General features: G+C 38.9%; 2 protein-coding genes across 2 annotated transcripts; one reads left to right on the forward strand and one right to left on the reverse strand.

Annotated features, from left to right (window-relative positions):
* Positions 1-830: 830 nt before the first annotated feature.
* Positions 831-5,852, forward strand: Tshb (thyroid stimulating hormone subunit beta). Its single transcript, XM_063255951.1, has 3 exons — positions 831-906; positions 4,734-4,896; positions 5,518-5,852. Exons 2-3 carry the CDS (start codon positions 4,735-4,737, stop codon positions 5,770-5,772), a joined length of 417 nt encoding a protein of 138 aa, XP_063112021.1. The 5' UTR covers positions 831-906; position 4,734; the 3' UTR covers positions 5,773-5,852.
* Positions 5,853-12,345: 6,493 nt separating this feature from the next.
* Tspan2 (tetraspanin 2) lies at positions 12,346-56,843 on the reverse strand. The gene is made up of 8 exons (XM_003479259.5): positions 56,684-56,843; positions 40,042-40,144; positions 29,907-30,004; positions 28,638-28,712; positions 27,250-27,348; positions 26,187-26,258; positions 18,092-18,175; positions 12,346-15,079 (listed from the first exon to the last, which is right to left on the reverse strand). The coding sequence occupies exons 1-8, from the start codon at positions 56,750-56,752 to the stop codon at positions 15,014-15,016; spliced, it is 666 nt and encodes a 221-aa protein (XP_003479307.1). The 5' UTR covers positions 56,753-56,843; the 3' UTR covers positions 12,346-15,013.
* Between the last annotated feature and the right edge of the window lie 15,246 nt (positions 56,844-72,089).

Genomic DNA, 72,089 nt, shown 5'->3' on the forward strand with positions numbered 1-72,089 from the left:
TCCAAAAATTCAGTAATGATATAGGTACTCTCTCAGTCATTTGTGCCTTCAACAAATTTATTGACTGCCTCCTAGATCCTGGGCCCTGTGACTAAAATATTTGTCAAACAATTACATGTTGTACTCTAACAAATTAAGTATGTTTTACTGAGCCCTTTTGTGCCAGGCATTGTGTTGACTTCCAGAAACACTGCTATTATTTTTAATAGGTGAGACAACTGAAGTAAAGAGGGGCAAACACATGAATGACATAGCTAGTAAATGACAGGGCCTGAATTTGATCTCAGGTCAGTTTAACATCCTACTAGATTTGATCTTGTTATTTAAATTCACACATCTAAATTATCCTTCATATCTTTTCAAGTATTAGGAAAAATTAATTCAAACTATACACATTTTTAAATCAACAATTTGTAGGTCAGTTGCCCTAGATTTACATGAAAATAGTTGTTATTGCTTTCAATATGAAGAATAATTTTATGCCTCTACTGGGGCAGTTAGGTGACATTTGGAGCACTTAAAACCTCAAACCAATTTTCATTCCCAAGACTTCCACATATGGTGTTAAAGTGGTTTCTTTCCTATTTATTTTCCCCCATTTTGTGGCTATACTTTATTAATATTAAAAAGGGTATGTTTAAAAGAGAAATTTTATTTTGAAATAGGAGAGAGGAAAATGCATACTAAAATAATGTCAGAATTTCCAGAGTAAGATATCGGAACTTGTTAGTTTAAACACATTTTATTTGGGGTTTGATATGAATTTTCAGTAGATGTTTTTCAGATAAGAAAGCAGTAATTCAAATACAGTTATATAAACAAGATCAGAGGGGAATTATCTTGAAGAGTATAAAACGAACCAAGAGTCTGGGTCATCACAGCATCAGCTCACCAATGCAAAGTAAGGTAAGTGCCTATATTGAGAAGCCTCTGTGAAATGAAACACTTTTATCCTGAATTTCTCTTATTTTTACAGTTATAGAACATATTTTAAAATTGCAAATGCCAGAGATAATGTGCTTCATTAGGCTGTAGATTTTTTAACTACTGTTCCAAATTATACAGTGGTAGGTCAAGGTGAGTGAACTACATACATAAGGATAAGAAAAAAAAATTTAATCACCTTAAAGGAGAAGACACAATTGTCAGTTTCCTAATGAATGGTGTTTAATGTGTATGGATTTCTCACGTTATCATTTTGATTTAAATGTTTTTATCAATTTAATAATCTGTGTATTAAATAGTCTCCATTATTAATGGTAATTTTTGGTGAAAATATACTAGAAAATCTAAAATTCAGCTTTTAGTGCCTTCAGGGATAACACTCTGTGTTTCAAAATTTTTTTGGTTATTTAATAGTGTAACCACCTTGAATAGTATCCAATACACACACACACACACACACACACACACACACCCCTAATAGTATATTTTTTGTCTGGAAAAATATATTGCTTTAATAAGAGACTGTTCATAGGGTAGGAAATTCATTCTTTTTTGTAGCATGGTAATGAATTTGTGAGAATAGATTGATAAAGGAAATTAACAGAGTAGAAAGAAATGTGTTCATTAAGAATAAAATTAAAGCAAAAACAAGAGAAAAAGGGTAGAGAAAGGGATAAAGGAAAGAACGTATTTTGGAATAAGGAAAAAAATTGAAAGTGGGGACATATTTAGTCATGGTGCTGAAGAAGGAAGGCTATCATTATTTGAGTTCTGTCGGAAGTTGTGACTTGTCTTTAAGTGATCAGCAAATTATGATTTTAGAAGGGGCAGTTAAATTGCAGAGATGAAAACAGGGTGACAGAAGAAATTGTGACAGATATATGGGAAGGTACTAATTAATGAGTCATATAGTGTTATATAGTTCTATATTTTTTCTTATGTAGTACCCTGAATGCTTCATGTATGGTTTTCTTTTTATAATTTTAGGAAGGAGTATATGGAAAAATGAAGGCAAAAAATATTGAATTCTTCATTGACATATAATTGTATTTAAATATGGAAACAATTCTAGATAGCTAATTTTCATACCAGGGGTCTAACACTAATTTAGCACATAGAATCTACTATTTGTGCTATGTGAACTACATAATTACCTTGTAATTCTGAGTCTTCCTTTTATAGATGAGGAATTTGAGGCCCAGAGTGGGTGAACTTTTACTATATCCAATAAAGAGGTAAAAGAAAAAAAAATAGTTACTATTTTGTATCCAAAAGGTTGTTCCACTAATGTGCCTTGTAATTCATCACTTTTGTTAAAGATTTACATTTACAAGAGAAATTTAAGAAGAGTATCCATTGCAAATAAGGCAACAATGGAAAAAGTTGCAAAACAATTTTTCATCTTACAGCATTAAAAAGAATTTCCACGTTGCAGATTTGGAAACAAAGTCCAAATAGAAACATTTAAGTCAGTTTCTCATAAATCCATGGGATAATTCTTTCCTTTTTAGACCAATATCCTTAGTATTAGTTCACCACATATATATTTTATATAGAATTGTAGAATTAGAATTCAAAATATTTGAAGTTTAATTATTTCATTTAATAAAACCAAGTTGATGGTTGTCCAACCAGCCAAGAACTATATGATCACACTGAATGAGTATTTTGTATAATTGGAGTAGTTAATACTTCTAAGATCCTGCAGGAGATCCTCAAGATCTGTAGCTCTAAATATTGGAACCAACTTTATGCCATAGAAAGAGCTCATGTTTGTGAAATACTTGAGAAAATCTGATCTCACAAATAAGGGTTTCTTACGTTTTCAGGCTTGGGTTGTATCTCAGTGGTAGAACAGGTGCATGAAGCCTTGGGTTTGATCCCTAGCACTATAAAAAGCAAACAAAATTTCACTGGAATTCTTATGTTTTTACTTTTTAATGTAAATACCAAAAAATTCTCTAAGGAGTGCTTGAATGTACAGTATTTTAAGAGTTCTCCAGAAAACCTCCTTTATTTTAAAATAGTTTAGAATAGTTTGTCTATTCACAAGTAAATGTAGTGGATATAAGGAAATTTTTGATAATTGTACGGTCCCAGAGTCATAATTTGGACTTTTTCAGTGCTCTTAAAACAATCTGTATTTTAAAATGTGTTTATACTTAGCTCTTCTACTGGACTGTCAATCCTTTAGGCCAAGGAACTTCTCTTATCCATTTTGTATCTCTCACTGCCTTGCTCAGATGATATATATTATTTAAATAACTTATCTGCAATGCTTATTCTAGAATAAGAGATTGATTAGAATGACTATTAATCTTTAGAAAATGACATTTTAAATAATTCCCTGATAACTGTGGTTTTCATTTTTCTATAAGTTTAAGACTAATTAGTTAAGACTAATTCTTAACTTTGGTTGAGTATATGAGATTTCAGTAAGTAGGGATGTAAGTAAGTTAGAGTATGTATCTTAAAGACCACTCAGATATAACTAACTGACAGTTGAGAAAATCTTAACATGTTCTGGTGATTGAATAAAACTATTTTGTTTAACAGGTTAAACAAAGAACTTTGTATTCATATATATCAACACTGTTCCATTAAGATATGCATTTGCTCTATTGATAATGATACTTGAGAAGAAAAAATCTAGACACATTTAGTTAGTTATACAATATTAGTAAAATGATAAAATATCTTCTTAATCTTTGAGGTGATCAATCTGTATCAAAAGTGTGAAACTTATTACCTTCTCTTATTAACAGAGCTAAAATAATTATGTCATAACATTATCCAAATCATTACAATGTCCAACTGATATGGAAGTTATTCTTAATTAGATAAGCTTTATTGATATGTGTGTTCTGCTCCTGCCTGGGGCACAGTGGACACTGTTGTCTTTCATGGAACCAAAACATATTTCATATTCCTGGCCAACCCATAATGGATCTGTCATCCTTGATTATTTTATGCTCATTGTTTTTACTTCTTAGCTTTTGAGATGAGTTCCATATGTCTTCTCTGTAAAATAATCTTTTATTTGTTCCAATTCTGTATCTTTTAAACCTTAGAGAATAATCCCAAGAGTTCAGAAAGGGCTCTTAGATTTCTGAGTTAGCTCCTTCATCCCAGTGGTAGTTTTAGTTGATCCTCTCTGGACTTCCTTGAGTTTTCTGGTATCTTCCTTGATCAGAAATGGGGGGAAATTATATGCCATTGCGGTGCTTCTGGTGTTTTGATGTACTCTTTGGTTTCTTTGCCATTTCTACTTATGATAGAAAGTTTGTTGGCCTTTTAAGCTATTATACCAAAGGTTTTAGACAACTACAATTTTGGAAAAGCCTTTACTGAAGCATAATTGTTAACTTAATTCTTAAAAGGCAGGTATTTTGTTATAGTTCCACAGAGCGAATTGATTTATATTTAGTTGATATGTGTATCTCTGCCATTTTTCTGTTGGGATGCTTTGTGCTTGCCATTTCACTGCCTAGTGGAGCGTAGTAGCATTGCTACGAGTACCTCTGCTAGGTGCACTACCTACACTGTGGATTATGTGGGTCATAACTAGCTCTAAGTATATATTGGGACAGTTTGATAGTATTAAATATGTAAAAACACTTGTCATAGAGCCTAGAACAAAGTATGAATAAAGTGAATGACTTGTTTTTATCATTAGCCCTTTGTGTGTATGTTCATATGTATAAACTTCATATATAAACCAAAATGTACCTTCTGAATGTCCTGAAAGAAAGTGTGAAATAGGTTCTTTGATTTTATCTTTGATTTAGCATGCCTGCCATTTTCCTGATGTCCTTGCTTTTTGGTCTTGCATGTGGGCAAGCAATATCTTTTTGTATTCCTACTGAATATACAATGCATATCGATAGAAGAGAGTGTGCTTATTGCCTAACCATAAACACCACCATCTGTGCTGGATATTGTATGACACGGGTATGTAATTCATCGCTCTTCTTTTATCTATAAATTATATAAACATAGAATCATTTCATTCCTATTTGGAAAAGAATCAAGATAAATCAAACCTTATTTTCTAAATCCAATGGTTAGCTCTTTTAGTAGAACATATAGTTTATAATATTTATGTGGATCTACTCAGTAAAATGGGTACAGATAAATTTATAAAAAATTTACCAAAAGGAGAAAAAAAAGAAGGGAAAAGATTATATGTATATATATACACACACATATGTATAACTATACTACTAATCTCTGTAAGTCATCAAAAAGAAGAGTTTATGTTTTCATCGTTTGAGTCATCATTTTTTCATGCCTAAATTTTGTAATCTGAGCAAATACTTTTAAGATAATAATATGTAATATATTAAAAAATTTTTACCTACTAGATTCATTTAAACCTTAACTTGCTCCCAGGATAAAGGATAAGACAGGAGCGTTTCACATTTATTTCTGTAAGATTTAATCTAGATATGTTAAATTGGTATTGGAGACTAAGACTAAGGAATATTCCCGTAGTTACGTAAGTGCATATTTCCTTTTTTATGTTTTATAACATCCTTTCATATTATATTCCCTTCTCTATTCTTTTCTCAGGATAGCAATAGAAAGACCTTTGTTTCCAGTCATGCTCGCTTCCAGAATGTGTGTACATATGGAGACTTCATCTACAAAACTGTGGAAATACCAGGATGCCCACACCAAGTTGCTCCTTATTTCTCCTACCCTGTTGCTGTAAGCTGCAAGTGTGGCAAATGTGATACTGACTATAGTGATTGTATACATGAGGCCACCGAGACAAACTACTGCACCAAACCTGAGATGTCCTATCTGATGGGATTTTCTGTCTAATTTTAATAATGATATAATTTGCATTTTGGTTAAGTGTGCTTATCTGGAATAAAATAATAAAATATCGTTATGTTTCACAATACCTTGTATACATTTTGAGTACTATTTCAACCATACCCACACCTACATAGTTATCAGAGAGTTTGGGAGGTTTTAGAAGAAAAGGTGAGTGATTTGGGATTTTCATATGAGAAAGCAAAGTGGAGGTAAGATGGAAAGCGGAGACATAAAATGCTATGAAAGTCAGCTGTGAGAAGCTCTTCTAACAGAATTATGAAATCAATGTGATCAGAAGCTAAAGAAACACATGGTGTTTGGGTGCTAGAGACATCGTTCAAAGGCTGGAAGCTGAGCTGGAGTGGAGGTGGGGAATCAGGAATATATGAAACCTGCTACATTTAATATTTATCCTAATCATTCAACCATACTGGATAAAACTCCAAAACTCAGTAAAGAGTATGTGAACTATTTTCTTTAATTACTCTAGCGGGCCAATAGCCCTATGAAAGTTATATCCCAAAAGGTCAATTTACAAAGCCTAGAAAAGAGGCCACGATCATTTTACACGTGGAAATCTAAATCCTTCATAGTCCGTCAGTAATAGGAGACACTTTCCAGCATTGATACCAGGAGGAACTTGTCCTGTTTTGACTTTTGATATCATGAAAAACAAGTACAATTATGAAAGGTTTTAGAATGGGGAGAGGAGTGCTATGGGATTTAATGGAGTATAAGAATCCTCAGTTCTAAACCCTCATTAATTGTTATACTGTTTATTTTTTTTCCTTTTTTTTTTTTTTTTTTTGGTACTGTGATTGAACTCATGACCTTGCGGCTTGCCAGGCAGGCACTTATTTACACTGCTGAGCTAAATCCCCAGCTCCTTGTTTATCCCCCCCCCCCCCCCCCGCCCGCCTTCTTTAAATCCTGATTTTTGAGTTTGGTTTCAACAGATGCTACAAGTGAAAGATCTGTAATGCCCTGAAGATTTAACCTGAAAAGCTCATTATAATCCTAAAAAGAGGGTTATTTATCCTCTATTTAGCCATTACTCTCTAATAGCACTGCCATTACTAAGGTAAAAACCAGTTATTGGCAAGGGTTTTGGTTTTGCTGTGTCTCACAGTCAATGGTTAAATTCAGCTGGGCATCTTGTAAATGCATGTCAACATCCACAGGAGAGATATGGTACAGGTACATTAGTATCAAATTATCAAACCATGTTTTGCCAATGTTAGGAACCAGCTTTTACATACAAAAGTGTCAGGAATATACTGTACTTATTTTTATCTTAATATTTGAATAGATATTTGCATGATTTCCAAATATTAATGTGGGATTTTTGATTTTCATATCAATTGATGATATGAACACTTAAAGCTTCCCATCCTTTAAAACTGTCATCAAATACAGATTTTTGATTACTAAGTAAAAGATCTAATTTTCCGACCTATCTAGCATTAGTCCCAAATAACTTTTATTGATTGAGACAAAATCTTTTCAAGGACTTCAGTTACATAAAGGCCACATTTAAGGAGGCTCCTTATAAATAGTGTAGCTCAGAAAGATCTTAATTGTTTATTTAATTATTTAAATAGGCTTCCTCAACCTGTAGCAAGGAAGCCAGGCCTAGACGTAATTGTAGTGGGCCTGTACTATCATGAGCCAAGAGTGGGCTCAAGAACCCTAGAGTGGGCTCCTGGTAGACTTGTTTCCTCCCACTGACAGTAGTTCATTTGTATTAGATGCATAAATTACACTGAATTATTATTGAAAGTGGAGTATTCTAAGACAAAAAAATTAGGACAGAGCTCATAAATTAGAGTAATCAACAATTCACTTCTTATAGAGCCAAAACTTAGGGAAACTTTTGGAGGGTCTTGGTGTCCTTTGGACTTAAGAAGAACAGGCAGAGTTTAGAAATGGAAAAATGAAAAATTATTGCTTATGTAACAGGAAGAAACGGAAACTAGGACATTTTCTGAGGTGATGTTTAAATTCAACTCAAAGTTTAAAGAATCAGTTCATGGCAGAGGCAACTCTTTGCTTTAAAATATTCTCTCTTCCCCCCCAACTTCTTTATGTCCTGAAATACAAAGAGTTCTTTTGTAACTGGATGGATTTGGGATCAGGACAGCAGCAATCTCTTTTTTTCTAATGGTCAAACTCTTTAATAGTATGTGAATGTACTAGGATGTATATATTGGCCGGTGACAGCATGCTGATTCCTAGTAACAGGAAATTCTAGTAATAGAGGCATACATATATAATATTTATGCTTTTATTTATTTAACAAAAGCAACTTTAAGTGTAATAAAAATTATTTTATGAAGGCTATTTGTAGTGTAACCCTATTGTTTAACACTGGATTTTTCTCTACCCTCTTATTACTTTTTTTTTTTAATTTACTTTTTAAAAATTTTTTTTTGGCTTTTTCTTTTTTTATCAGTACCGGGGATCGAATTCACGACTGCCTGCTTGCAAGGCAGGCGCTTATGCCGCTGAGCTAAATCCCCAGCCCCAACCCTCTTATTACTCTTAATTATTTTCTTTTAAGTAATTTTGTCTCACTGTCTCTCTTCTGATACCCTCCTTCCCCTTTCTGTTTCTGGGCATCCATGTCCTTTCTGATAGCTGCACCTTGATTTTCCTCTGGAAGCTTCTCTGTACCCTTTCAGTTCAAGTGGCTTAAGTGGGGCTGATGGGGGTGAGCAGGCTATTCAGGCCCAGCCAAGCTTTGCTGGCTAAGAGATGGGCTTCCCTGCTGTAAAAGTCAGTCTCAAGACTATAACTATTGAAGAAGGAATGCTTGATTTGGTTGGGGTTCTTAAACTGATAGAATCAGAATTTTGGGGGCTATTTCTGTCATCCCTTGAGTAATAGCCCTTCCTCACGACAATAAAGCCCAACCAGAAAATCAGAGGTGAGCAAGACAAACTGAGGAGAGACAGACTTATTGGTACCACATGAGTCTAATCTGAAGCCAGCTTCATTCTTAAACTTTCTTTTTCTGCTTAACTCATTAGAGTGGGGTTTCCGACATTTGCATCTGAAAATCATGCCCACTAGTGTTAGAATCTTTCCCACTAGTGTTAGATGTTCTTGATTCCCTCCTATCTCCATCAGCACGTTCCTGTTTCCTCTTGTATCACTTTTCCTACCTCCTTTCTTTGAAACCTTCTGTTTAGTATTAAACATTCTTCGGCCTCTTCCCATTCTAATAAAAATAAAATAATAAAAAAAGGCAAAAGCAAGTGAGCAACTTTCTTGACCCCGTGCAGTGCAGCTTTCCAGTTATTTACATCTTTACTTCTTGAGTGCTTATTCCAGGCTTTTGTGAACGAATATCCTGTACTAATCATCTGTTTCCTCACTTCTCAATGTCTTTTCAGTTTATTACAATTTGGTTTCCATGCCCATTTTTTTAAAACCGTTCAGTAAGCAAACAGTGACTGGCATGTAGTCCAATACATAGGACACCTTTTAACCTTGATTTTCTCTATTTTCCAAAGGGCCCAGTGCAGGTCACATATCTGCATTCAAAATTTTTTATTTTTATTTTGTAACTTGAACGACTATTTCTAAGATAGCAATATGTAATTTATCCACTAGTGATTTCTTACTGTTTTTTTAGTTCTGTATTATTTCTACAGTTTTTTTGTTTTGCTTTTTTTCTCTAAATAAAAAAATTAATATTGTTAGAGAACTTACAATTAATCATAAAATGGATGAAATCAGCCTTTTTTCACTTTTTCATGCCTTCCCCACTCATCTCTTAAGCAGCTCATTGGTATTTATCTGACGACAACAATTTGGACTATTCTTGATAACTGATGTTGTAGAGGTGAAAATTCTACGTTTTGTAGAAGAGGGGTTAGAGCTATATCATACACTTATGTGTCTTATTGGCACACAGAGTACTGTTAAATGTAAGACAGGTCAGAAATTTGGGTTTGTGTTAATTTAGCCTTGAATGTCCTAAATAATTATATCCATTGAAGTAATCTGAAACTGGCTTCACCCTTAAAGAAACTTTAAAGGAAAGAAACTTTCCTATTCTGCTTAACTAGCTGTAATCTTTAGGAGTTGTTAGGTGGAAGCTACTGAAGAATAGGGACAACAAAGAGACCTTCCATCCTGAGAATAAGACATGGGGAGGGGGTAAAGGATTGTTGTGGACTTTCAATTTATTAGAATAGAGGATTCTAATTTTTAAACTTTAATTTCTCACTGGGATTTAATCATGAGAAGTGGCTCCTCTTGTTCAAATATGGGTATTATCACTTTTATATAGATTTCTGAATTACGGATTTAGTCTTAACTTCTCTGAGCTTCAAAAACATCATGTATCTGGTGTCTGTCTGTATTTCCTCTTGGATGTCGTGCAGTCATTTCTTACATCACCATTATGATCTGCTTTTTTTCCTGTCATTGTTGTTTTCCTTACCACAGCAGAAACCTGGGGATTATTCTGGATTCTGCTTTCTCCTATTCCTCACATCTAATTTCTTTTAAAGCTGTCTGCTTCTTGGTAGGGTTTCTAATGGATTATAAATTCTCATGACACTGGTTTTGCCCTACATCCGTTCCTCACAATGAAGTTGAGTGATCTTTAAAAGATTCAAGTTTGATTTTGTAACTCAATGTTTAAAAATTTCCCCATGACCTCAAAACAAGATAATACTTTTTAGGTTTTGTAGGGCTCTCTATCTGCTGAGCTCTTGGTATGTCACCTTTGAATGCTTTCTGTTTCAGGGTCTTTTTGCATGATTTTCTTGGAAATTCCTTTTTCTTTCATCACACTATCACTTTTGACTTGGTTGATGTGAAAGTTTTTTGAAAGTTAAATTTAGAGACCCTAACATCTAGGAAACTGCTCTATCATGACCACTCTCCCCAAGTCTCGAGTATGCCCACTTTGAGTTAACAATTAACATAGTACTTATTTCATGGTAGTTCACTGGCTTGCTTTGCTTTACTCTAAGCTCCTTGTCTCACTAATCTTAGCATGTCAATATTCTTATAAAAAGTTTTTCTTCCTATAATTTCAGCAGCTGGGAGGCTGAGACTGGAGGATGGTGAATTTGAGGCCAGCCTGGGCTATACAAAAAAATTTTTTTAATGCATAAAATAGAAATCCCAAAGTTAACACACACACACACACACACACACACACACACACACAGAGTTTCAATATTAGTGTGAGCTTCATCTTTCAAAGTAGAGCAACCCATAGAAAAGTATAAGATTCTGGCTTTGCCCATTGACATCAAGTTTTTAAATTAGAACTGGGAAATGTATCAAAAGTTACTCAAAAAATGAATGTATTCATATAGATAGTTGGCATCATACAGAACTATATTCAGTTTTGCATGATTTTTAGAAAACTGACTTGTACTTGACAAAATTCTCCTTTCCTACCAACACAATAATTGTAATAGTAGGTAATATCACTAGTTGCCAGGTATACTATGTGCTTCGTATTAGTTATAGGGGCACTTCAGTTCACAAGTGCTTTTGTTGGTGAACAATTTGGTTCACAAACAGAAGCATTTGGCAAAATTTTGCTTTTGTTTACAAACCCTGCAGGTGACGAACATGACTGCAACTCATGAGCACAACTGTGAACGTGGTCATCTTTTCCAGAATCATGGAACAAATTAAGTTAATGAACCAAGGTACCAATGTATTTATTTTAAGTTTCTGCTACTTAATGTAGGTAGAAACATTATAAATTATATAGGGGAAAAAACTCACTTAAATACCAAAGCTTTCTACGAAATCAGGTTATATTTTGCAACATATGCTTGTACTATTCTTCACGCTCTCTGTTTCCAGGGGTTAGCTCTCTGAATAGTAGATACTGTATGTATTTAGCCTTTGCTGTTTTAATAATACCAGAAATTAATAATGTTCTGTTCTTATGTACTCTTTTCACCTTTAAAATTACAACTATAAAATCCCTTACATATAAATTTTCTAGTAAAAAATGAAGATTCCTGTTGAAAGAAAATAGAAAACTTTTGTCCCTCTTAAAAATATACATTAACACACATTTGACTTTGATGAAAGAAAACTGAGGTAATGCAGCTAATCTACTAGCTTCAAGGGCCCAAGAGTAGTCCCTCTTGAGGGTATAGAAAATGATGTTGCTGAAATTGAGGAGCTGGCACTCAGACAGGATTTCAAGGAAGCTATGAACCACTAAAGTTGGGGTTTAGTAGACCTGCTGGAACTCCAGTGATTGCCCTTAGGGTCATGGACACTACCTTTACCTGTGACAGATGGTGGTTTTCTTTTTAGTCTTTGCTAAACTTATTTCAGAAGGGAAAAATGCTCTTTCCTCATGACCATCTTCCCACCAGCCTCCTTCTCATCTATCCAAACTTATCTGCACTATTCACAGGGAAAGAAGAACAATTATTGTGGCTGACTGCACGGAGGACACAATACACCAGACCCTGGACCAATATGCAATTTTACAGATTAAGCCGTGGATATGAAGGAGCTATTTTGGAGAAAAGAAATAAAATTTCAATGAAACAATATTAATTGAAATTCAACTACATGCAATGAAAGTCCTTAGGATATTGCTTTTATGTCCAGTTCCCAATAATGTCTGTTTCATATATACTTGTTATACTATTTGGGTTCACACTGGTAGTTGGACATGTAAATAAGTTGTATAAAGGTCTATAGAAAAATATATTACAATTTTAAGATGAGCAATTCCAGTATATAGAACATTGGTTTGAAATAATTAAAAATATTAGATCATTAAGATATTTTAACCTATGCCTTGGCACCTATACCTTAAGCAAATGTTTGAGTTTGATTTCAAATTAGTACAAGTAGATAGAAATAACTTTATGTGAACATGTATTCAAATTGTATATGTGTATCTACTCAAGAGACATACAGTCAAGATGTATATGAATTTAACATATACAGGGATTTTATATACATACATAGTGCTATATATTCATACACAGATATATGTAAATATATATTACATATAAATATATATCTACATATTTATACAAAACTACCTTTGTGGTGAATGTGAGTATAAAATTTACCTTCACTCAGTGGTAGAATGCCCTAATTTTACTTATGGGACATATTTTGGAAAACTTTGCCCTGAAGAGACACACTAATCATACATTAAATAGATCTCTAGTCTCTTACTTTTTAAAAATATTTAAAAAATATGTTATTTCTATTCTTCCACTTTTATCTACTGTAATCTTTAAAGTCATTAGCTTTGAAAAGGAAAGCAACACACTTTTGTGGAGCCAAAAATAATTCTGAGCTAAAAGATCGTAAGTATGTACTTGAGCATTTTTCTTATCTTCAAGAAGAAAGATGAGCTAAAGCTACTGACAGAATTGGGCTATTCTTTGCTTAAAAGGTTACATTTGTGGGATATAAGTGATTTTCTTTAAAAAATCTTTCTTTACATACAGACACAGCATGCATAATTTAATGGTCTTTTTTGTACTGTGAATCAAGCTCAGGACATCACATTTATCAGGCAGGCGCTATGCTGATAAGCTACATCTCCGGTTTTTTCATAACGAAGTTTGTAGATTTCTTCCATTCTATTTTTTTTTTTCTCCTAGAAAGTTTTCTCCAAAGTTAGTAGTAGTAGCAAGTACGGCCAAAAGAGAAATGTGGTGTTATGTGGGGATAAGACTATTTCAAATATTTACGTCTTTTCAGCAAAATGTTTTATAAGTTTCTTGGGAGCATGGCACTTTCTCTTCCCACACACCCAAAGCCTTTTGTTCTTTCTTCTGTAGAAGCCTTGTCATTTGGAAATTTTCAAAGTCTCTTATAGCTCCACTTTTGTGTGGTTTTTTAAAATGCAATTTAAAAACATTCATGATTTACTAAATGTAACAAGTTGTTAAACATTACTGACAAATATGCCAATTTATGTCCTAAATTTGGATTACCTATTTATAATAAAAAATTAAGACCAAAAAAGACTAGAACATTTTACTTTTATAGGAGGCTTGCACAGAAAAGTGTACCTGTTTTGTCTATATGTGTGTATACATATGTATTTGTTTCTTTAACTTGACTCTGTTGTGTATATTATATACAACTAGGAAAGATTTTTTTTGTTTATTGTAGTTTATCCAAGGATGCTCATAAAATGATACCTGAATTATGCAGAACTTTTATTTAAGTGGTGAAAACTGTAATTCTAACTCTATGAAGAATTTTCTCGATGAATAAATAAGAAAACTACAAAAATTAGGAAAATACTATAAACTTAGGTTGTGAGGTATTTCAAAAATACAGTGCTAGTAAAAATACTCCTTTCCAAAATTTGCAACTGCCAAATTGCTTTAGTTTTTCTTCTTTAGTTCTTGGAGAAACACAGAAGAATTTGGGATAAAAGTCTTTTTGAGAATGTGAGGGTACAGTGTTCAGAGCAGAGTCAGAAAGGGAAAGAGATAAAGCAATACTTACATGTCTTTGTATAAGAACAAAGACATTTCCTTAAAAAGTCCTTAAAAGTCTTTTTTTAGTTCTAAAAATCTCTCAATTTTATAGAACACATGATTGTCTATGTGTCTATTCTTTCCAGAGCGAGGTTTTTTTTTTTGTTTTTAAATATGAGGAAAGAATGACTTATTCAAATTAGATTTTCCACACTGTATTTAGTTTTACAGGTGTTTAGTTCTAAAACTATGGTTTACTGAACTCTCAGAACATGTATTTAAAAAAAAGTCCAGGAAATCCTTAGACACAGTCATTTTTAACACTCTATTGGGACTTCTTAATTCCTGTAATTTATTGCTTCCATTAACTAGAAATCCTTGAATTTTCTGTGTCTAATTTTCATGGCTAATGTCGAAGAAACTGGTCGATTATTGTATCTTAGGAATAGCCAGTTTTTTAGTTTCTTCAAAGATTTCTGGTCTTTTTCTATTAGATTGTTCCTCTTACATAAGAGAACTAGGAATTCCAATAAGCAGATTTCATTAGGTGTAATGCATTAGCAGAAAGATACAGATTACATGTGAATACATTCTAAGTCAACATACACAAGCATTTGCCTAGGGGCAAACCATTAACGATCCAAACACACATACATGTGCAAATGCACAACTGACAGCAAATTATTTTACATCCTAATGTCCTCTGAATATTAAAAATGAGCTGAGAGATAACTCTTTTGACATTTAGTATGAAAGCTTTAGAAAGTAATTTTCATGATGAAGTAGTTTCAAATCACATCTCGTGAGTTTCGTATTGCACAGCAAAGGACCATGCTGAATATCATGCCAAAGATCTGAAACAGAAGGAACCACTCGTTAGTGACTTTCAAATATGTACTACTTGATAAAAGAAGTTAGAAAACTGCATAGCTCTCTAACTCAATAAATGAGTATAATCAATAATTATTGGTTGTGAATGTCATTTTTATATGTTCATTCAGGGTGACACTGGGTAAAGACTTTATTATTAACACTGCTTAAAATGCTTTACTATGTTATTATTAACAAATAACAGGGTCCTGTTTTAAGAAAAGGGTCCAGTTTTGAATTGTCATGAAATAGTGATATATTACTGGTTTTGGAATTTAATATTTTTGAGGTTTATCCCAGGTCTCTTATATATTTGTTTTGAAAAAAATGTGTTCATAATTTCCTGTTGTTTAAATATGTTTATAGTCTAAATAATTTTCTATTGTCAGAAAAGCTTTGAGTATTACCACAATGATCACATATTAAAAAGTAGGGCATCTCCTCATTTCTGGTCCATTTCTAAGTGCAAATGATACTTCACTGGTTTTACACAATAGTTTTACCAATACATAAACTGAAGTGTTTGAACTACAGTATTCTTGGCTTCTACCTTTTGGATAGTTGTCTGGGTAGCAAAATAGTTGGGTGAAATCAACCTCTATTCTGTGGTTTGAATGGAAGTTTACTTCATTTCAGTCATTTCCTCTGCAGTTTTGCTGTCTGTGGAACCCTGTTTATCTGTGCTGTTTATAAACAACTGTCATTGTTTGTTTTTTAATGTTCACACAGTAACTCTTTGATTTGCTTCTCAATCCAACCCTAAGTCAGAATAGGATCAGAAACGGCCAATACAACAAGGCATAAATGTTAGTTGTTCTAGAAGGGCAAGAGCAGATGAAAGTAAGGGGATAACCAGGAACAAGACTTCATGCTGCTGAGTGGTGAAACTCAGTGTCAGTCAGTGTGTGGCAGAGGAGACACCTAATGGACACTTGGTAAAATGATTACACTGCAACCTGTGCTTTACTCAAAAAGAACTAAAGAAACTGTGAAGGTACTGATCCAGAAGCCAACCTACACATTTTCCTTTTACTCTGTGTTACAGTTTGGATCTTAAATGTCCCCTAGAGGCTCATGTCTTGAAGGATTGTCCCCAGCTGATGCTACTTTTGGGAAGTGGTGGAACCTTTAGAAGGCGGAAATGAAGTCACTGGGGATGGGTCCTGAAGGGAATAATGGAACCCTAGCCCCTCCTGTCTTTTACTTCCTGACCACCATGTGATGAGTAGTTTTACTCTACTATGCACTCTGCACCATGGTATGCTTCCCTTTATGATGTTTGATCTTGCCCATGGCCCAAAGCAATCAGATAAAGTGGCCACAGACAGGAATTGCTGAAACACTAAGCAAAATAAACCTTGCCACCTTTTACATTATCTCAAGTATTCTGTCATAGTGACAGAAAGCTAACAAACCAAGGTTGTAAAAGGTTGCTTACAACCTCTACCGCATCCTGGTTGTACTCTGAAGGAATCTCTCAGGAGGAAAGTTCTTTAGTCTCAGCTGTGCCATCATGAGTCAGGGGTAACTGTTTTTAGGCTACTCATTAGCTGAAACTGTAGAATACTATTATATAGAATGATTTCAAACTTTTGGCTTCAGGATTGTCCAGAGGAAGCTTCAGAATTGCAACCATGCTAACTCCAGAGCAGGTAGAGTCTGAGACACGCCCTTGGACTCAGAGGTTCTCAGCATACTATCTTTAGCCACTGCCCAATCCCTTTGTGCTCTCAAATCAGAAAAGGGGAAAGTCCTGGGTCCCCTAAAAAGTACCACTTTATGGATTTCCTCCCCATTCTCATGCCCTGCCTTAGTATAGGCCATGGGTTAACCTATGTAGAAGACTGGCGAGTAAGTGCTATTTCATCGTTAGTTATCATCAGCCAGCCTCTGGACGGTAGAAATCACCTCTTCACCAGCATCTTTTTCCGCATCTGGTCTCACTTCAACCCTTTGATCCTACATCACAGGTCTTTCTATCCCTTAAATGCTCCTTTCTATCTCTTAAGTGCTCCTCTCTCTGAAAATTAAATCCAACCTATCAGAAGGCCACACAAAATACTCAATTATGTGGATCTGAAATCCTCTCCAATGCCATTTCTTGCCATTTATATCATGCCTCACTGTGGCCATCTGTTCTTCCTATACACTCTTTCTTTTGTACTTTAGAAGTACTGAGCCACCTACAGGTGCCTGGTACTCTATGCTTCCCTATATGCTATTCTCATTACCTGGATTTAGGTTTAGGAACACTCAAAGTATAGAGCAAGCTGGTATTTATTGCTCCTGACATTTTCAATGAATTACCTTGTATGATAACACACATGCAGTAGCCCATTTAATGTTTACATAAGTCTTAATTTGGCATTTTAAAAACTTCACCCAGGTGTATTGATGAATCCCTGAAATCCCACTACTCTGGGCACTGGAGCAAGAGGATTGCAAATTTCAGTTTAGCCTGGGCAACTTAGTGACTTAGCAAGACCTTGTCTCAAAATAAAACGTAAGAAAAAGGGATATGTAGCTTGGTACAAGAGACCTGGGTTCAATACCAGGTGCCACAAAAATCTCCATTTTACAATGAGGAAACTGAGGTACAGACAAATTGAGTAACAGAGTTTGAAAATGAATATAGATCATGTGATGCCACAGCTTAATCACTATACTTTGCTGCCTCTTCAGATCATAGATTGGCTGATACGTTATTTTGAATTGAAAATCACCTAGATTAAGATTGGTGCCTTAAAATGAAAAGTTATTACAAGGATAAACTCAGGTTCATAATTATGTCAGCATTGAAATATGTAACCCTATTTTAGAGGACTAAGATTGATGTATTTAATTAATTTTGTTCTTAGAAGATATCCTATGAACAAATGTCCTTATCTTTTATGAAAATTATCTCTTAAAATACTATTATCTCACTTCAAGAGAATCAAGTGCAAAGGTTCAAGGCTTTTAGAAGGCAAAAAAGGTAAGTTCTGGGATTTTCTCACCGTGAGACCTGCAACTCCAATTCCAACAATTCCAATAAGCTGAAGCTTAACACTGATTATGGTTTCAATTTCATCAATGCAATTCTGTTTTGGAAAAAGAAAAGAATAAAAACAGATTGTATATATAAAACAATTTTCTCTCCCGATCAGTTCTTTCTTTGGTACATGTAATCCTGTGAAAGTTAATCCATGTCAGCCTCTGTTCATGCTTACTTTTAGGTAACATCATTCTGATAACTAATGTAGTTTGGAGAAAAATGTAATCCTTTCCTTTTGGTGGGAATTTTCTATTTAGGCCAGTTGCGGTTTAAAAACCCTGAAATCTAGCTAAGGAAATTATTTCTCTAGGATCTGAGATATTTTAAAATTTGAGACTTCTTTATACTTTTAGCAAAGAAAAATAAGGACAATAGCCCTTGGATAACACATTTTTGTTTTCACGTTTTTATTTAGAGTTTAAAAGACTTTCTGTATACTTACTCAAATTTATTATGCAAAGTAGATATTACCTACAAGTAACTAAAAACCTTGTACAGGTTTAAACAAAGGAAAACCATGCCTTATAATAAACCCAGGTCTTGGGAGTTAAAGAATCATTCTCTCTTGTAGTGGCTGTGTTGTGTGGTAAGTCCCTGTCCTTATTCCCCTAGGGGAACCATAAAGCAGTATTCAAAGGATCTTCACAGATATGGAAAAACTGGATAGGGAGCAGATTAGGTCACTTGTAACCCTTAATGCTTCACCCGTGCTATGATTTGAAAGCATTCCCCAAAACCTGTGCTAAAGGCTTGGGCTTCAACCTATGAAAAGTGGCATTTAGTAGAAGAAAGTTAGGTCATTGGGGTGTGTCCTAAAGAGAGTACTGGTACCTGGCCACTTTGTTTTTTATTTTATTTTGAAGAGAATAAAATCAAATGAAATAAGACAGAATGCAGTTGATTAAAACAAAACAGTGAAGGTAGTACAGGACTTCAAAACAAATCTAAACAAAACAATGAAAGCAATAGAGGACTTCAAAGCAAGAAAACAACAGTGGCTACCATAATGCCTCTTGTTATCTTCAAAGTAGCTGCCTATACGATCAGACATAATACAGTCAAACAAAACAAAATAAAATAAAATCAATCAAAAGAAAATAATGAAAGCAATATAGAACTTTGAAACAAGATAATAGGAAATCAATAATGGCTACCATAATATATTTTGTTATCTTTGAAATAGCTGTCCGTGCCATCATCAAATATAATAAAATCAAACAGAATAAAACCAAACTAAACAGAACAATGAAAACAATACAGGGTTTCAAAACACTATAATGATACAATGGCTACTGCCTTCCCTTTTTAGACATTTTCTCCACTTTCACTTTCACAATATCTACTGTGCATTTTGGATTCCACTAACTCCTTTAGTTTTTTTATACTAGGGAGACAATATGATGTTCACCATTTCTGACCATTTAACCCATGAGCATGGTCTCAAGTTATATCTATTTACCTACAAGAGTCTTGGGATTATCTTTCTTTATAACTGAGTAGCTTTCCATTGTATAACAATGCTGTATCTTTTGTATACATTCTGCAGTTGATAGACAAGCTACCCCTAACTTTTTTCTGGTTCCCTATCACATAGGGCATTGTTCTCTCTCCTCGACTGTCAGTCTATGAATTTTCTTTTGAGTTAAATGTGTTTCTTGCATGAAGTATATCGATGGATCCTGTCTTCTGATTCATTTTGCCTGTTTCTTTTTATTGGTGAATTGAGGCCATCTATATTAATGGTTAAGGCCAACATGCACTGGTTCGTCTGTCATGTTATTTTCCTGCCATTGGCTGCCTATCTTTTCCCTCCATTCATTTGTCTGCCCAGCTTGGTGATCTCCTTCTGCTGCTGGTCATTTTTATCACTCTCTAGAATGTCCTTCAGTATTCTTTGTACAGTTGGTTTGGCAGTCATGAATTCCTTCAGCTGTTCTTTGTCATGGAAGTATCTTGCTTATCCATCAATTTTGAAAGATAGTTTTATAGGATCCATCAATCTGGATTGGAAATTGTATTTTTTAGGACTTGAAATACTTCACTCCAAGCTCTTCTTGACTTGATAATTTGTGTTGAAGTCTCTTGTGATTCTGATGGCTTTTCCTTTATAGGTGATTTTTTTTTCTCTAACAGCTTTCAATATCTGTTCTTGTGTTGAATTTCTGAGATGGTGATTATTATATGTCTGGGTGTAGATTTATTTTGGTTATGGCTATCTGGTGTTTTCTATGCCTCACTTATCTGAATGTCACATACTTTTCCCATGCATGGGAAGTTTTCTGCTATTACTTCTGTAAATAGACTTTTTATGTCATTTGTGTTGACCTCCTGCTCTTTCACTGACACCTATTATTTTTCTTTGTGTTGTCTTGCAGCCTTTGAATTCTTATTTCCTGGTTCCTGGCCATTTTTCAGAGATCTTTCCTTTCACAATTGCAATGTGAAAGTCTGTCTTCAAGGTCTGAATGCCTATCTTCAGTTTCTTTCAACTGGTTTTGCCAGTTTTCAATGGAGTTTTTAATTTCCTGCATATCTCTTTGAATCTCTTTCCTGTACTCTAAATCTTTTTTATATTGTTCATTCAAGTTTTCCTTCATTTTCCTATGCCTTTCTATTTTTTTAAATCTATGTCTTCTTTATAGATGCTTAGCAATTCTTTTATTATGCTTTTCATTTCTTCTTTTACCTAAGATAGTAGTTCTGTTCTAATTTGTTTTTTTTTTTTTTTTTTTGGTCTTTTTCGTTTTTATTGGTACCAGGGGTTGAACTCGCGACTGCCTGCTTGCAAGGCAGGCGCTTATGCCACTGAGCTAAATCCCCAGCCCCTCTAATTTGTTTTATAGCTTCATGAAATTGTTTCTTTTCTTCAGTTGCCATCACTTCAGAAACTTCAGGTGTGCACTCCTGATCTCTTCCATATTTACATCTCCTGGACTTGCCTTGCTTGGACCGGAGGCCAGAAACTGTCTTTTGCTTCTTTGTCTTGATTTTCCTGGGTTCTTCTGGGAAAGCAGGTAGTGGGGTCCTAGGTACTTCCTGCATTAGCTACAGTTCTCCAAAGCATGACTGTTTGGTTCTCTTGGCCAGTGCTAGCTATGGGTATCTGAAGGTGGCCATTGGGTGTGCTGTTGTGGAGCTGGCTGCTGCTTTTCTCAGTCTGCACTGGCTACCAGAAGCAGGAAGCCTTCCTGATGGAGGCTGGACATTGTGTGGGGGTGGGGCTGTCCACTGCCTCCCAGACCTGAGCTGGTTACTGGCCAGGAGCCACCCGGATGGTGGCTGCAGTGGACCCTGGCCACTTTGTTTTTTGTTTTTTTCTCTCTCTGTTGCCAAACCACCATGAGGCAGACAGGAAGTCTCTGCCCTGTGGCCCTACTATGACATACTATGTTTCCACAGCCCCAGAGCAACAGGGCCAAATGACCTTGGACTGAAACATTGGAAACTGAGCCAAAATAAACCTTTCTTCCTTTTAAATTGATCATACAGGTATTTTGTCACAGTGATAGATTCAAAAGCGTCTCTTTGGAGTTCTCTTAAGGAGAAGCATGCTTGTAATCCAACTACACTCACCTATATCCTTTGATTTGTTCCTAGTCAGCTTCCTCTGATACCTTAGAAGTTACAGGAAATCCTGAGAATGCTTCTCACATTTCCTTTCATGCTTGCATGAGGCAACAAACATTTCTTGAATATCTACCTGTGTCAGTCACTGGAATATGCTGATGGACGTGGGAGGCAAAAGACATGGGTTTTTCTGTTGTCAAGAAGCTCAGTTTAAAGAAGACTCCATACAAAAAACTTACAACACAAAAAACTTTGGAGACACTTCTGTAGACACCAGGTCCCTTATGTACTGGAGAAGATGGGAGTCAACCTATATTTATAGCATTTCTTCCAATTTTTGTATTCTTTCCCTGTGCTCCTTAAATGCTTCATTTTTTCAGTGCTAGGCACTGTTGTAGGTAGTGAGCAAACAAAGGACACAAGGGAGCTCCTCTCCTGGCTTTTTTCCCTCTTATTAGAGCCAAAGAGGTGCCCTTTCCTGCTGAAAGTTAACCTCTTTTCTCGTCTCTTTAGGAAGTCCCTGCTACCAGCTATCTTCTGTCCTTCCTATACATTCAGCCTCTCCTCCACTGTCATTTTCCCTCACTAAATAACACCAGGTCCAAATTCAATCTAAAATAAATAGTAATACTCAAATGTTGTCCTCCTCCAGCTCTGCCAGAGTGCCTATTTTCCTTCATAGACACCGTCTTCTTGTGGAAAACAAACTAATCAAACATGTATTGACTTTATTTAGCAATAAACAAATGCATGATCATTGAAGAAACTTAGAAAATAAAGGTTTAAAAAAAGAAAGTAAGAAACAATTGTACTCTTACCAATAATTCACACAGTCAGTGATTCTTACACATAGAAACATTCTCTGCTGCTTAGTATACTCAGCTGTGTGCTTTCTAAACGTACAACTTCAAAAATACCTTGTTCTACTAAAAATTCCTTGAATCCATGACTCTTAATGGCATTTCACCATGACTCTAGAAACATTTCATCATATGAAAGTACCATAATTTATTTAATATCCTATGTTGTCACATATTAGGGAGCTACCAAATACTTTGTTCTTAGGAATAGCACTGGGATGAATACCATTTCACAAAACTTTCCACATTTCTGATTCCTTCTCTGTAGAATATATCATGAGAAATGTAGGTATGGCCATACATAACACTGTAGTCTTAGATAATCTTATTAACCTCTAAGACTATCAATTTTTTTCCTAAAAAAGCTTATTTTACATCATTCTTGCCCAATCTGTGTGTGATTATTAAGGAGAAAAAAAACTTGGCTGATTTCATAGGAATCTCTTCATTTAAATTTGCTATTAACTTTTAAGATTACTTTTAAGTGTTTACATTTTTAATGTGCTTAGTGGTAACTCGTATTTCATGTTTTATGAAATCTCTTTTTATATCCTTGGCCCAGAGTCAAATACTTGAAAGAGTGCTTTCTCTTCTCATATCTCACTTCCTGCAGCATGGGCCCTGTCCTCAGATCCAGTCTCCAGTTACTTCCTTAAATGCTAAGTACTGTTGACTTTTCAGTAGTTAGTTTAGTGGCCTTATTGGACATTTAGTTCCCCAAGAAATCATGTTTTCAGTCTCTGTGCCATTGTTCCCACCGTCCTTTCTGTAGGCAGGCCAATCCTATCCCTTTAGCGGAGACATTACTTGCAGTCAGCATTCACCTGGTCCCCAAACCTCTGGCTTATCCTAAGCGCTTTCCCTCTGTCTTTTACACCATCACAATTCAGCAAAACACCATCCTTGCATACTTTGATTACTGCATTGTGGCCACTCTGGGTTCAGTTCTTCTACTAGACTGCCAGTTCCTTGTCAGTAAGGACCTTTTTTTATTCACAGTGCTGGATACAAGTCGCACTATGGATCTGACTTCTATAGCAGCATCTGGCCTTGGTGATTATCACCTTCTCCACCAATACCGCCTTCCCATTAGTGTCTCGCTACTCATCTTTGCTTCCATATTTGATCCCTGATTCCCCTTTTGAGCAGCCTTTGATGTTGTTGTTCCTCAAGGTTTTAGCCTTATACTTACTTTCTTCTAAATCTCATGGATCAAATTCATATCTGTAACTTTAAGATTCTATAAGCAGCCACCACCACTTGAATCTCTTTCCTGAAACACAAACTGGATCTTTCAATTTCCTTTTGGATATTTCCACTTGGAATATTTTATGGCTTCTCAAAAATCACCATGGTAAACACTGAACTCATTTTCTTTTCTCTGAAACTGGCTCCTTCTCCTCTACTCAAGTCAACAAATTATGCCATCAACTACAAAAGGAAGTGGCATAAACCCAGCAGAACCACCCCCCCCCCCATACCTAACTTGTTATCTATCTGGTAGGTGTTACCTTTTTTCCATTTCTGTTGCTCAGTTCAATTTGTCTCAATTAACATTTCATGGCTGATAAGGAGGAAAGAAGTCTTCCCTGTTCTACTCAGGTTCAGGCTGTTCATTTTCCATCATTCCTCCACATTGCCAATACAGTCACCTTGATAAAAGGCAATCCTATTCCAGATTCTACTTTCTGTGGTTTCCTAAGCTAGCAGCTGTTGGCTAGACTTCTGTCTTCATAAGGACCTTCAAGAATGGGTTCCTCCTCTTTGAAGAACTCATTTCTCATAAGTACCAAGGCTTTCAGTGTCTTCTAAATGCTAATATTTACCTGAATATGAGCAAGTACTTTCTCTTGTCCCCATGCCTTTGTCTTATTCCCTCTGCCCAAATTTATTCCTTTCTTCCATTTGCTTTATGAACTCCTATTTATCCTTCAATTTTCTCACATCAAAGAAGCCTCTGGGGACTCTGGATGAGTCTCCTATGTTCCGGTAATGGAGCTTTAACAGGTCTGCAAGTCTCCACAACCAGGCAGGAACACTTTGAGGCAGTGCTGTGCCTTATTTATTTCATCTAGCTCACTAGGACCTCGTAAGTGTTCAATAGTAATTTGTGACATAAAGTGGAACTTTATATTATCTTCTCTTCATGACCAAATGCTGAAAAGCATTGATATCATTATTTCCAAAGTCTCACCATTCCCTTTCTTTCCATGTTGTACTTGTGCCTCATTGACACTGTGGACCAAGGTCACTGATGTACTAAATCCAGCAAACTGTTTTTGACTTACTTTTACTTGTATTCTTCCCAGCCTCTGACTTTAGGGACAAATCATCTTCTCTTTTGGCTTCCCAAATGCTGCAGCTTGAAATCTCCTTTACTCGATATCTCTTCACAGGCTCTTGTTCTGGGTTCTTTTCTTCAGCTTAAGCAATAGCATCCTTAACTTTTCCCCTAATTTATACATATTCCCCGGCTATTCTCAGTTGTTCCTATGGCTAGTAGGAACTAATCTGCTGAGGTTTCTACACCTGTTCATCCTTTAGACTATCAGTTAGTCTTATAGGAACCTAAAGTACAAACTTTATTGCAAATAAAATTGTAATTTGATCCTAGGATTGCTCCTTTCATTATATTTCCGTATTAGTACACATCCAACCAACCGAGCAGATGTGGAAACTTCAGTGTCCTATCTTCCACGCACCACTTATACCCAATAGCTTACCTTGTCTTATGGATTAGATCTCCAGAACATCTCCAGAATATCTCACTCCCTCCCCTTCTCTACTATTTGTTGCTTGCTTTGGCCCCTTATCTTTCCTTACCAGGTGTAGCATAGTGATCTCTCTCTCTCTGTTAGTCTCCACCCTTCTATTTGACCCTTAACATGTGACACCTTAAGTTTCTTCCCACAATGCAAAATTAATTAGGTTTCATTTTCTGCTGAAAACAATGGCTTCCTCAAGCCCCTAGGTTTAAAATTATGCCTTTACTCGCCTCTCCCAAAATGTTGCACTCTACTCTCTATGGATTCTCTGTTCTCCTGTAGCCCTGGAGTTTCTTAAAGCCCATGCCTCTGTTCCTGTTGCTTTATGAGCCCAGAGTGACCCCCCTTTGTCAAAACTCAGCTCAAGGATCTCTTCCGTTATGAAGCTTTCTTAATTCTTCTATGTGTCTCAGGTACCATGTGCAGATGCCTCATACAGCTCTATAGCCCTTGATTAATCTTCAAGGTTGCTGTGGGAAGGGGCCATGTCTTTTTTGCCATGGGGTGGCATAGTGCCCACTTGACACAACATTTAGTAAGTGAAACATTTATTATTTCTGTGACTTCCTCAGAGACATGTGTAGGGGCTTTGTTCCTGGAGGACACATCTCTGAGCATGGTGAATTTAAATGCATAAGCATGTGGCATCATACTAGCAAGTTAGCATACCATTTTTCCCCAGGGCACCAAGAGATTGACTCAGCATTGCCTTGCTTATTTGACACAGAATAAAGTGAGGCTTAGAGTCCATAGAGAGTGTCTCCTAGAATCTCTCAAAGGTGTCTCTGAGGCTCTCTGCCTTCACCTGAAGGCGAAGACTATCTCACAATACAGGGAGTGGGTGGGAACCCTGGCAGAAGCTTACCTTGTGAACTAGAAGATCCTTTGGGCACGTAGGTTGGACCTGGTCAGAACTTTCTTTTCCACAGCACTGAAACTAGAAAGTCAGAAAAAGAGACTTTAGGACACAGGAGAGGGAAGCAGTGGCTACAAGTCTGGGCATTGCTGCTAAGCACTGGCAGTGCCAAGATAGCTAAGAAGATACAAGGCCTGATCTAAGCAACCCAAACTGCTATTTCAGGAAAGAGTAAAGAATCACATAATCATGCTAGCAAACCAAGAAACTTTCCTAAAGCTGTCTGAGTTTATGACAGGAAGTGACTCAATTCAACCTAAACAAGACAAGAAACTAATTGACAGTGTCTGTTCAAACTGATTTTTAGAAAAGAGTTGGGCCTTTAGAGTCCTTCTTTTAGACTGGGAGACCATACAACTTACTGAGGAGCTAAAGTTTTATGACCTTTGGAAAGGCCTTATTACCGGTAGTACTGTCTGGGAAAGAGAGAAATGATCACAGTAAATGTCCATGCTGGAGGACTGACTAGCAAACAGGTGTCTTGCTCCATTGTTGGCCCTTTGAGACAAAGGAATCTGTGTGCTGCTTTTTGTTTCTGGGACACTTTCCAAGATATTTTTATGACACAGAGAAACTGGTTACCTGAAAATACTTGGCCCAGGAGCTCACAGCTACTTCTCCATATCATAATATTTAAGAAAACAGAAAACAGAGCAACTCTGGCCTGGCCCATCTGTTTGGTAAACGAGAAAGCAGCTTTCTGGCTTGAAGTCCTTGCTTGTTTCTATCAGATCCACAGTGGCACCCAGAGGGAACCTGACACTATCTGGGCTGCTTTCTTTATGTTCTTGTACATGCTCTTTTGTCTTTTGTGGGCACACCCCCTGACTTCCTCTTATCAACTCTGTGGTAGCCCTTTTTTGTCTAGGGTTTTATATTGACAAAAACTGTGGCTCTCACAATGGCTAAAATAAGAGGCTGCTGCTTGCCTTTACTGAACTTATTTTTATTTTGAATCCTTCATGCATAAGCTTTAGAAGATGAAATTTCAGCAAGAAGTAAAGTTACTCACTGCTGAGTGGAAGGTAATGAGAGTGCCATTTCCCCTTTCCCGGTCCTTAAAGTAATCATTATAAGCCTCTTCATACATGGTCTGTACATGTCGTATAGCCTGAAAATATACCAAGGAAAGTGAGAGCACGGCGAGTGGGGAGTTTTAAATGTTCTCTTTTCAAACACAGAAAGTCCTTTCTTCCATACCTTTCATATGCCTTTCCATGTAACCATCTGTATTTTAAGATGATTCTGAATGTATGAAGCAGAATATAGATCCTAGAGTTTCCAAGATGCTTTTGATGATGAAAGGATAGACTAACCAAGAATACTTTTCATGGACAAGATAGACCTCTTAGACAATGGAGGTTTCCAAACCCAATACTATTTCAGCATCAACTGGACCCCAGATTTCTGGGCTTCAGCCAGGGGATTCTGATGCATAGCCAGGGTTGGAACCTTTCATAGCCATTCACTAGTTAAAAGAATTCAAGTCTCTTCATGACATGGTTCAAAAGTTGTTCATTACCAAGGATGACTTTCTGAATTTAAATACCACAGGAAGCTTAGAGGATGCTTTCTCTAGTATTACAAAGGTGTATGAATCCAAATCCACAGAAATTCAGATGGTCCTAAAATCTAGTTTCACTTTTATATGGAGCTGAATTTAAACTAACCTATGACTATAACCAGCCACTTTAGAAAAATTTCAAAGGAAGCAGCATTTACTTATTTTACACATATTTTAACAAGTTCAAACACATAACACTGATGATACACAAATTAATCTGAAATATAGAACACTTAAGGTTCCATTCTTTTTCCTTGTCCTTTCCATTCCTTTGTGTGATTGTTCTCCTAAAAGATCACTTCTTCTGTGGGTTCCCTGATGACCTATTTTGAATGCCAAGGATTGGACAGCAAGCTAAACTGTCTTCACTAGGACACAGCAGGCCAGGGCTTTGTCTCTGAGGCTAAGCCTTATGGACAAATGACAGCCTGAGAAGAAATGATAATGTATGTTCTTTCCCATCCCCCCTTTTTATGTCTGTATTCTTACCTCACTTTGAACTGTGGATAATCTTAAATTAGAGATACTTTAAAAAAAAAAAAAACCATAGACCTCTTTATAAGTCTATGACTTATAAAGTCAACTTTGTGAACTTGTTTCCTAGGAAAATATCCTAGGAATTTGTAGGAAATTCCTAGGAATATGTAGATATTTTCCTAGGAAAATATCTACATATATATTTACACACACTCAAATGCGTACAAATGTGCATTCTGTATACTACCTTTAGGTTAAAAATTCTGCTTATACTATAATTTGAAGAGGCTATTTAATTTCTTAATAACATTATGAGTCAATATTCTCGTATCTTTTGTGATACAGTAATTTTTACTTACCACACTCTTGCCTATAAAAGCAAATACTCCAGTGGTTACTTCAGCAGCAAATATCACCAGTAGGCAGGTAAAAAACTGAAAAAGACAGAAAATACTAATTTCATTAATTTAATACCTTTTCAATTCAGTTACCTGTTTTGAACCTAGTTCCATTGGAAAGGCCTGTGACAAGGTGATTAGTATGAACTGACTGATTAACAGGAAGCATTTGCCTCCTTAAGTTTCTTATATGCAACAGCTGAGTCACTTTAATGTAGTTTATTCATCCAGCAATTGTTTGTTGACTGTCTATTCTGTACCAGTACTGACCTTGGCAATAATCAACAAGATCTTAATGGACCTCATGTTTGTGGGGGGAAGACATAAAAATAGTAAAGGATTAAAAACGTGAATAAGCCTGGGTTTGGGGAAGAGTGTAACAGGAGCCTCGTGGTCCAAAAGGCTTCTCTGAAGACAGGGAATTGAAATGTATGTGCAGAGAATCTTTCTAGACATACTTTTTTCAAGGTCTTGGGTTTGCTCTGATCAAACTAAGTTTGGTCATAAACAAGATAGAGAGATGCTTAGCAGGGGAGAAAGACAATGAATAGATACTGAAACAACTTCTGTGTCATACATAGCAAGTGAATAGAAGCAGCACAGAGTCAAAAAGTCCAAAGACTGCAATGAGTAATGAGAAATGAGAGGCTGTCTCATAGAAATGCTATTTCAAAGTACTCAAGGAGAAATACAGAAACATTATCTCTTCCCATCCCTGTTCTTTCTGTTTGTTTCTCCTAGGCTCCATTGACATTGGCTGGATGGCAGTAAACCGAAATCATTTGATTTTTTTTAAACAGATGCTTTAGAGGTAAAAATAAGCCACCAGAGGTATATTTGGTCAAGTTACTGATCTTAACCTGAATGTTTTTCTTGTAGACAATGGCTCCTCTCTGGCAGTAGGAGTCATTTAGCTACCTCACCCATAGGGAAATATCATTTTTGAAAGAATAATCATAATCTCTTACAATTGCTAGGCACTTTTCCCTTCCAAACATCTTTACCCTAATGACCTCATTTTCCCCCACACTTTCCACATGAGGCAGGGACTAAGATAATATTATTCTTATGCAAGAGATGGAGAAACCTGAGACTTGGGGTGAAGGAGGGGGTGTCCTGGGTTCTAGTGAATCCTGGAGGGTTTGGTGCTGCAAGCTAGGCATCCCAAGTCCCTTCAAGCTAGTTCTTCACCCTCTCCCCAACCCACTGCACTCCCAGTGCCCTACTTACTGATCCGAGCACACACTGTGACTCCCGCATGGCTCCGCAGCACCCAAAGAACCCCACGGCCATCATTAGGGCTCCAGCTCCAACCAGCACATAGAGTCCTGTGGGCAAGAAGTTGGGAAGACATTCAGGGTCTCACTGAGCAAAGCAGCTACTTTCTGTCTCCCCAGGGTCAGAGCACTGTCTCCCACACATGACTGGGCTCTAGATCCTGGACACTGCAGAACATCTGGCTGTCAGTCTTGTGAGGGAAACACTTACTGAATGTTTGCTGAACACTTCACGAAGAGTAGTTCTTGAAACCTATGTAATGATTTCAAGGGAGGGGCTTCTAATCCCCAATGTATACAGAAAGGGATCAGAAACTTAAGGAGAAGAAGTATATTGCTTGAAGACACATGGCCAGCAAGCAGGGAAGATACGTCTGCTGGTCGTCCAGAGCTAGTACACTGAACTGTCACCACTACCTCCTATGGGCCAGGCACTGTGCCTCAGTTTCTACACCTTTGCATGGGGAAGTACTATCATCTTCATGAATGATGACACAGAGTACAGAGGTGGTCAAGAGCTGATGCTAGAGGTGAGACTCAAACCCAGGGCTTTCTTCTGAGCCTCAAGGCCTCTTGTGCTCTGGACTTGATCCATCTCCATCTATGACAGGCCTGAGGCCAAGTGTCTGGGAGGGAGAAGCTTCCCAGGCACAGAACAGGAAGCTTCTGGGAGAAGGTGAGACTTGGGGCTTTTGGTGAAAGACAGGACCAGAGGACATGGCAGTAAGACATTGCTTGTGTGTCCTTTCCCCTTCAGAGGGTAACAGCATAGACACTGTATCCATCGGAAGCTGTGTTGTAAGAAAACAGCTAAGGAGGGTAGTAATACTCATCAACAATATTATCAGCTCCGGGCTCTAACCAACTAAGCTAACCAGTGATGAGCAATGTTGTTAAGAATGAAATATTAGCTTATCACAAGTAAGCCAAGTGCCAGGTCTCCATTGTGTTTCACCTAATCTCAGGAGCAGAGAAGGGACATGTATGAAGCTGCATTATTTTCAGGCACTGTTCTGTCCATATAGAGTAGGTTTATTAATGTAACTTTCATGGAAGCCCTATGGAGTATGTACTATTATTATTACCTCCATTCTTTTCACAGAGGAAGGAGTGCTCCCAAAAGTTAAGCAGTTTGTCCAAGGTCACAGAGCTGGTGTATTTGATAGAAGTGGCTCCTTGCCATCACAGCACCCTGCCTCTCTAGCAACAGCAGTCTTAATTCAGCTGGTGACTTCACTTCCTACCTAAATCAACCCCGGAACATTTCTCACTGAGAATAAAAAGGGCAGAAATGATCTGGCTTTCTAGAGTCCAGCCAGGCCTTCCCTGATTTCCTCCTCTGATCCCGAGATAAGGTGGAACACAATATGAGACCTGGCACTTGGCTTACTTGTGAAAAGCTAATAGTCTCTTTCTTTTTTTTTACATTTTACTCAGATGAGTCACCTGGAAACTACTCCTGCTCGCAGGAGGTGGAGGGCTGGTGTTCTGCCTCTTCGGGGAACTCCTGAGCCAGGCGTTCAGGGGCTTCCTAGACTCTTTGGCCCACAGTGGTTTGCGGGCACGCCTCTCAGCTCACAGACATAGATGGAGCTGGAGGTAAGGCTGCTCTGTTTCCTCTGCTGCCCCACCCAGCGCCCGCCAGCCTCAAGGCTCTGCTCAGCCCAGAGGAGGTGGCAGCTCTGCAGTTCCAAGGGAGGTGCACACTTCCTCCCACTACCTCTTCTCCAAAGCGGAAGCTCATGGGGAATGGATGTGGCAACAAGAAAAACAGTGTCATATTAAAAATAATAGTAATGTTGGCTTCCCTGCCTGAGTACCTTACTGTTTTTAATAATATGGTTTTCAGAACTCTTGTACTTCTATTATTTCATGGGTTGCTCCAAACAACCCAGTTAGCAGGCATTTGTTTACCAAATAGGGGTCAGAGAGGTAAGATGGCTGGCAGCCTGGAGTCCGGATTCTCACTCTGTACTCATAGTAATGGTCTGAATGAAGGGCAGCAACAGCAACCAGCATGTATTCAGTTCTTTTCAAGCATGTCCCAGGGGTGGACCATCATTGTATACTGATTTCCTGTCTATGTAGTTCACTGCCTCCCAACTGCTGTGTGATACAATGACAGCTTAAGAACCAGTCCTCTGAGTCCTCATCCATCCCACACTCCAGCCACAGGGTATCACCATAATTATGCTGTTAGATGTCCCCCCCAAACCTCCTAGGGTTATAGGTGGGGCTTTTTCAGAGGTGGCTGAATTTACAGTATGTGATCCCGGGATGAAGAGTGTGTGATTACTAAATCAGTTGATTGGTTTGGCACTTCCTTAATCCCGGTAGTTATAGAGTGTAAAAGGGGCAGAAAGAAACTGCTGAAATCTCTGCTTTCTTTGCTATCTTCTGCCCACCATGAACTATTTATTCTCTGCACTGCATGTCTGCCATGCCAACCTGCTTCGGAACCAACCAATTATGGACTGAAACCGCTACAAACAGTGAGCCAAATAAACCTTTCCATCTTTTACTTTTGGGTGTTGGTTATTTTGTCTCAGCAATGGCAAAAGTAACTAAGACACTGACTGTGCCCTGATCTTTTCTGATTTGTGCTTTTGCTGGTTTCCATGGTGTAGATTTCAAGTCCACAAAAAAACCTTATTTGTCTTCCCTAGAATATGCCAGCATAGGCAGAATTCTATGTGTGTTTGTTGGTCAAATTAACAAAGAGGTTAAGTCAAATCAGAAGTTCTTGACTGGCTGTCTCATTACCTATCTTTGTTCACAGATACATGCTTGAAATCTAGTTCAGCTACTATTTATGAAGCCACTATAATTGGGGCTGAGTTTTGTAAGGTTGAGCAAATGAGAACGGAGCCTCCACATCCTAAGAAGACCTGGAAAAAGAGAAAGAAGAGTGCTCTAGAGCAGACTTGGGCTCACTGGACACAAAGCCAGGGGTTTGAGGAGACTGAGACGCTCCAACGGGGCAAAGAATGCTTGGTCTCTCTGGCAGTAATCCTTATCCTTTTGAAACAGTGAACTCTCCAAGAAAATATGTATAGCTAAACAATATCCATGCTTGGGCTCCCAGAATCCCAGAGCTGATGGCAAAAACAACGTAAAACTACCCTAGCAGCTCCACTTCTGAAGCCTCTTCTTAGTAAGCATCTGCTAGAGTCTGCCATGGTGGTTCCTATTCCAAATGAGCATTTGTACACCTGGAAAGAAATCAAAACTCTGCAGTGGTAAAGTTCCTTGGGACTAATGAATCCTGTTCCAAATAAATCTGGTTGTAACATTCTGCATAATATAAGGCCACCTGTGGCGTCCAAGGATACCTTATCCTTTATGTAGTCTCCCCCCTCCATGAATAAATTAATGTGCAGCCACATTTTAATTCACAGATGGTCTCTTTAGGGCCTTCTGCCTCCCACAGAAGCATGCATGATAGACATATGACCTATTTCCCAAATCCCTTGTGCTTTCTGAGTCCTATTTCCTTTGATCTGAAGAGGGGAAAAAACTTTGAAATTATATTTTTATCAATTAGTTGAGCTTTGTAATGCCAATGCTCTCTAGGGATATGTTACCAACAAGAAAGAAATGCCCCTGGGATGACTTCCCTGATGATTCCATCCCTTCTTTCTCAGGCTTTAGATGCTTCTTTTAAAGTAAGTAGCATCATTTCAGCTAATTCAGACCCGAGAAGGCTTCTTAAAGGCTTGCTGGCATAAACTTATTTTCAAATGGCTTCCCCTTGGAGGCCTGGATACTGGCATGGTCATCGACTTGAGTAACTTTTGTCAACAGATAGTTTTTATATAACCTGCTAAAAACCATTTTCAACTAGAAATTTTATGCTTCTGCCTCCTTCCTGCCACCCCTTCTCCCACCCACCCTCCCCAAATACATATAATTATAGTCCTGCCTTAGTACACATGGGCCATTAGTTCTAGGGCCCCACCCCAGAAACAAAATCAGTGGATATTCATGTCTCTTCTGTAAAACAATGCAGTATCTGCATAAACCTGGGCACATTCTTTCACACACTTTACATAATCTCCAGATTCCTTATAATACCAAATATAATGTAAATGCTATGTAAATAGTTAGTATACCCTCTTGTTCAGGGAATAATGGCAAGGAAAAAGTCTTGTGTTCAGTATGGATGCCTTGCTTGGGATATTTTCAACCTGTGTTTCAATGAATCTGCAACCTGTGTTTCATTGAACCCATAGGCCTGGGGGCTATCTGTATGTAAATATCTAGAATACTAGTGAGACTCTCTTAGCTGAAAATCTGCTTATTTTTGAATGGAAGGAAAGTTCTTCAGCTTTTTTTTGAGAAAAGTGCTTGAGGTACCTACAGTTGATTCCCGGTCTTCCTCAAAATGCAGGGATAGGAGCCAGAAATCAAGGCTTGCCAACCTCAGCTATATGAAATTTTTTTCATTCTTCAGTGTTGCTATCTGCAATATGGAACCAATTTCTTATACAAAGCTTTGGAGAGATTGTCTTAACACTGCAAGACAAAGTACCTCTCTGTAATCCAGCTACCATGGTTGTCAGGTACAACTGAAAACCAAGAAGTTAAAGAATATTACCAGATGAATCAGTTTTTTAAAAAACAAGCCAGCTTCTTAATGTTCAACACTGGAATACTTTTCTTATACCTAGCCGCCAGCCACAACCCAGGCCAGGCTCTGGGTCTCTGAATTTCATGGGGAGAGCCAGCTGCAGCCAGGCTGGGACCCTGGAGAGCCAAGTGGCTCCTGTTTGTGTGGGCAACCCCTCCACGGAGAAACCTGCTCACATCCTCTGCTCGCAGACATGACCTCATGCTCTCCAGCACAGTCTCCAGCCTCGCGAAGGCTGAGGGGATGGCTCCCCACTCTGCGTGCCTAGAAAGAAGACCCAGGCAGGATCCAAAAGCCAGCCCAGAGACAGACTTTCACAGGAAGTCGAATGGACAGGTCATCGGAATTTAGATGATGTGCGGGCTTCTCTCAAGCTTTCTCCAAGAGACTAAAGTGGAGGTCTAGGAAACCCCAGTAACCTAGGCCTTCTTTCTGCCAGCTCCACTCTTGTCAGATTTTCCCTTCCCCACCTCAGCAACTCGGGGACACAGAGTCCTCGGATCAGCCTCTAGGCTTTGGCCTGAACCCAGAGGCCCAAGGGAGTATGCAGTAGGAACGGTCAGTCTGACTGACTTCTATGGTTGTCTTCATTTCCCAAAGCTGGGTCCTCCTGCCCTGGCCTAGGATTTACTGCTTCTACAAGCTTAGAAGTCGTCCCTGGTCCTTTACCATAGGAAGTGAAGCTTTATCACAGAGAAGAGAGAACCAAGCATGTCAGAAAGGAAAGTATTCTCTTAAAGATGGTACAATTACTTCAACAAAGTTTGGTGGTCATCTACCCAGAGTATCTCTCAGAAATAGGACTCTTGGCAGAGAGGCCTCTTTGCTTTCTCTTTGCTTTTTTCTTCCCTTTTTCCTTTTCTCTTTCTCTTACACCCCCTCCCTTTCTTTTTTGATTTTAGTTTGAGATGGCGGTCTTGCTAAGTTGCCCAGGTGGCCTTGAGCTAGTGATCTTCCTGTGTCTGCCTCCTAAATAGCTGAAACTACAGATGCTACAGTACCAAGCTGAAGTCTTACTGATTTCAGTATCACTTGAATGTGCCAAACCTGTTGAGGAGATTCTTTAACAAAGAGATGACACGAGGTTAATGAGTTGATGGCTCTGGAACATGTTCTGGAAAGGGCACACAGATCAATGGAAGGAGCCCTGTGAGATTTCCCCAAAAGTGGGGCTGTTTCTTTTTAAAGTCCAGTTGCTTTAAACTGTTTGATAGGAAGTAACAGAAACAGTATCCCAGTGTATTTTTCTTCTTGTTTTATTGCCAAACAGCAGGTATCTTTCTTATTTGGAAAACTTTTTGGAAAACAATTAATTTTTTGAAAAATTAGTTCTTTGAACATACTAATTTTAAAAATGTTTGTGCTCTTCTATAAGAAATATTTTAAGTGAAGAAAAGGTCTCTAACATCACAAGGAGTCGTCACTGACACTACCAAGAGGCAGCAGTGGGGAGTGAGCAACCACGGGCTTGCACGTCAGCAGACTTGGTTCAGAGCTGAGGCGCCTACTCCCCTGCAAGGAAGAGGTGGAAAACTATGGGGACTGCCAGTCTTAGTTGCTTGGCCCTTGGATCCTTAATTTTCCTATTCTGCCTAGTGCTAAGTTTCTATGACAACCCACATCTATCCTTTTAGCACTGACCACAAGCATCCTCTCCACCAGCCACTCTGGGTGGAACTGGAGAAAGGCGATGTGGCTAAGGATGAGCTCAAGGTGGGTAAACCTGCATGCATTCCCTATGCTGCCAAAGACAAGCTTGATTCAGACTCTTCTTAAGGACTATTGTTTTTCCTGCCCAGAATCCATTGTTTTTCTCTATTGGACAAATGAGACTCTTCCATTGTTAGTCTGAAGCTGATTTTCTTCAAGCTCCAAGGGTACTCATGAAGCCAGGTTTGAGCCAACCAGCAGCTGGCTACGATGCCTAGTTTAGGGGTGGGTACTAGACACAATATTGCTAATGACAGGGTCTGGACCTTAGGTGGATCCGTTGGAACAAAAGAAGCATATTCTTCTTCTAGGGTTAGGAACCCACAGCCACTGGCAGCCATTTTATCACGTGGAGAACAAACTCACCTACAAATGTTGCCAGAGGAAGGACACCTGATTCATGGCTCCAGACTGGATTATGGTCACATTATTTGAGTTATCAAATCATTGAAAAGATTTTCCTGTATTGAATCCAAATCTATACCAATGAAATTTCCATCAGTATTTTGCTTCCAGACCAATATATACAGAGGCCACCCCAGAGCTGGCTGCCATCCCGAGGTCCACACCCCTTGCTCTGTGGCACTGGAGGACCCTTCCACTGTAACTCAATTTCTTTCTGAAACATATGAATTATCACTTCACAGCTTGGTTTTGTCTGTCACTGATCTCTTTTGCCTTTTGAATTCCTTCTGTCTCTGATCTTGATTAGGTAGGTTTAATGATGCTTAATAACACTTTTCATTTTTCTGTCTCTGTTTATAATCCCTACTGCAGTCACCATAGATTATGCCCTTATTTTTTTGGTCTCGACTGTAAATAATTTACCATGTTTATTTAGTCCTGTGACTCCCTTCTCACTTTACTACTGCCAGAATAATCTGTGTGAACTGCCGTAAAGATGCTATCCTACCCCAAGGCCCCAAATAATTTTCTAGGTCTTACTAAATTAACCGTAACATCCAAGGACCCTTACACTTGTCCCTCTCCCTCAGTGTAATTAATCTTACCTTCCATCACACCCTACTCCTCACTCTGGTAAGGGCCTCTGCCCACTCTAGCCTTGCACATCACCGTCCTATAGACATGCCTTGTGCATTCCTGTCCCTCAACCTTGATAGCCGTCATTCTTCCTCTACTCCAGTCTGGTCTTTAAAACCTAAGTCGAATTCTTCTTGCTTTACTAGTCAAGAATGATACTATCTGGTTGACATCTAGTGACACACAAGCACATTATAATTTCAGAAGCAAAAGATTTTCACTGTTTTACTGGGATGATCATTATATATCTACAGACCTCAGAGTAGGGAGGGAAAGTAAAGCTCACCCTGAATATTTTATTGTAGATGGCTGGGAAGAATTGGGTTAAGAAGACACCTCCAAAGAGTAACCTAAGTATATTCATCACAGATGAAGAAAAACAAGGTAATTAACTCATCTACACCTGCCAACTTTAATTCAGAGTCAAGAATAAAGCTCTCCCAAATTCAATCTATCTAAAACCTACTGTCCTTCAAAGGCTCACTTCAGTGTCCTACCTGAAACCTACCCTGAAGCCTGTCCTAAAGCTCCAGTGCTCTCTGTTGTTTTTAACTCAGTGTTTGCATCTGCACCTCTCACATAGTGCTTACCATATGCTGTGACTGCCGTCTGCAGTTGATCACTGCACATTTCTTTTGTATATGTCTGGAGAGCAAAGAATCCCATTACCATGGGATTAAGTGGGACTTCAAAGATGCATTTCTTCTCCATTCTTTCCTCTGCTTGTTCCTGGAGCCCCTTTCCAGGGATTGGCTAATTCGTGGACAAGCACAGGCTAAGCTTATCTTGGGACACGTGGGTCCTGCTCTGGGACAGGAAGATGCTTCTGGAGAAGCTTTCAGAGATAGAAGGCCTCATGAAAGTGAGTGAGTTAGCTTTGATGGAAGGGGTTTCCACCTGGAAACTGTGTGAGTAGAAAAGAATATTTTGGTGTTTATTTTATGGCAAATTGCTCTGCTTTCTTTCTGTCACAAAATCTAAATCTTGTCTCAGTGTTGGAAGCCCTCTGGAGAGTCTGGGCCTCAGTTCAGAGCCAGGCATGAATATTAATTATAGTAATTTTCTTGGGCAAGCTGAATTGGGCATGAATATATAATATAATTCTGACAATAAACTGCAAGGGGAAATGTGTTTTTGAGGAAGTTCTGGAAACAATGGTTCTATTCATCCCTAGAAAGGGCTATATGAAATGGCACTTCTTTGTCTTCTTGGATGTTGCTGTATGGGGATGTGTACTCTGTGAGGGCTCACCAGGTCATATTTGAATGAGGAGGGGAGATATCTGACATCCTGCTGAGAGCAGCAGAGCAGAGACAGTGAAGGAAGCAGGGACCTTGGTGGCTTTGTTGAGTCCTGAGCAAAGTCTGAAAATGCCCCATCTGCAGACTTCCATCAATTTAGAGTTTTCTTTTTAAAAATATTTTAGCAATTCTGGAATTAGGATTCATATTTTATGGTATGTCATAATTAAATTGGCAGCATGCTTTCTTTTCTTTTTTTAAAAATCATTTCTATTTAATGGTACGATCTAGTACACAAAGTGATCACATCCATCATAGGGGATTTCTACCTATACATGACTTCTTTTTTAATGTTATCTAAATAGGCATTTTTACAAACTACTGCATCTAAGATTTCATGAACTATAGGATGTTCTTATTACTATCCATCTTCATCTTTAGGAGGTTTTCTGCTACTTTCCTCTAACATATCCTGATACAGCTGTTCTCATAGAGTGATGCTGAGCAGAAAGGATGTTGGGAAGGAAAAGGATCCAGTGCTGAGCTGGTCATGTGAGGACTACAGTTCTCAGTGGGGGCTGGATTCTGTCCCAGGGAAGAGATCCCACTGTTTTTGGGACCTGGAGCCAATGATCTGTAGCTCCCTTCTTCTTCTCAGACATGGAGAACACAGCAAATGATGCTTACTCTATGACCAGAGCAGTTCTTTAAATAGGGAGTAAGGCAGGGGCGTTGCCAACACTGACAGTGCTCTCAGGCTTTGTGAAATCTAGAGTCCAGCATCACTTAGCTAGAGAGTACGAAAAGGCCACAGGAGAGATTCAGAAGTAGTCAAGGGAATTAAAACCAGGACAACAATGCCAGCCCCTTCCACCAACCTGTCTTCTCTTAGGGCAGCCTTCCTGTCCCCTCTCTTTAGACCCCTCTCTCTTGTGCTTCCATTCTCTTTTCTCCTCCCCAGCTCTCTGCAGTCCCACTACAGGAACTGAGATTAGCATCTCCAAATCTTGAGTCATCTCTTCATTTTGAGTTACAATCCCTCCCACCACAAAATAAAATCCTGAGCTGGCAGGGGTCATGTTCCCCTGGGTAGAGTAGTAAATAACAGATTTATGTGTACTCACTTGACTCAGCATGAAAAGGGAGTTTTCTTGCTCTTTGAAATGAATTTTATTTACATTTCCTGGAGACCTTTTCTCTGTAGCATAAGAGGCCAGTCTCACCTGCTGGCCTTGCTTGATCTTGGAAAATGGAACAGGCAAAGCAAGGGAGATTAAGTAAGAGTCTCTCACCTTCTTTGCCTGGGCACATCCCAAAAAGTGTCTAGGGGCTCAAGTGTTGCTCTTTCTGACTCTGTCCCTGCCCCTGATGCCTCCCCTACCCATCAAAATCTAAGCTCCATTTTTATTCTGAGCCGAGGGGCAGCCCTACCTGAGCTAAAGCTCAGGGAAGCTGAAGTCACTCACCCACATAGAAATACTCTGGGGACTTGTCCTCTGATGATAAATCCTTTATGGTGCCTCCAAACCGAAACCATAGTCCAAATACAATGACGGCTGACCCGGCCAGCTGCAAGGTAAAGATACCACATTTACAAGGGGAGGGAGAGAGTACATAGACCCATGCAGGTTTGGGCAAGTAAACTCTGGCTGGGAGAAGTTGCTCCTGTGGAAATCATGTAGCCTGGTAATGGCAAACTTTTAGAACATTCAATATGAACAGCCCACTGTGGCATGTGTGTCCTAGGTTCACCACTAACCTAGTCCGTCTTGGATTACAGGGGAGGAAACCAAGGGTTAAAGAGGTGGGAGAGTTTCTGCAGGGCCCTGTGTGATGGCCACGTTGGGCTTTGGGTTGTTCATGCTGCCAGACTGCCATATGGTTGTAGGGCATATGCAGCCTGGCCCTGGTGCACCTCAAAAACACTGTTCCGACATCATTTCCCTGGCCACATCTGCTCCCTGCCTATTGTTCCTTTCTAGGCATACTGGGCCTCTAGGCAACTGATTTTGAGGTGCCAGGTCATTAAGGGCCTTTCTAAATTAGAAAAATTATGACAACCTCAAAACCCACCCACATCTCCTGATGCATGGTCTCCAATTAGAATGCTGGTGCAGTGGTGTCTGTTACCCACCTCCCTCCATGGTTATTGCCTGAGTGTAGTTTTGCAGGCAGGGAAGGAGTCTGATCTTGTCTCCCCCCCCCCCCCTTTCTGGTTGCTATTTTGAATTTCCATGGAAAGCAAGAAAGGAAAAAATAATTTTCTGAAAAAGCCTGGTCTGTGTGCTGTGTGGCTCAGGGAGAGGCTGAATGGCTGGCACAGGCAGTGCCTGGGCAGGTTGGCGGCTGGTAGAGTCATCACGGGCTCCTTCTCTTCTGCCCCTAAGAATGTTGTGGGACTCAGCATCAAAGCTGGAAGCCCTTTCTGCCACTGCAGGTCTGTCACAACCATATGCCAGCAAGCAGGCTCTGGGCACAGTGTTCTCTTTCCACAAATATTACTCTCAAATTTCACTGTATCAGTCCATCACCAGATATTTACTAGGTACCTTCTAGGTGCCAGGATTGATGGAAAAATAAGCAGAAAAGTAAAATAGCCTCCTGCTTCTGCCAATTCATCCAGTTACTGTCCCAACTTATCACCAGATGAGCACTTTAGAGTCTGCCCCTGCCTGAACAGGAAAGAACACACATAGATGCTGGCAATAGGAAGACAGGATGGAAATCAGAGAAGTAGAGGTTTAATAAGAAAAAGTCCAAGTCAGGATTAGACCAGAGTCCTTTCAACATGGACTCCTTCTTCCTTGTGGGGCAGCTTATACAGGATCTGGTACCACGCTTTAGGGATATCTGGCTATGTTCCTATGAGAACTTTATCCTCCTTCACCTTCTGTCTCCCAAGGCCAACTCCCTCTGGGACTGGCTGACACAAATGCTGTGTGACTTCTTCAGTGAAAAGGAGTTAAAGGGGCTGAGCTCTACCAGCTGGACTCTCCATGTGACTAACAAACAATTTCCAGTCTGCAGAGGAAAGTACTAATTGGATAATGTGAAGAGCAGCTACAGGAACTGGGCTCAATCAACTTTTAAAAGACTCTTACATTTTAAAAAAAGACTTCCTTGGAATGGAAAGGGAGTCATGCTGAGACATTAATAATATTAATCTTTGAAAGGTGGGGTTACCAATGACTTTTTTTCTTACTATATTTTCTAAATTTTCAGAATTAAGCACATATTGCTCTTTAAACCTTAACACTTTTTTTTTTTTAAAGCATTACATGGTAGTTTTTAACGTTCATTTTGGGAAAAAAGTGTGGAGAGTCTTCTTGGGTTATACTTTAGCTTGGGAGGAAATCAGCTTTGGGGTTCTTGATGTTGCTGTGTTAGTCCTCAGTCAAATGCCATCCCCAACAGCACTGGGGGTCACCTGGGACAAGTCTGTACAGAAAAGCTGCATAAGCAACTTAGCAACTCTGTGGTGACTTGACGGAAAGGCAGAGTTTCCAAATACAAAGCAGAATCTATTGACAGAGGCACCGGGCCAAAGCCAGCAGCCACCAAGCAGACTGTGGAGGAGGTGACTGGTCCTAGGGACACCCTACCATGAGGCCACATTTTTGGAATCTCTGCACACGAACTCTAATTTACAGCCGTCTGGGATCTTCCTTCCAGACGGAATACATTTGTCCAGTTTGGCATAGATGTGTTTGATGCATAATGGAAAATTAAAAGAGAAGTTGCAATTTAAAGCTATCAGGCAACTGGGAAAAAATCTACACTTACTGGGCCGCACCCCTAACCCCAAACCACAAGGGTTTCCTCCTAGGTCAAGGAAACTGTGGTTTAGCTGAATGTCATCACTGTGTGGAAGGGAATCCTCCCAGCATGCTGCTGGCTGTGCTGGGGCTGTGTGGGTGAGGACCGGGGCCACTGTGATGAGAAGCAGAGCCATCAATCGTTTTGCTCTCACCTATCCTGTAAGGCTCACAATGTGCTCTGTGTTCCTTGGACTTTGGCTGGTCTGCTATGCACTAGAAATTTCTTGAGAAAGATTCACATCAACCCTATGCCAGTCAGGAACAAGTTGAGTAACTCTAGCGGTACTAAATTCACACTACTCTTGCCTTCCGTAAGGCCAGTAGAGCTGGTCTTCCTAGTCCACTGAGAGAAGCCTGGCTAATCCTAATTTTAACCGTACTAGGCCAAAGGTCCCCTATCCTTTAATTACCTCCTATAATCTCAGTCCTTTTTATGCACACAGACACATGTGCACCTCAGTCAAATTTAAAACAAATAGGAACGAGAAGCTGCCCATTTCTCTCACTTTCCTTCTCTTATCCCCAACCCTCATCTTTCATTTCCTTCTCGTCTTTCTTCCCTGAATGCTTAGTAAAAATTAGATAGTATGTGTCCAAACATCAAGGCAACAATGATGAAACAGGCAGAACTCCTAGTCCAACAGAGACGATAATCATATAAAATAATCACTGTAATAGGAAGCAGGCAGCGTGCTGAGGAGGAAGACTATGCGCACTGCCAGCAGATCTAGGAAAGTTCTGCCACCATCATGGGGCAGTCATAAAGAGACAGAGGGAGAGAAAGGTCCAGTTGGACATCTGTGCACAGGGAAGAACTTTACTTTCTTACCTAAATGTTGTGTTGAAGAAAGAGAGCAGTCTGGGGAGGTGAGTTTGGACTTGAGTGAGAGCTGGGGCAGCTATGACTCATGGCTTCCACTTAGCTTACTACCCCATCTTGGAGAGCTCACAGCAAGGCCTTGGTGGGAAGGGAAATTTCTTATTAATGGGAACAATCAGGAGCAAAATGTTGCCTGGTGCCTGACATAGGAAGGGGCCAAAGATAACAGCCTTAGTTGACCTAGGACCAGAGAAAATACGAGGGAGGGGACTCTGTGGAGCGCCATGTGAATCAGTAAGAATTGTGGCGCCAACCAAGAAACTGCTGAGGGCTGTCCTGCGTCAAAGACCAGTGCTACTCTCTGTGCTTCCAGAAAAATTACAACCAGACACATTGTTCTTTTTGCCAGACAACAGCATAAATTGGGCCTTGATGTTAGTCATTAAAAAAAATAAAATGTTTATTGAGCATGCATCATGAGCCATGAGCAAAGGATTCAGAGACATGGAAGAGCCAGAGGTTCTCAGGGGCTTATAGAGAAGCCACTGAATGAATGGCCTAGGAAGGAACCCAGTGCTACAGGTGAAGATTTAATCCTAGAACCAGCCCACTAGAATTTGACAGGACACCTTATAGTGTCACTCCTGTAGGCATCATTCCTTTTCCAAGGACCAGCCATATACGAGGACTCAGAAAATATGACAAAATAGGGCCTTAAGGGCAAAAGTGTGTCTATTGCTTAAAAAGAAAAGACATGAAAGGACAGGGAGACAGAGAGGGAGCAAGGAGGAGGAGGAAGAAGAGGAAAAGAATGCTGTAAAAGAAATTGCAACATATAAATCTGTGTCATTACATACAGGGTAACTGGATTCTCAGGGGCAAGTTATTTCAGTGGCTAACTATATTCCAGAGAGTTTGCAGGACAAAATACTGCAAATTGTATGCATATGTCCTTAGAGAAGACAGTTTGTGGTCTAAAACTAAAGAAGCTGAAGAAAAGACCAAAGTCTTAAGTTGAAACATTTTAAAGCAAAGTGGATGGGCAAAGAGTTTCGTTTAAGTAACAACTATCTATCAAAACCAAGCCATTTAGCATCAAGCAATGCTCACTTATAGATTTCAATTTTAGTTTTCTGCATTTATTTCTACATTCTTGGATTGCTAATGAAATGTCTTATCTTGACATATTTTTTCACTTTAAAAAAGAGGCTTTATGAATTTGCAGACACGGTCCCTAGAAAGGCATCAGTCTAGCTGGAGGGGGTTATGCAGACCACAGAGCTGGCTTCCAGCTGCAGCCCTCTCTACCCAGACACTGGCCATTGGGATCACAAAGAGCAATGCATGCTACTTTAGTGTCTAGTGGCAAAACCCGGCAGAGTGCCTCTTTTCTGGGTCAAAAGTATCCCCAGGAAAGTTCTAGAAGCGTCTGTTTATATATCTAAGGGGGAGAAAAAGGGATTGTGCTCAAGGGTCTTGGGCACTGTTTCAGTTCCATCTCCCTCTTACAGGCTGCTGCTCCCAATGCTCTCAGGGCCAGACTGCTCCCCTTGCCATCTACCGTCAGGCTGACACCCACTCACAGCTCTCAGCTCTAAGGTTACTTCCTTGACAATGATTACTTTGTCCTAGATATGTGCCTGCCTTCATAGCTCACATAACCATTTCTACTTAAACATTTCTGTGGTTTCCTTCCTCAGCTTGAGCTCTGTGAGGGCTGGGACTGGGTCTGTGTTGCTATCTTCTAAATACCTTCTGCTGTGCCTTGTGGATATTTGTTAAATGAAGGCATGGAAGACCTACAGAAAGGTACCAATGAAGCTATGCTATGGTCCAGAATGGTGTCCTCTCTAACCCCAAATTCACATACTGAAATCCTTCCTCCCAGTGAGATGGTACTAGGTGAGGCCATTGGGAGACAATCAGATGAGATCACGAGGGTGGAACCCTTAGGCAGGACTTATAAGAAGAGACACCAGAGCCTATTTTCTCTCTACCACGAGGACACAGTGAGAAGGACCATCTACGAGCCAGGAAGAGGCCTCATCAAGACCTGACCATGCACACTGAGACTGGATGTACACTTCTGACCTCCAGAACTGTGAGAAGTAACTTTCTGTTTTTTAAGCTACCCAATCCATAGTATTTCTTTCTTTTCTTCTTTCTGTCCCCCGATTAAACCCAGGGCAAAGTATTATCTTTTTATGTCACGTTAACTAAGACAGGTTGACAGGAGAAATTGTGAGCAATCTCCTTTATAATTCTCCAATGGAAAACTTCACAAAGTACTATTTTCAAATTCATTAACACCTAGAAAACATCGTAGATACCTTTGAAGGTGCCGTGTGAACACAATGTTGAATATACTCAGCAAAGCATCTGCCCACAGTAAATGAAAACAAAAATAGAGCATATAGTATCAGCTCTGCATTTTGTTAAGTCTGCAGGGATGTGTGTGGAATGTAGTGTACAGACACAAAGCATAAATATGTGCATACATTTTACTAGCCAGGCATATGAATCTTTTATATGATTATAGCAACACACACACACACACACACACACACATATATTTCATACTTGGATGAAAGAATAGGTAAAATCAATCCTATGTTCTTTTTCTCCAGGGTGAATGTCACGTGTAACACAAGTCAATTCCTTTGTTAGGCCCTCTTCTTTGGGTTGGAGTCACACAAAGTTGGAAATGGTGCTTCAACCCTACAGCTTTCATTAAGTGCTTTCAAGCTAATACCTGTTCCTGGTAGCAATTCTCATCCTAGTTGTAACCATAACAAGCACTCACAAAGCTGGATCTGATTGAAACCCATTATACAAGGAGGGTAATGCAGTCTCAGTCTTTTAGCAAAGACATCAGAAGTATATTTGCTTTTGAAGGTGACACTCACTTTCTCAGAGTGGCAAACTCGCTCCCAAGACTACTATCCTATTATGCAGTGAAAGCAAGGCCAAGACTCAGATGGCATTTTCTCAAAATCAAGAATTTTGTCAGAAAAACACACGAACTGAACGCCATATGACATTCATACAAATGGCCCCCCAGGGGCCCTGCCCTGGCTTGGACATAAGAACCAGGTGAGCTGGAACTGGGAGGCAGGGACACGGCCACATGTGAATTTGAGTAGGATGTCTATGTTCATCTGGGAACACCCTGCAGCTCCTCAAGGTATAGTATTTCCGTTTTCTTCATAGAATTTTCAAAGTTAAGCTCGTGCTATAAAGACTTTTTTGGTAAGAGTATATTTTACAGTGCAATGCTCTGTGATGATGGAAGGATGCTACTATCAGAGCCTTGACGGAATCAAGAGAGTTTTATTCATCTCCAGGACACTGTATAACAACCTCAATAACAGTACACCTCAACTACAGTGAATAATACTGTTGTTGAGGTTGTAGACAGTTAACTTGCCTAGATCAATTGATCTTGCTGAGAAGCAAGATGAGGGGGAAGGGAAATAAACTGGGATGCTCTCTTTAAATTAATTAAAAGCTTTTTAAATTACCTGTGGACAGTGGAAAGTACGTTGTGTTTATTTAGTGGTTGTACATAATGCTTCTATCTTACGAGAAATGTAAATAAAAGGAACAGGAGAGGTGGAGACAGAAGAATTAGGAGAAAGCTGATGGTTTTGTGGTTTTCTCTACACAGCAAAATACCATGAGCCACTGGCTAATGACTGCAGTGAGCAGATGGCTTTATCAAGTGAAGGTCAAATATACAAGAAGTACGTTAAACTATATGTCTGCTTTCTGCCATTTAGGGGAGAAGCCCTAGGCATCAAAAATGGTCTTCCCTATTGTCTCTGAACTTCCTCCTTAGAGCATCAAGCTGGGCCTTATCTGAGGCTCACCGTTGAACACACAATACAGTGGCTACTGTGACATCCATCTCATCTATACCGAGCCTCATATAAGCAAAGGTATTAAACTGTTTATCTCAGCTTTATATGATATTCTTCAAGGAGACTGAGAGTACTACTTTAGAACACATACACCAATTCTTAGATATTGGTAATCAATAATCTGTACCCAGTTCTATTACAGAGAAACAATAGCAGGAAAAAAATGTGTCTCATAGAACTCATTTCAGAACAAGTCAAATACTCTGATAGTAAGCAATTAGTTTGGATGGAGTCTAATGAAGTCATGAAAATCTAGGTCAGTGCTCTGTAGATATTTTTCTTAACATTACTCTTACCTGGCCCTATTTAGGCAGTGGCCCATTCACAGGGGACTAGGCAGACTGTGGTATTTGTTGGGACCGCAAATGGGTCCAAGGGCGGAGTGGCAGCAGGTTTCTACGTGCCCCTCGGCCACACCCACCCTGCTGAGGAGTTTTACAGCCATTGCTCAATTCCCTTGTTTTTCCCATTCCCTTTTAAAGCCAATTCCAAGTCACCATTTCAATGTGCATAAGATTGGGTGCAGACCTTAATATATATTTTGTAACATTTGCCACCTGGTCTTCTAATTTTACCCCTTCAGAATGTTCAGACTGAACAGTGATGCCCATAGACTGATGGTAGTAAATACATCATCATGTATGGACAGCACTGTGGCACACAGAAGTGATAGCGGATGACAGCAAGGGAGGTTCTAGGCACCTGGACTTCAATCAGTCTCTATCACTTTCTAGTCCTGCAACCTTTGGGCAAACCACTTAACCTCTCTCATCCTCAACTTCTTCCTCTGCCTAGGGGAGGTATAACTAGTTCCTCCTTAAGAGATTAAGTGAATTCCTATTATACACATAGCATAGTGAATGCCCCAAATTGAGTCTTATTATGTTAGTAGATTCAGTAATGTTACATTCAGACTGAAACCTTCATCTTCAAAGTGGTACTCCCCTAGTACTAATAACTTAGTTCTCTGCTGTCTTCTACTAATATTTACTGGCTGTATGCACCTGCTTTCCATGACACCTTGGATTCCCTTGAGTTTTCTAAACTATCTCTACTAGAAGGTTAGTGGCCTTTTACAATAGCGATGTTCTGCTTTCTCTAATTTTTTTGGGACCTGATAAGAAAATGATGTTAAAAGATTTATCTGTGAAAGAAAAAACTAATTCTATTCAGGTTAAGCTGCCCAATAGAAATTCCTCCAATGATACAAACATTCTCTCTCTGTGCTGCCAATACTATAAATGCCAGCCACTTCTGGCTATTGAGTACTTGAATGGTTGGTGGGACTAAAGATGTCAAATTTTATTTAATTTTAATTAATTTAAATTTAAATAGCTAGAGGTGCTCAGTGGCACAACCACCATAATGGATAGTGCAGGTTTAGAAGTCACATGCTTGTCTGAGCCTCAACTCTCCCTCCCTGTTGGTCTCCAGACTGCATGGTTAGGAGGGCTGTCTGGAGCCACACACCAGCTTGGCCACAGTTCTGAGACTTGGATGAGTCTCTTAAACTTCCTTATCTTTGTCTTCTTATATGTAACCTGCAGATGAAGTAGCTGTTATTTCAAAGGATTGCTGTGGGATTAAAGAAGTTAATACAAAAATATGCTTAGGCAAGCAGCCAGTATATATCTTACATTTATATAGTGCTTGCTATTTTTCTTTGCTGTTGATATTAAATTGATTAAACTACCTCTTGATATATATTCTTTCTCAATTTCTATCTTACTTTTCCTCTGCTTTAAACTTATCAGTTAAGTGTTCTCGACTTTTCTCTTGCTTCTGCCATTTGCCAGAATATTCTATGCATTTTTCAGTTTCTTTACCTAAAAAATGGGGATATCTATACCATTTCATTGCATTGCTGACTCATCATCCACATTTCTAGAATTGATCAGGACTAGATTTGACACTCAGTATGATCACCCATCTCACAGACTTCACACTTTCCAAGCCAATATCCTTTCTTATAGTTTATATTCTATATCCAATAAATTAATACAATGGGGGGGCGGAAATTGGAGTTTAAAATCAGAATGGGCACATATCACCCACCATGCCTGACTTTTAGTTTCTTTATCTAAAAAATGGGGTTATCTATACCATTTCACTGGATTGCTGACACATCATCAGATGGAGGAAGGCATATGTAAGCATTTTTTAAACTAAAACAAATGTTCATTGGCATTGTTATATTGTTCCAAACCAAAGCCAAAGAAGATGAAAAAAGCAGGCCATGACAGACCACAGTTCATCTGTAAGATGTTCTTCCAGTCCACTGGATAAGTGTGATCTTTCTGAGTTTGTTCTGTTCTTAATTTCTACTTCTTAATCCCTAACAACTATGATATGATTTGCTTCAGTGGTTAGTATGACATCACTTGCTTGAGAAGAATAGTCTGTTGTATCATTAACTGTCAATTTTTAAATTAAGTGTATTGCTACAATTTAGATATACATAATGATTACATTCATCATAGGTAACTTGTACCTGTTCATATATATTGATTCTTTTCTCCCCCATTCCCATCCTTCCCTTCAACCCCTCCCCCTTTCTATTTGCCAAACTTTGTATTTGCTTTCTCCTTTTCTTCTTTTTTCTTTTCCTTCTTTCCTTTTCCCCTTTCTTTTCCCTTTCCTCCTCCCTATTTCCCCTTTCCTTTTGAACAATTGCTTCCTATTTCACAGCATACATACATAGTCCTTATTTACACTTTCAGTTTCTCACTGAAACTAAAGAGAGACAATGCAATATTTACACAGGTTTGTCTGATTTATTTTCACTTAAGAGTACAGTCTCAAGTTGAATCTATTGACTTAGACATGTCTCAAATTTATCCTTCTTTATGGTTGAGTAGTACTACATTATATTAAAAAACACTTATTTTATGCATTCATTGATTGATGGGCATTTACATTGTTTTCAATATAAATTATAAACTGCTATAAACATGCGGGTGCATATATAGCTGTAGCATGGCTTTTAATTGCTTGGGCAAGATACCAAGAAGGGAAATAGCTGGGTCAAATGGAATCCCTAATCCTAGTTTTTTTAAAGAATCTCCACATTGATTTTCACAGTGGTGGCACAAATCTGCACTCCCACTAACAGTGGAGAAGGGTTCCTTTTTCCTCACAGCCTCTCCAGCATTTGTTATTGATAACTTTCTACAAGGAAATGGAATCTCAGTGTTGTTTTAATTTGCATCTCTAGAATGACCAGTGATGTTGAGCACTTTTTCATATATTTATTTGCCTGGTGTTATTTCTTCGTCTAAGAAGTGTATATTTATCTCAAATGCCCACGTTTGGATTGAGTCTTTAAACTTTCTTTTCAATTCTTTATACATTCTAGATATTAGTTTATATGTTTTAGATATTAGTCCTTTGTCCAAGGAACAATTGGATAAACTTTTTTCCCACTCTGTGGGTTGTCTTTTCATTCTGTTGGTGATTGGGAACCAGAAGAGACCTAGAATAGCAAAAACAATTCTAGGCAACAAAGGCAAGGAAGGGAGCATCACAACCCCTGACCTGAAATTATACTGCAGAGATAATATGATAAAAAGAGCATGATTCTGGCAGAGACCTGAAGATCAATGGAACAGACTAAAAGATACAGAAACAACTCAAAATATACTTAATTACCTTATCTTTGAAAAAGGGTCCAAACATGTTCACTGCAAGAAAGACAGGTTCTTTAATAAATGGTGCTGCAAAAATGGACTTTCCACAAGCTGAAGACTTTAGTCTAGACCCATGTCTCTCACCATGCACTAAACTAAAATCAAAATGGATCACAAATCTAAATATTAAAACAGAACTGTTAAATCTATTGGAAGAGAGAATAGGTAGAACTCTTGAACACACAGATGTAGGTAAAGACTTCATGAACAAAACCCTGATTGCATGGAAAATACTGCAAAGAATCAACAACTGGGATCTCTTCCTATTAACTGTCAATTTTAAGGTTGGGAAATAGAGGTTATTTTTTTTTTCCATACATGGTTGTAGACCCAAAGATACTTCAGGGATCATATTCTAGGATAACCAGTGAAAGGCAATAGTCGACAGTAATTCTAGAAATCAACAAGTATTAGAGTTAAAAAAGAAAAACCATCAATAATGGTAAATGAGTAAGAGAATTAAAAGGATTGCCAAAAGCAAGCAAGTCAAGAGGAAGAGATTCCCTGTTCCATCCAGAAACAAGTTCCTCTTGTGAGTCTCTGACCTTAAGCCACATCTAGCACAGCAGTTCTCAATGTGTAGCCCCTAAAGCACCAGCATTAGCCAAAGCACATTAGAGTTCAAGAGGCAGTGATTGCCGAAGGCTTTCCTGTTGCCTCCCCTTGGCAGCACAGGGGCAAAGCAGAGAACCAAAACTCTGCTTTAGCTCTTCTGAGTGCACACAACCTTGTCAAGGAGCAAAGACCAGAGAGGGAAAATCAGATTCTAAGTACAGCACAAGTGCCCTGGGATCTAGTTCTGTAATCTCTGAACTGCCTGTTCTTAATCATCTCTGAACTGCTTGCACTTAGCAGGATGTTAGGCACATAGTAGGTGCTCACTACAAGTGTGCTGAGTGAACTGACTGTAAAAGAAGGACTCTCCTTTTGACTCTGACCATGACACACTGCAAAGCTTTTTCTTCTCTGGTTAGTTGGATGTAGGACACTTATTTCTCCTTACCTTAATGAGCCTCCTGGATGCTAGATTCTATTTGTACTGCTAGTATTTAAATTTCACTATTGCTAATAAATTATCCAGTATCTACTAGGTGCATAGAAGATACTACCTTACATGTATTAACTCATTTTATTTGCAGAAAGATCAGAGATTGACATGGGTTCTAATTGGGTCCATTTTACCAGTGAGACAACTGAGGCTCAAACAGATTAAACAACTTGCTCAAGGTCTCCTGTGTGTCATGGATCCAGGAATAAATTCAGGCAGTGTGGCACCAGTGTCCGCTTTCTAGGCTTTGAATTCCTGGATCTAAATTGCCACACTGCATAGACCTGTCTGAGGCCTACCTGACCGCTGGAACTATAGCTCTTGCCCCTCTGGGCTGGCCCTACCCTAGAGTCCTTGCTCCTCTTAGCAAACTAGGTCCCTCTTGTCCACCCTAGGGAAGGCTGGCCACTTCTGCTCTCTTCTGTTTTGACAGGAATCAAGACTATCCTGCAGTGAGGCTACGGAAATTCCCATCTGCTTTCTGGGGTGGTCTAGCATTTGGATGGACACCAAAGGATACTTTTTAAATAACTCAGTTTTTTGAAAAGGTGACTGATCTGAAGTTACTTGTTGTAGTAAGTTTGAGAGAGGGGAAGGTGACGGCTATAAGATTTGTCCAAGTCAAATTCCTTCTACTCCCATGCCAACCAGACACTGTCTTTCCTACAAGCACCTGCCAGACGTCACTAAGTAAAAATTCAAAGCTGTTGTACTCACAGTGAGAAAAAAAGAGGAACAACTTCAAACTTGCCATAAATGGGATATGACTTTCAACAAAGAACGGCTCTGCTTCCTGTTGGGCAGTAACACCGAGCTGCTTAGAACAACACAATGATAGGAAAATGTTGAGTAGACCACAATAAATCAAGGAATAAACAGGGCCCAGGTTTTTCTTTAAACCAACATATGTGGTGGGGTGGGTTGTAATGTTTTATTTATATTGCCATGCAACGGAGGGGAAAAAATGAAGGTGATTTCAAGTCACAGGAATATATGCTATCTGATTGCAGTGACTGACAGATGTAAGGAAGAGTTTCATGGTAGACATCAACCATGATACCAGTAATTAATTTACTAGAGTCAAAGGCTAGGCTTGGTTTTTGTTTTAAAAATTCAGTGGTAAACATAGTTGGTGGCCCTGGGCCAGGGAGGGCTATGCTGACTCTCATAGGAACTGGCTGGATGTTTAGAAATCCAGGAGCAGAGCTGAAGGAAACTTAACCCAGCTGCCAGACGGCTGTGAATCAATCTGTCAAACTGATCAGAAAACATACCAACTGCCTCTGCCTGCCTTCTCCTAACAGGACAGGAATTGCTGTCACCTAGGGAAAGAAAACTCATACCACAGAAAGGCAGAATCTAAGAGTGTGTGCACATGTTACATTTTAAGTTACAGCTGAGGCCTGCCCTTCCAGAAAAGCTCTCCAACTGGGAAACAAGAGTGTCAGAAGCTAGGGTGGGGCTTTTTTGTGATTAAGTTCCTTTTGGGAAGATGGACATTTGCATATTTTATCTCACACAACTGCTCTTCCCCAAGTTTTTAGGCACTTATTTTGGTTTGCTCCTTTTGTTTGGTTGTACAGGTAGACATGGAAAGCTGCTTAGCCTGCTGCTGTTCCTGCACCTGGAGAACCAGGGGCGAGGGGTCCCCACATTTCCCTACTGGACTTTTCTATGCAAGCAAAGAACAATGTATAGGGAAGGAGCATGGGCCCAGTCTCCAGATGAAGTCAATAACTGATTATGCATATCAAAAAGCTATTCATGTCTATTTTTCTAAACTGCAGATTCATTAATTCATTCGACAAATATTTATTGATTGTTTCCTATGTGCTGGGCTACTGTTCTAGGGGCTGAGATGTAGCTGTGAATACAACAGAAACAAATTCTTGCTTTTAGAGGGCTCCAAGTTCTAGCAAGAAAAATCCACAAGTATAACTTGAGAAGATAATGTGTAGTTATCCCCAAATGAAGCCAGGCCGCAAGTCATTTGGCATACATATGTACTACTCACCAATATGAAGGAAATCTGGAGAAAGAGAGCTGACATTCATTGAATGCCTCCTGTAATAGGCACTTAATAAAGAATATAAACAGCTTTGAGCACTTACTATATATGAGGCTCATAGAAAGTTGAGGTTAGATACTTTACATAATCCTTTTAATCCTTTCAATAACTGTATTACTACAGTTGTACAGATGAAAAACCAATTGCAGGAGTAAGAATAATGTGTGAGAGCACCACCTGGTTGAGACCTCTGCACTTTGGCCTCTGGCTTCATCATTTGGTTAGCGGCTCACATTCCCCTTTCTCTGCTCCTCCAATGGTATGTACCAGGGGCTTGCCTCTGCTTACCTCCATCCTGAGTCCTTTAAGAGTCATTTTTCTGCCTTTGTCTTCAAGAGACATTTCCAGGCTCCTTACCGTTACTATGAACTCTTCTCTGAACTCCTTAATTAGATCATACATGAAAAAGGCTGTTTGTGACCTCAGTGGCTAACGATGGGAAACCTCAAACTTGCTTTCTTGCCATGTTTTTGATCAACAGTGTGAAATGTCACTTGATTATATATCTATTTTTGTTCTTCTATAAGCATTGGTCTCCTTTCCTCAATTAGACTAGAGGTGTAGGGAACAGTGTATTATAGTTATAAATGGTTCTGTATTTAGTAATTGTTGAATAGCACTTCTTAAACTTCCCCTTCGATCAGAATTACTTGGATGGCCTGTCAAAATGGATTGCTAGGTCCCTTCCCTAGTTTCTGATTCAGCAGGCCTGGGAAGGGCTGAAAATGTACATTTCTGACAAATTCCCCAGAGATGCTGATGCTGCTCGTCTAAAAGCTGCACTTTTGAGAACCCCTGGTTAACTGAATGTACCAAAGTATTTTGAGTAAATAGGCAGGGTTTGAGTCTCACCTCTTCTAGTCTTAGGTGTGTGATCTATTTGAGCTGCTATTTCTTCATCTGTAAAAATGGGGGTAATGAACATCAGTACTGTCATGAGGATGAACTGTAATACTGAATTTAATGTGTTTAGTGCTGTCTGTGACACACTGAAAACATCCAGCAAGTGCTTCCACTTGTGCCTTGAAAGGCTGGCACAACATCAGGTATTAAATAAGAACTGAACCCAGCCTAATAACTCCTTCTCAGGCTGAGATGAAACTTCACTTGAATTTGTAAACAATCGGAATAAAGGGCATCACTGTGGCATGATTTCTATAATTAACAGCTTTTTAGCCTATAAGGGAGAGGGTATGTATGTGTGTATGGTGCTGGGGATTGAACCTAGGGCCTCACACATGCTAGGCAAGTGTTCTACCTGTGAGCTATTGCCTAGCCCTTTTTAAATTTGATTTTGAGATAGGATCTTACTAAGTTGCCCAGGCAGGCCTGGAACTTGTGATTCTTCTTCTGCCTCAGTATCTCCACCAGCTGGGATTACAGTGTGGACAACCAACCTTGGGTTAAGTGACAGGTTTTACAATTAAGTCAGACTACTACCAAATGGAGTGCGGAAAGAGTCTGAGAAGTGCCCCTTGGTATAGTTTGTTGGATATAGTGCCCCGGGCACAAAACTTAAAGTGTCCCTATAATGCAGAGGCTGTCCACACTGTGCCTCCTCATCTTTTACTGCTGAAGAATGCTGAAGATGGCCTTTGGAGAGCTTGCAGTTGTTAAGGTAGCCCTGACATCTGGACTAATTGGTTGGCAGCCACAAACGGATCCCTGCATTCAATAATTAATCACTTGCAGTTATGGGAAGACAACCTCCTCAGAGCAACAGGATAACCTCCTCCTCTAGCCCAGGGATTTCAAAACACTCAGGCCCCTGCCACTTCTTCCCCCATTTAAGTACCTCTTCACCGAAGGAGACTTGCATTTTCCCTCAGGCTCTATCTGAGCAAACCTACTGGCTGGCATTCTCCTAAGAAAGCCTAAGAGACAGTGAGCAGAAAAAGTCAGTGTTCGGATTTTTCTCACAGTTCTCCAGGGCCCGGGACAGAGTATCCGGGGAGCTAGGGATGGTCCAGTTGAAAAAAACGCCCTAATAATGGCCTATCTCTCTGCGAGCTGCTGTCCCTCAGAATGTTGTCAGTAGAATAAAACACTGCAAAGTTGAATGAGATCATCTCCGGGGGGCATTAGCATTTAGCTGAGCTGGGGGATGGGGTGGCTGTGGTGAGGGCTGTGGAAAACCGAGGCTGCTTTTTGAAAGCTCTCGACTCCCCACCTTCACAGGAAAGCACTCACCCCCTCCTCATCAAGCGCAACCTTCCCCTAACGCCCAGAAAAAGATGACCCTTCCCACCCCCGTAGTTTGTACCCCTACCCCTTATTTCCTAAGCACACCCCCAGCGCAGGTGCTGTCCACACACTTATGAAGGGCGCCACCCCAGGTGGCTCAGGGTAGGGATTCCCTCCCAACTCCCGGGCCAGGCCGCCTGGCTCCGGGGGGAAGCAAGCGGAAAGGGGGTGTGTGTGCACACGAGGCCGCGTCCTGTGGAGGCGAGAACTGGGGACCCGCACCGGCCGGATGGTAACAGCCAGGCAGAGGGGTCTTCCCGGGGAAGAGCAGCACCAGCTCTCCCTTCTCATCAGTTCTCGCTGCTCATACCGCGGTCTCTGACCTCTCCCCCTCCACCCGTCCCCTCCCTCTTTGTCTGCCTTCCCGTCTCAGCCAGTTTCACACCCTGCCCTCTTGGAGAGCCTGGCTGGACTCCGGGGAGGCCACCTCCCAGGGGGGACCCCCGACCGCGCCCCGCCCCTGCCCGGCCCAGCCCTGCCCGGCCCAGCCGGCTAGAGTCTCACCCAGAAAAGCAGGTTGAAGCCGAGCAGCAGGTACTTGATGCACCGCAGGCCCCCGCGGAAGCGCCCCATTCTGCGGCGCCGGCGGCGGGCTCCCGAGTCCCCTGGCCCGCGCCACGAGCTGGGGGAGCTACCGGCGCCGGCGGGGAGGGCGGGGCGGAGCGGGCCAGTTTGGGGGCGGGGCCTGGGCGGGGCCTGGGCGGGGCCTCGGGGACCCCAAGCAACCTGCTGGCTGGCTGTAGAGAGCTGCGGGGATGCAAATTACGGTACCCAGGCACCCCCTTCCTTCCTCCGGATGCTCAAAGCACCTTCCTTCCCTCCCGGGAACTCCCTGAACACCTGTGAGGAAGGCGCGTCCGCCTGGGACGCAGGACCCTTGTAAATCCATGCCCTGTGCCCAAACTCCCTGGAGGTCTGCAGTGATGGTTGAGGGATAAAGACGCTGCCTCGGTATCTATGGAAACCGAGGATGGTGACTTCGGGTAGAAGAGATGAGTGGAACCACGACCAGGCTCCCGGCCAGTGTCCGCGGCCTTGGTGCGCGGCGCTCAGAGCGCGACAGGCCGAGGAGGCCGCTGCAGGAGACCCTGCCTCCCCCGCGCTCCGGAGAGGGCGCTCTTGCCTTAATAGGCAAGGACCAAGAAGCACGGAGGCCGGCCTCCCCCCGCCTATTCTGCACCTCTCCTTGCTCCGAGGCTCTGCGAGAGGAGTCAATTCCTCATATCCTGCGGATTCCACCGATGGGAGGGTTTGAAAGCAATCCAAATTCTCAGTTTTAATTTTGCCGTGGAGACGGGAGGAAAGGGCGGGTGTGGTGTCTGTTTTGCTTTTTTTTTTTTTTAATTAGGCTACTAGCAGGGAAATCAGGCTCCCACTTGGTTGACTAAATGCCTCCAATATGTCGTGTCAGACAGAATTGGGAAGGCAGGAAAGTGTAAGATTCTGGGAGTTCAGGTATTAATTCAGCAATGCTCTAATCGCCTATTATAAATGAGGCATAATAGCAAGTCCCAGGATCAATAAGACGACAACTGGGCCTGCTACCACGTTTCTAGTGGTGGAGACAGATTTGTAAGCAAATAGTTGTAATAAGGTGAGAAGAATTGGCAAGGAGCTAGGCAAGTGGCTGGCCTCTATGTATGCACCAGAAAGGGCTTTCCTAAAGCGAGTGGACCTGGTGCCCACGTGAAGCACGAGACCCAGCAAGAGGAAGAGCAGTCCTTACAGAGAGCAGGTGCAGAACTCCAGGGCAGGAGAAAACAGGGATCCTAGGAGAAGAAGAGAGATGCAACTTGCCCAGGTGTGGAACAGACAGCTGAGAAATGTGTAACAATATCCTATCGTGGGCATCGGTTTCCTCATCTCCAGCATAAAGATGATAGTACCTGCCTCAAAGAGTTGTAAAAATTAATGAGTTAGTACCTCTAAGGTGCACAGACTAGTGCTTGGCACAGAGTAAGTATTATCAATACAGGAGTAGCTCTTGTAGTATTGTACTCTATCAGCCAACCATTCAGTCTCTACCTTGTTCCATCTTTGAGCATATGGTTTACTATCTAGTGAATTTATTTATGAAAATGAGTAGAAGAAAGAAAAATGAAAGTACCAATTATGGTAGTAAGTGTAACTTTCATGCAGTGAATGAGAGACAAAGATAGAAGTCATTAGATATGCAGAGGCAAAGCTTCAGTTTCAGTCAAACTCAGCTCTATATTTGTCACCTCTGTTTTACTATCAAGGAAAAGAACTAAATTACTGTCTAGTACCTAGCAGGTATATAGTAAATTAAGGGAATAAACAGTAATAATATTATGCTTTAAGTTGAATTTTATAACTCGAAGACAAAATACATTTAGACATCATATATTTTATATTTTCTGTGAACAATACCCCTCTTATGATATATAAAATCACTGTTCTTTCATGGTATAGTTTTAACACACATATATTAGAGACAGATGACTACCTGCCTAACCTCAGTTTTAGATTTTGAGTAAAGATTTGCCCAGTCCTTCTTTTACAAAATTGTATATCATAGGGGAAGCTGGCTCTTGACAGGAGTAGGCTAAGATAATCTTATTCACCTTGTAATTAGCTCAGAAAACAAACTGACAAGTGTCCTGGCTAATGAAATGGAATGGTGTTTACTGTGGCTGGATTTTTTTTCTTTTTCCTCTCAAAGTTGTTGAGTCTGGGTGTTGTATTTGAAGCTTATGTATCCATTGTGGGACCAGTGTGAGGACAGAGTTCATACTGAGGACAACACAGCAGAAAATTGAAAAAACCCAGATCACTGATGACATGACTCTAACTTGGAGCCAGCCAATCTCAAGCCAACTGTAGTCTAGATTTTTGTACATATATATGTGTGTACATATATGTGTGTGTATTATAGCTGAGAGGCATCCTACCTAATAATGCATGTTCAAGAGTATATTATTATATGAAAACAGAGGCCTAATGGGAAAATTGGTGTTTGAACTAATTGTTACTGGCAATGCTCCTTCTTTTCCCCTATCTTTAACTCAGATGTGACCTGTGAAGCTATAGAACTTGGGACTATGAAGACAGGGCAAGAAAATTGTAGCCCTTCCGCCAGGAAATCATTTGGCCATGGAACCAACACCAGCATCTACCTACCTCCAGATTTCTTTTTATACATGAAAAATAAACTCTTTTGTGTTTGACTTTATGTTCTATTGCTTGTAGCTGAAATACTTCCTGATAGGAGGAAGACAATGTTTTCATTCTGGGTCTTCTGACTTTTAGATCTGTTGGGAAATTCAGATGGAGTGAAAATATGATTTGGATTCTTGGGAAAAAAAATTGAGCTTTTAAGTGTAAAGCAAAGATTCATTAGCAAATACATTAACAAAAGCCAATAGTCTTCAGGCTTTGTACCATACATACCCAAAAGAATGAGGAAAAAATATTTCCTTTTGTACTTTTCCTTCAAAATTTTACTGTGACTATTTTTAAATGTACAGAAAGTTGAAATAATTTAGGAGTGATCATCATATACTTACCACTTAGATTCTAAATCGACATTATGCTTTAGTTGCATTATTTATCTACATATCTGTCCCATTGGTCAATTTGTCTTAGTTATTATGCATTTTTTAAAAAGTCTCACACCTAATCTCTTCAGCATACATTACATTAAATGCAGTTCCTATATCTGTTTCCAGTTTTTTAGATAAAATTCACATCAATGAGATGTGTACATTTTAAGTATACCATTCCATGGTTTTTGACAAATACTCAAACCCTGTTAAGGTGCAGAACATTACTATTGTCTTGAAAAGTTCCTTTGTATTCTTTCCTACTCAGTCTTACCCTACCTCTCTTAGAGGCAAGCGTTATTTTGATTTTCTTTCACTGTAGATTAATTTTGCCTGTTCTAGAGCTTCATATAAGTGGAATTTTACACTATTCTCCTTCACATTTAAATTGATATAGAATTTATTATAGCTTTGAATATTTTCAAAAGGCATCACTCCTGATGAATCTTACATATTGGCTTTTAAAATAATATGACTCATTTTAATATATCCTGTAGAAAATAATACCAGTGTGATTTGCTATCTATTGTCATGTCAAAAACACACACTCAGGCTCCTCTTTAACAGCACGGGAATTCTACATCTTTCCTTTTCCTTCTTGAGCATTGTTACAGTTTGTATTTAAATGTCCCCCCGAAACCTCATGCAGTCATGGGGAGTGGGCCTTTTGAAGGCAGCTGCGTCTAGCATTTGTGATTGGTTCATTGTCTAGCTCTGGGATTGGCCATGTAAGTGCTGCACCTTGCACCCAGGGGCAGGTAGTCAGCATAAAGGAGGGAAAGAGAGGTGCTTTTCCCTTTTGCCTCTTTTGCTCTTGTCTCTTGCAGCAGCCATGAATGGTTACCACTTAGCTGGTTACCCTTTAGCTGCCACCCTCCTTGGAGCTAACTGACTTCATGGCCTGAACTCTCCACAAACTGTGAGCTAAATAAACCTTTCCTTCCCTCATTTTGAGTATTGAGTATTTTGTCCCAGCAATGAGAAAAAAAATAACCAATGTAAACATATATTTTTATTCCACAAATATAATCCTAAAATAATACATTTTATACTTGAAAGATTTTTTTGAATGTCCTGTCATACTTGTCTAGACAAATATTGCTATAAGGTGGTTGAAACAAATTAATTTCCATCTTGAGAATCTCAGTTAATTAATTTCATCTAGGTTGTGTCATTGTTTGCACAATTAGTTTTAGTACAGAACGGATTAAAATAATAAATGCAATTTTAAATGAACAATCATAGGAATAAAAGCAAAATATCATTTGAAATGTTTCTCTTAAAGTAATTGGTGGGGTTTGTATTTTTTTTCTAATAGCTCCATGAATGGAAATTACTTATCACTAGAACAACAGAGAGGTCAGCATAAGTTCTCTTAATTTTTTTGTTGATTTAATATTAATGTTGAGGTATTTTGCATAGACAAACAAGTAGATGAGGACAGAGTTGTTGTAGCAATGCTAATCAATTCTTTAAACTCTTTCTGAATTACATGTACTATTCACATATTGATCTATCATCAAAACTTTTAATGATTGATTCATTTAATTGATAATTCCATTTGGTCTTCTAGTTTATAAAATATAGTGATTTAGCTTCTCAACATTTTGCAGGTTGGTGGCCTAGGGAGTTTTATACCCTAAGAAAGCATATCATAGTCACATTTAGGATGGATGAGAGGTAGCTTGAGGAGATGTCATCTCTCATATTCTCAGGCAGTCTGATTCTAGGGATGAATATGGATGGAAATTAGGGGTCTGGAAATTGATCTTCTTAAAACCATGCAAAGTAGGAAACCCTTGGAAAAAATTTCTTATATCAGTATACAGCCGTGCCCCAGAGATAGACAGCTGTTCTAAGCTATGAGAATGTATGATCTGCCCATGGAGAATGTGCCAAGTGCTGAAACAAAATTTTAGAACAGTATCTTTAAGAAGTGAGCAAAGGAGATGTAACACTGTATTACTTTTTTGTCATAACAAATACCTGAGATAAGTCAACTTTTAAGGAGAGATGGTACATGTTGCCTCATGAATTTGAACACTCCAGACCATGATCAGTTGGCCCCACTGTGTGAGGCAGGACACTATGAAGGAAGCACGTAGTGGATCAAACTGTTCACCCATGCTGGGAAATGAAAGCAAGAGAAGTGAAGGGACTGGGTGTCATTGTCCCATTCAGAGGCACCTCTTTAATGACCCAAAATTTCCCAGTCGTCCCCACCTCTTAAAGGTGGCTCTGCCACCTTTCCATAGCACCACACTGGGACAACTCGGTGGACATTCCAGATCCAAACTATGGCCAACGCTTAAAGACACTGGTGTGAAATGGTAAGAAAGGTAAGAGGAGAATCAGAAAAAAAGTGGTGCCACTTTGAAGAAGTTTCTGGAAGGAAAGAATAGCCACAGTGCTAATGCTTTGGTAATAGCAGATTATTTGGTTTGGTGACCTGGTGTGTAAGACGCTGGCAACCTAGGTAAGGACCACTTCAGAATGGTGGAGTGCTAGGTCATAATTGCTTTTTCAAGAGGTTTAGCTACAAGAGTGATAGAAGATGGGTGGAAGCAAGTTTTCATTTATTTGTTCTTTCTTCCATTTCTTAGAGGGAAAGATGGAAAAGTGCTCATAGTCCTTGGATGTATATCAGGAGGGAGAGAAAAGTGAAAAAGAAGAAAAGCAAGACAGTATCCCTGAAGACACAGAGGGGTCCAACAGCAGGGCATTGATGGAGTTTACATTTGTAACTGGCTGAAAACAGACAAAGACAGAGCTACAGAAAATTGTACTTTTCAGCTCTTTGTGGTCTGATTTTGCTGCCCGTTGCTTTTAGTGTCTCATTCCTTGTGTACTGTATAAGTTTTAAAAATTCATAAGCAGTTCATTTTCTTTGAAAAATTGTGGGAATTATGGAAGCTCTCAGTTAAAGTTTTGTTCCTCCAGAAAGGATATACTTTGCCTTCTGCCCATCATCTCAAGGCATGGCCACAGCATTAACTCACACAACAAAACCAAGTAAGAGTTGACTGTGGTCTCCAGATCTTGAGGGAGAGTTCCCACACACTCCAGCAGCAGATCAAAACATGAAATTTCTTTGTCCTCTTTTGCACAGTGGGTTTATTTCTTATCTACTCTTACCGTGACATCTCAGGCTTGCTTTGCAAACTCCAAGCCACTTTAGCTGTTGAAACAGGAAGGTAAAATGTGGCTTTGTCACTCATTATCTATGGTTCAATTCTTGCTTTCACTTCATTTTGACCTTTGCATATTTTCTTCTTTTTGTGCTAGCTCAGGTTTCTCTGTTTCTCTTTCTGTCCCTCTCGGGCAACTCCCCTCCTCCCTGATATATTTTATTGTTGTTTTTTGAGATTATGTAGTTCAGGCCAGCCTTAAACTCATTATGTAGCCCAGGCTGGTCTCAAACTTGTGGCAGTCTTCCTGCCTCAGTTTTCTGGGTGCTAGGATTACAGGTGTGTGACATCACACTTGGTTGTGTGGTATATTTCAAATGTTTATGTATTTAGTTTCATTTGAGAAGGTGGTTGAGGACATCAAATCTGCACTCTTGTTAGAAAGGAAACCTTGTGTGCCTGAAACCTTAGCTTGGGCTTTGATAAGCAGGACCTGAGTTCAGACTGCTGGGTTTGTAATATTATATGAATCCTGTTGCTATGCAATTGTTGCTGGAAAATACTTTGTGGGCTTGGGTTTCTCAATCAACCATTTTTGAATGCCCAGAGAAGGAAGGAAAGCAAGGCCTTGGTTTGCTGATTACAAACCATCTCCATGGTCACAGCTTGCTGAGTTTGCCTCTTGCAATGTTTTCCCAGCAACATGCAGGCAGCAATAATCCTATTTAGAATTTATTTGTTTTTTTAAGTCATGTAGCAGCTTCTGGTATTTGCTAGTAAGAAGGTAGACTGTATACCTGCTTGTAGAGACATGTGTGACACAAGAAAAGGAACTAAGAAGCAGAAGACAGCAAACTCAAAGCAAAATAGGTTGTTTCTATAGGACCCTATTTTTATTTTTACTTTGATAGGGGATTAGTGTAAGGAGAAGAACAAAACTCAATCGGGTGTGACTTTTAAATTGGAATATTAATTCTGCCTCACAGATGATTCTCACTTGAATTATTTGAATTTAGAAAGCTGTTCAAATTATAGAATAATTATCTATCATAATTTTATTATCATATTTCTTCTCATCTTCTAGTTTTAGCAGAGACCCCAAAGACTGAGAACAAAATTATAAGTACTTAAGCTCATCTGTCTTAGTAACTGTATATTTGTATAAGAGCTCTATTATAAAGAATTGGTGAAGTGTTTGTGGAGGCCAACAAGTCCCATGATCAGCAGTGGGCAAACTGGAGACCTGGGCGAACCAAGGTATATTTCCAGTGTGAATCTAGCAAACTTGTTACTGGATTCTGAGGTCATTGGGGCTCCTACAGATTTTCTAGGTTCTTCTTGTCCTGAACAAAGAATTGGACAAAATAAATGCAAAAAAGTACTGAAGTTTTACATTGATTAGAGATAGGAAAAGACATATGCTCTGGAGAATGAGTGTGGGCCAATTAAAAGTAAGAAAAGAAGTATACTCTTCAGGGTGAAAGTGGATTACTGTGAGAGAGAGCTCAGTGGTCAAAAGCTTAATGGCAAATGTCTTTTGTCTCTCCTACTCCTTGGTCTAAGCTGTTTTATCTAAAACCTGCTTGATTTCTTAGGAATGATTTGAAGACAACTCTTTCTGATTGGTTCCATTTGCAGAATTTGGGACTGTGTCTCCTGGGTCACCTGCTTGCCCAGACACTTTTGCCATTCCCTTATCTCCTTTCTCAGCCTGAGAACCAGGAGAGTTGATAGGAAAAGTGGTCAGAAAACTGAGAAGCTTGAGACCAGAAACATCTGATATGTGAAGTAGCATCTGAAGGCAGGAAAAAGTCAGTATCCTAGCTCAGCCTCCCCTGCTTTTTAAAAGAAGATTAACCTTTTGTTCTAGTCAAGTTTAAACTGATTGAAAGAGGCCTACTCACAACCATTTATGCATAGTGTTCCATTTTTGAATGCAATAAACAATGGAACATAATAAATATTTTGCTCTTCAAATTCTTGTTCCTTCAGTTTTTCTAGGTGACATATGAATTTCATGCAAAAATAAAAATTGCAACATTTACAGAAATGAATTAATAAGGGCCATCTCCTTTATTTAGTCTTGAGATTTAAATGTTAATGTCATCCAAGAATACCATCACAGACATACCCAGAGTGATGCTTGACGAAATATCTGTATACTGCATGGCCTAGTCAAGTTGACATATAAAATTAAACATCAAAGAAGGCAAAGAAATACAGCAGATAGTATAAACAAAAAAAAACATGATAAGATTATAGATTATTATTTAAACATATCAGTAAGCTTATAAAACATTAATGAAGAAAATGTCCCAGTAAAAAAATTGCTAGATCAAATGAAAACAAACAAAAACAAAATTAAAAGTATCTAACAATTTGCTATTCATGAAACACATCTAAAACATTTATGCCCAGAAAAGTTCAAAGCAAAAAGAGTAGACATGCATATGCTAACTCTCTAAATAAATAAATGAAAGCTGATATAACTTACATTAATATCAGAGAAAATACTGTATTACTTGTGGTTGATTAATAATGGCCAAATATTTTCTTAAAGTTTCTCCCATCAAGGAATAGTCTACTTCCTCACACCGTGAGGCTGAGTGTATTGGTACTTACTTTGATCAACAAAATGCTGCAAAAATGACATTGCATGATTTCAGAATCTAGGCCTCATGGCCCTGTCTGGCTGAGCTGAAATGCTGCTGTCAAACTATTTGTGTGGAAGAGAAACAAGACCACTTGGCCACATGTCAAACATGTAAGTAAGCTCATCTGGGACCAGCTAGCCTCTAGCCAACTTACCCACTGCAAATGCATGAGTGAGCCCTGCTGATGAGTTCCCAACAGAATTGAGAGCAAATAAGAATGGTTGTTGTTAAAGTCACTAAATTTTGGGGCTGGTTTGGTAGGTGGCAGTAGATAATAGACATAGAAATGCATTGAAAAATTGTAGAATATTCAACTTTTCAAGTACACATGGGCCATTTAAAAAAATAACCATGCATTAAGCCATAAAGCATACATATATATATAGATTTCAGAGAAGCAAGATTACAGATTTTGTTTACTAGCAACATGAAAAGACAATTGGAAGATTCCAGTATATTTGGAAGTGAAGAAATACACTTTTTAATTATAAAAGATATATCATAATACATATTAAAATATTTCATACTGAATAGTAATAAAATATTATAGCAAACATAACGGAGTGCATCTAACATGAACATAAGAGGAAACCATGGCCTAAGTACATACATTAGAAGAAAAGAAAGACTGCAAATTAATGATATAGGCATTCATCTCAAAGGGGAAATAAATTCAAATAAGGAAAATACAAAAGAGAAAGCAAAACAGATAAAGAAAATGGAAATGATAAAACTAATAGCAGAAATTGACGAAATGGACAACAAAGTCAAACACTAGGTCTTCATGATGTTGAATAAAGTCAGTAACTGTCACTGAAATCAGCCAGAAAAAAAGAGAATTTACAAATAACCAATGTCCAGAATAAAAAAAAAAAAGGTTCACGAGTACAGATCTGCAGAAACTGAGATGAGGAGAACAGCTCTATGCCAATGTACTTAAAGACTAGGTGATATGGATAAACTTTAAAACAAGAAACAAGATTGACTCACTGAGAACTGGAAGTCCTAATACCGTAGTCCTTTGACCATGAAAGAAATTGTCTTTCTACAAAATCACAGTGCTGAAGTCCAGGCCCAGATTACTTTTCACTGATGAGTTCTACCCAAGCATTAGGTGCTAAATAACTCCAATGTTATGTGAACTTCTAGAGAATAGAAAAAGAAGGAACATGTTATGTATACTATATTTCGGAGGCTACTTGCATACTCTTGAAACCTAGATATGAAAAAGACATTTTCCCCTTGGAAAACAGAGGCAACAATCTTTTGCAAAGTAATAGCAAACAAAATAAACAAAAATTCCAAAACAAAACAAAAGAAAAAAAATACAAAAACAATATATGATGACCATATAAGATTTATCATGACAATGCAATGTTCATTTACATTTAAAAATCGATGTGCTCCACCACATTAATACTTCAAAGAAACAAAATTGTATGATTATTTGCAGAAATTTGTATGACTGCTTGTATGATTAGATGCAGAAAAATCTTTTGATAAACTTCAACACCAATTTATAGTAAAATTAAGGTAAAATTTGAGGGACAAGACAGATTCCTACTATCCCTACTTTTATTCAGTATTATATTAGGTAGCCCATAAAGTCAAGAGAAAGAAATTAAATGTGTGAGGTTTAACATAAAAGGAAATTGCCGTTGTTTGCAGATATCCTAATTTTGTGTTCATTTTGATTTCTACATCCAATAGTAATTACTGGAATTAAATTTTCTAGAAATAAAATATGTAAGAATATCTTTTCCTTATAACAGCAATGGATAAAAAAATTTTAAATTTATAGCTGAACTAGTATAAAATATTTCATTAGTAGGAAATAACATGTAAGATCTTCACAGGAAATATTTAAAATCTTTATTTAAGGAATCTGTAAATGAATAGAGAGAAACACTGTTAAGACAGGTAGAATCAATGTTTTAAGACTATCATTGCTCTTGAATTTGAATCAATGCTTTTCAAATAAAAATTTTTTACAAAAATGTTAGTTTTAGACTTTTTTGGTGGCATGTGATAAGTGATTCTAAAGCTTTTATATGGAACTACAGAAGATCTAGGACAGCTGCCCTGGGCCTGGTAACACACATCCATAACCCTAACTGCTAAGCAAGGTTGAGGCAAGAGGATCACTTGAACCAGTGAGTTAGAAACCAGGCTGTGCAAAACAGTAAAACCCCACCTGGCAAAAAATAAAAATATTGGTTGGGGGTGTAGCTCAGTAGTAGAGTATTTTCTTTTCCTTTCCTTTCCTTTTTTTTTTTTAACTTTTAAAAATAACATTGTTAAAGGTTTTGCAAAGATAAAATATTGAACTTAAAATAGGTCTTAGTACATCAAAATACTAAGTTCTCTAACTGTATTTTAAGATATCTTTAAAACATAAAACCTATACATCACAGAGAAGCAACCTTGATCTGCAATTGTACAAAATTTTACAAGCATAATAAATATATTCATGCCCATAACAGTGTGTACAACAGTAGTTGACAACAGTAGCTCAGAAAATACAAAGGGTTAGCTTCTCCCCCCAGGTTGTAGTGCTAATGTATACTGGAAACTTAAGGAAACTTAACTGAAAGAAGAATTACTAACTGAACATAGTTCTTGCATTAAAAGAGAAGACAAAGAAGTTTTTGTTCCTCAAAACACACAAAATATTAAGTTTGAGGTATTCTTCCTTACACAGCAGAAAATGACAAATGAGAGACTAAGGTAGGCTTCAAGAATACAAACTTCAGAATAATTTCCATAGCATAATACAAGATTAAAACTAACACAAACCCATGAGGAAACAGATAAAACAACTTTTCAAACCAACAAATTAAAAATCTGCTATGACTGGTTCAGATTACAGACTTAGGAAATAAAATGAAAATGTACAAAAACGGATCAATAAAACATTGCACAAAAGCTCAAAAAAGTTGAAGGTGAATAATCTGAAAATATAGGAACTTTCTCAAGTGGAAGAAAATACTAAGCGATAAAGGGAATTCCCAAGAAGAAATCATGTCTGTTTTCTCATACAAGGCATATTTTACCCTCTGATAATAATGATGACATCATTGTTATGAGATAATAAACAAATTACTCTTAGAGGGAGATAAGTCTTTTAATTCCTCCCTAAAAGTCAGGGGAAATAATCCTTGATATTCACTATAGCAAAAGAAAGTTTTTATACAAAAGCTATTATTTTTGTTCTTATTTCCTAAAAGCAGTCTGTTATGCTTAAGAACGTGTTATAATCACTATACATTGCTCAAAGTTTGATGCAATAGTAGAGTTATCAGTGCTTTGATTTTTAAAAAGGCAGTAGTGTAAATGTGACATGATGACACTGAACAGAAAGAAATGTGAATATTTCAAAAAATATAAAAGCCCAATATAAAGATGCTCCTTATAAACAGACATTTTGCTCTAGAAACTAATTGCACCTTGAAGAGTTGCTTTAGCCCCATGTGGCACTCCACAGAAATTAAATGTGCCCTCAGGCACTCAAGTGGTCTGATTCTAAAAAACGACCACTAAGCAAGTCTGGATACTGAAAGGCACACACTTCTATACCTCAGTAATTTTGTAAATGTTCTTTCATGCTATTGATTAATGTTTAAAAGTAAAAGGTGCTGTTACCATCTGTGCAAATCTAAACAAATCTTCTTCTGAAACCACTACTTATTTTCTTAATACACAGTCAGAACTGTTTTCCCCCTTTGAATGAACAACTACTTTCATTTTAAAATGCTGAAGGAATTCCTTGCCTTTTCAAAGGAATGGCATTTCAATGTAACCTAACAAAATTATTTTTTAAATATAATGTTAAAAAGCATGAATAAGAATTGAAAGCAAGTGAAATTCATCTAGCAAAAGCCCACTATAATAAAAATAAAACATACTATTATGTTGAAAAGGAGCACAATACAGAAATATATAAGAACAGAATTTGATATATTGTTTGGACCAGCTTTCACAATTTTTACACATTGAAGAAAAGCATTTGCAAGTATACTATAATTAATATGCAGCACACTGGTGCAAATACAAATGGTTGTTTCCTGCTTCAAAATAATACCAGTGAGTCACTCTGAAAGCAGTGGTTGTTCATGTTTGAAAATACAGGCATAGTAGCAGGCCAGTATACTATGCTGCTATGAAAATTAATACTTGTTTACAAAGAGGACCAACACATGTTACAGTATTCTAAGTTTCAATAACATAAGAACTACTGGATAGCCCAAAGGTTTAAACTTACACAGCACCACAGCACTGCCGCACTTTCATAGGTAGTTCAAGTTGCTGACTTCTTCATTGAGTAAATACCACCCTGCTAGTAACCGTACTTGAAGGGCAACTGAACAAGACTTCTGTGATTTTACTTCCTCCCTTCTCTTCTTTTCCCAGGCTTATTTTTAGAAAAGAAAACAGAAGAACAAAAATTGTGTGTGCTTTGAGTGTAATGGGTATACTCTTCCCCTTAAAAGGATGGATTAATAGTCAAAATAAAAGCAGTGTTATTAGTGGTAGCATCTAAATGAAATCTAAGGAACATGCTAGATACCACCATCTGCACCCAAGTTCAGAACATAAATTAAAAAATCAGGTTGGTAAGAGGAGTGGGAAGTAGACAAAAAAATTTATTAGCCTTTTAGAAAGATTTGTGTTTAAAATAAAATACTGTAACAGTTTTCTCCTTTGTAATATACTTTACTGTTACCTCTAGAAACATTTAGAGGCATGTCATTGTTTATGTCTGTGTCCCCCGGGCCTCATGAGTTTGCACTGTGCATTTGTGATTGGTTCATTATCTAGGGCTTGGATTGATGGTGTCAGTGCTACACCCACATAGGGGTGGAGCCAGGATTTAACATAATGACAGAAGAAGGAGTGTCTTGTTCTTTTGCCAGTTTTTGCTTTGCTGTTTGCAGCCGCCATGAACTGTGGCCCAGCCATGACAGCCTGCCTTAGAGTCAACTGAGTATGGACTGAAACCTCCAAAAATTGTAAGAAATAAACCTTTCCTTTCCCAGCTTAGGGCTTCAGGTATTTTGTCTCAGCGATGAGTGAAAAGTAACTAAGACATAAGTATTTCAAGCCCCGGAAGAAAATAACCTCCAACCCAGATTGATGAACTCTGCAATGCTATCTCTCATAACTAGTGGAGAAATAAGATATTTCCATGACAAAGAACAACACAAGGATTTATGGCCACAAAACCAACCCTATAAAGGGTAACCAAGGACATCTCTAGAAAGAACATGGTTTCAGTGGCAGAGAGGCACCACTGAGAGGGGCAGACAATTGAATGGAGGGAAAAGTAGGCAACCAACAGCAGGAAAATAGCAAGACAGAAATGAGCATGTTGGCCATAACCATTAAGGTAGATGGTCTCACTTCACCAATGAAAAGAAACATAGGCAGAGTGATCTGGAGACAGGATCTATCAATATGCTTTATAAAGAAACATATTTAACTCAAAAGGGGTTCATAGACAGGAAGTTAAAGGAGAGATAAAATGCTCTATATGACAGGGAACCTATAATAATTGGGATAACTTGCCCAACAGCTGTAGAGTGGATAACAAGATATGCCAATTTTATACAATGGAAACCTACTCAGCTATAAAAAATGATAATCTTCAGACTCTTGTACGTAGGTAAATGGAAACAACGTGAGATCATGCTTATGGATGAAGTGGTTCAGAGTCACATGGGGGAATATTTTGTTGTCTCCCATCTATAAAAAAACTAAAGGAGTTAGTGGAAGCCATAATGTACAATACATCCTGTGAAAGTGAAAGTGTAGCAATTGTCTAAAAAGGGAAGGCAGTGCCCATTGTTAATCTATGATCATGACTTGAAACCCATATTGTTTTCATTGTTGTGTTTAGTTGGATTTTGTTATATTTCAGTTTCGTCTACTTCTACTGGATTTAATGGCATGGACAGCTATTCCACAGATAACAGGATATATTTTTGATTTCCTATTAACTTAATTTGAAGCCCTGTATTGCTTTCGCTGTTTTGTTTTGACTGATTTTATTCTGTTCTGTTTTCTTTGATAGTATCACACCTGATGGAATAGGCAACTAACTTGAAGACAATAAGATACACTATGATATCCACTCTAGTTTGACTATTATCTTCATTTTGTAGTCCTGTGATGTCTCCAATGTTTCATTTTTATTGGTTTTGTTCTGTACTGTTCAAATTTATTATGCCTAATAAAAAGAGTTATTCCAAAGATAACAAGGGGCATTATGTTAAAAAAAATCAAAAGAGAATATTGAATAAAGGGAGTCATAGTCTTATCAGAGGTGAATTTCAGATATGGACCCCAACGTATGACCTCACTTCCTTGGCAACAGGGCCAAACAGAACTTAGAACCCTATGGTCAGCGGGCACTTTGGTCTAGTGCCAACTGCCTTTCCAGACACTGATCTGGAAACAGTAAAAAATGAGTATATTTTGTTGTTTTCCCAGGTGTCGAGGCCTCTGCAGAGGCCTCAAGACCCCGTGCAGAGAAACCAAGATGAAAGGAGTGAGAGGCTGGTTCACT

This window comes from Cavia porcellus, unplaced genomic scaffold (genome assembly GCF_034190915.1).
Source record: "Cavia porcellus strain 051 isolate PalLab524CR breed Dunkin Hartley unplaced genomic scaffold, mCavPor4.1 scaffold_1, whole genome shotgun sequence".
In the NCBI taxonomy this organism is placed as follows: Eukaryota; Metazoa; Chordata; class Mammalia; order Rodentia; family Caviidae; genus Cavia; species Cavia porcellus.

Bases quoted from the DNA above. Each gene is read 5' to 3' on its own strand.
- Tshb (XM_063255951.1), top strand. From the start codon at position 4,735: ATGCCTGCCATTTTCCTGATGTCCTTGCTTTTTGGTCTTGCATGTGGG. The intron at 4,897-5,517 runs GTATGTAATTCA...TTCTTTTCTCAG, and splicing joins CTGGATATTGTATGACACGG to GATAGCAATAGAAAGACCTT.
- Tspan2 (XM_003479259.5), bottom strand. From the start codon at position 56,752: ATGGGGCGCTTCCGCGGGGGCCTGCGGTGCATCAAGTACCTGCTGCTC. The intron at 40,145-56,683 runs GTGAGACTCTAG...TTTACCTTGCAG, and splicing joins GCTTCAACCTGCTTTTCTGG to CTGGCCGGGTCAGCCGTCAT. The intron at 30,005-40,041 runs GTGAGTGACTTC...TCTTGCCCACAG, and splicing joins CCCAGAGTATTTCTATGTGG to GACTCTATGTGCTGGTTGGA.